At 34.4% G+C, this 72,089-nt stretch overlaps 4 protein-coding genes across 6 annotated transcripts in view; 3 read left to right on the top strand and 1 right to left on the bottom strand.

Annotated features, from left to right (window-relative positions):
• LOC115443236 (dystroglycan) overlaps positions 1-9,136 on the bottom strand; it is a 119,515-nt gene extending 110,379 nt beyond the window's left edge. The window contains exon 1 of the mRNA XM_037439065.1: positions 8,906-9,136. The gene's annotated coding sequence lies outside the window, so the exon portion shown is untranslated. The remainder of the gene's footprint in view (positions 1-8,905) is intronic.
• A 9,762-nt stretch (positions 9,137-18,898) lies between these two features.
• Positions 18,899-24,655, top strand: LOC115443254. Of its 2 annotated transcripts, none has more exons than XM_030168580.2 (10): positions 18,899-19,095; positions 19,742-19,769; positions 20,223-20,333; positions 20,593-20,772; positions 21,039-21,086; positions 21,154-21,202; positions 21,456-21,806; positions 22,054-22,302; positions 23,563-23,751; positions 24,494-24,655. In XM_030168580.2, exons 1-10 carry the CDS (start codon positions 19,020-19,022, stop codon positions 24,638-24,640), a joined length of 1,428 nt encoding a protein of 475 aa, XP_030024440.2. In that variant the 5' UTR covers positions 18,899-19,019; the 3' UTR covers positions 24,641-24,655. The 2 variants fall into 2 exon arrangements, with proteins under 2 accessions (XP_030024440.2, XP_037295293.1); XM_037439396.1 differs by having other exon boundaries at positions 20,593-20,760.
• A 5,249-nt stretch (positions 24,656-29,904) lies between these two features.
• LOC115443253 (carboxypeptidase B) lies at positions 29,905-36,581 on the top strand. Of its 2 annotated transcripts, XM_030168579.2 has the most exons (7): positions 29,905-30,059; positions 33,444-33,495; positions 34,140-34,355; positions 34,654-34,735; positions 34,867-35,017; positions 35,483-35,646; positions 35,935-36,581. In XM_030168579.2, exons 1-7 carry the CDS (start codon positions 30,032-30,034, stop codon positions 36,496-36,498), a joined length of 1,257 nt encoding a protein of 418 aa, XP_030024439.2. In that variant the 5' UTR covers positions 29,905-30,031; the 3' UTR covers positions 36,499-36,581. The 2 variants fall into 2 exon arrangements, with proteins under 2 accessions (XP_030024439.2, XP_037295294.1); XM_037439397.1 differs by lacking the exon at positions 29,905-30,059 and having other exon boundaries at positions 33,413-33,495.
• A 17-nt stretch (positions 36,582-36,598) lies between these two features.
• LOC115443255 (zinc carboxypeptidase A 1) lies at positions 36,599-40,013 on the top strand. Its single transcript, XM_030168581.2, has 6 exons — positions 36,599-36,717; positions 36,789-36,819; positions 36,884-36,983; positions 37,049-37,144; positions 37,429-37,647; positions 39,386-40,013. Exons 1-6 carry the CDS (start codon positions 36,675-36,677, stop codon positions 39,992-39,994), a joined length of 1,098 nt encoding a protein of 365 aa, XP_030024441.2. The 5' UTR covers positions 36,599-36,674; the 3' UTR covers positions 39,995-40,013.
• Positions 40,014-72,089: the final 32,076 nt, after the last annotated feature.

The following is a 72,089-nucleotide window of genomic DNA, read 5'->3' on the forward strand; positions in this document are numbered from 1 at the left end:
TCGTATATAAAGTGTATAAATAAGTAAATTTATTACCAAATTATTTTGTTATAACTATTGTGAGGTTAAGTAGTCTGGCAGCAACGCATATAATAATGTATTTAATTATTTATTAATAGCGTATCCTGTCTCATAGCCGACACCACAGTTTCTTATGAACGTTCCACAACTTTTGAATTATTTCCTTTCAAGAAATGTTTGCACATTATGCCTATACTCGTATTATGTCAGCTTATATTAGCGACTAGCTTTTGCCCGCGGCTCCGCCCGCGTTATAAAGTTTTTCGGGCAAAAGTTTTCCGTTATAAAAGTCACGCTATATATTTTCCCGGGAGCCTATGTTCTTCCCAGGGTCTCAAACTGTCTCCATACCAAATTTTATCCTAATACGTTGGGTAGTTTTTGAGTTTAACACGTTCGGGTAGACCGATGCAGCGGGGGACTTTGTTTTATGATATATTTTTGTAGAACTTTTTAAGAGGAACAATCCCGTCATACATTATTGTTGCATAACTTTAACCGTTTACGCAGCGCACGCAACAGAAGCTCTCAAAACTAATAAATTGTCCCCGTTTTTGCATCATGTTTCATTACTGCTCCGCTCCTATTGGTCATAGCGTGACGATATATAACCTATAGCACTCCAGGAACAAAGGGCTATTCAACACAAAAATATTTTTTCAGTTCGAACCGGTAGTTCCTGAGATTAGCGATTACTGCTCCGCTCCTATTGGGCATAGCGTGATGATATATATAGCCTATAGCATTCCAGGAACAAAGGGCTATCCAACACAAAAAGAATTATTCAGTTCAAACATTTCTGAGATTAGCCATTACTGCTCTGCTCCTATTGGTCATAGCGTGATGATATATAGCCTATAGCACTTCACGAACAAAGGGCTATCCAACGCAAAAAGAATTTTTCAGTTTGGACCGGTAGTTCCTGAGATTAGCCATTACTGCTCTGCTCCTATTGGTCATAGCGTGATGATATATAGCCTATAGCACTTCACGAACAAAGGGCTATCCAACGCAAAAAAAAATTTTCAGTTTGGACCGGTAGTTCCTGAGATTAGCCATTACTGCTCCGCTCCTATTGAGTATAACGTGATGATATATAGCCTATAGCACTCCACGAACATAGGGCTATCCAACGCAAAAAGAATTTTTCAGTTTGGACCGGTAGTTCCTGAGATTAGCGCGTTCAAACAAACAAACAAACAAACTCTTCAGCTTTATATAATAGTATAGATATACATACATATATTTTTACATCACCACTATACACTAACGACGAATATATGATATAAAATACAACTTTATAACTCATGTCGTAAAAACTGTTATTCCCCGCGTTAAATATGGTGATCATATTTAAAATCAGTTCGGTTTCAGTATCGGTGCACGTGCACGTGGTTTATCCAGAGTCCTGAGTTCATTGCACCCACAGTTCCTAGAAGATAACTTAATGCGAGAAAACACATTCCCCAAATAGAGCCCGTGACATTTATGATAATATTTGGACACTTGACTAATGAACTATATTATTGATGATGTTTGTACAGCGTATGTATTAATGGAATTAAAGTCGTTCCAGGTAAATCCAGACATTTAAAACGAACGCTCCTATATATAAACTATCTTTTCTTTTATTTATGTACACTTACTAATTATACCATCTATTCCTGTACTGCCGTGTGTACTATTTTCAGCCATCTGGTCCAGAGACATTGGCCAAATAAAGATTTTTTACTTTCTTTATTTATACAACTGCGACCTGACGGTACATATATCTCGTCTATAGAATCTAATTTTATAAAGAATTTATTTTATCTGCTAAATCTGTACAGTTATCGTAAACCACTGATATGAACTGACAATAATAAGTACTTTAGACGGCATGTTTAGATAACTTTCTCTGACGGACGATGACGTAACTAATACAGCGGATTGTGTTACTAAATGTCAGCAATGTGTACTATTAAAAAAATATACGTATCTAAATTATATTATTCCCGAAGGTCTTGAATAGCATGAATAAAATAGGTTACAAAATTTTACGTAAGGCATCGAAGTCCCAAGAATTTATATTGAATCGAAAGCCAGACGTAGGAATATAATATACCGATCTGGAAACATGCGTGTAGCGATCTGGATAGTGGATAACATGCGTTTTAGGAATCGATACAAGGGCGTCTGGCATAACAGCTGACACACGTTGCCAATAGATGCTATTGATTTTATCAATACGATAGTTATGCACGTCCTGCGGTGCCATAAACTATCCCATCTCACCAATTGACCAGCAGCGTGCCGTAGCAATCATGTGGGGTGGCAACTGTGACCTTAATTCGTAATAGATCGGCGGAATACATTTATGGGCTGAATTAATCACTTTATTGGCCACAATTACCGGCCTTGATGATACGAACGTGAAACGCGGCTCCGCGCCTCACTCACGTTGAATGTAGAGCGTGTGTTGACCTGTTTGCACCTAACTGATAGAGTGTTCACCTTTGCCAAAAATGTAAATACGCTTAATGGTTCCTGGGCAATAATAAATATTTTCGAATGTGTGCTATTACTGAGTTTAATGGAGATTTGTCAAATTACTCCTAAAACAATACGCAGTAAAGAAGGTTGCTGATCACGAAGTTCATTTCTAGAATATTTATTTGGTCTTTTTACCTCTAGTTCTATGCGTAGTCCGTCTGCCCAATATTATCTATTTCGCAAGCAGTACAAAACTTGACAGTGACACCGTCGCCTCATGTCTCTCTTGACGTTAAGCCAATACATCCAGCCCACCTGCGCGGCGGTCGGCCAAAGTATTTGTTCCCAAAGTATTCCTGTCATCAGCGTCTAGCCTATCTTCGAAGTCTGTGCAACGTATTTCATATCAAAGTGTACAGTGCAATTTCTGTTTTGTTCCAACGCTCTTTAGAGAAAATTAAATAGTTGGGATTAGTATGCTGTGTCATCTGGTGCTGTATTTTGATGGCTTAGTGCTATCTAATTGCAACTGTAAGCGTGCATTTTGTATCTAGACCCTCGTTTAGGTATAACATCAGTATCTTTTTTCTCTTAGTTTCTTTATTATAAGTATGTGTTCCATATTTCTACCTCTGAGGCAATAAATCATATTTTCATTGTATCTTCTTTGTATATGCTGGAATTTCTGCAGCATACAGTATAACTAATAAGTTACGCATCAAGTTAATGACCTGATGAGTAAAAGGGAAGGTTCACAACCCGTTAATACTGATCAATGACGTCAGGCCCCTAACCGCTCCGGAATTTCAAACAATGATCCATTTCAACGGGCACGTTGCTTTGTTTGCGGTCGGCGGAAAAAAAACAAATTACAGAAACAAAAACATTTGGGTTACTTGGCGAGTTGTAGGTTATTTATTTAAAGGCGTTTTTATAGCATTATTACGTGAAATTGTGTAGAAATGTTTCACGGCGCCACGGCGGCCTCGTACAAACGACCAGCACGGCTGTTAGCCTGAGTCATCATAATCTAGACCAGCGTAGACTCGGAATTAGAATCATTAATGCGAGCGCAACTGTGGCAAATAAACGCTAAATTATTGAGCAGCATCAGCGTTGCGGGCACAATTTGCTGAGTTGATGTCGACTGCGGACTTCGGGTTATAACAGCGAGTAAGTTTTGTTATGCTTACAAGGTTAAAGAAAATATTGCTAAGAACATCTTTGTAATAAAATGACCTGTGGTACCTTTTTTGTGTTTTTAATATAGAATTCGTAAAAAAGAGACGTTGGCTTGTTTTGGGATCGCTTTTAAGTGTTAAATTGATGAAATTTATTGCAATAATAATAAACTGTTTAATAATCTCAGCACTATCTTATTCCACCTTATTTTTTCTCTCAATTTCTCACAATGTTACAGAAAATATTGACGTTCTACGACTGACTGATTGCCTGACGTCTGTCTTTGGAGGATCCAGTTTGAGGTAAACCGAGTTATAAAAATCTTCAAATGTAGGCAAACTCCTTGCGCCACTTCACTTTTCTAGTATTACAGGCGCGACGGTACGTTAGCGCTATTGTTAATTCGTGAGGCAGTTTTAAGGCTAAAATGTCGAGCTTCGCGGTTACTTTTTAGAAAAAATATATTCGAGGCTGTGAGGTTAGAGGTGCAGAGGGCGTATACAAACTATGTACAGAGGCCGTAGCCAAAATAAATATGGGAATAATATTTTATCCTAATATTTTTTTCGTAGGGATGTGTACGTGGATGTGTTAGTTACCCATGTATTCCCATACATGGGTAACTTAAGCGTTAACGATTGCAGAAAGGCAACAGCTCTAGGATGGTTAAATAAATTTTAGATAGTTTTACGTTATAGGTCGTAATGAATATGTTTTATTAACTTTGGTTTGTATCTGAACACAAATATATTCATAGAAAAAACACCGTTCTCAGCTACTATAGAAGCCGAACAGTTAGACCAAAAAAATGTTAAGTAAAAAATATGCCGCTATGTTACAAAAAGGCCTATAAATATCAATGACTCGCGGAGAGTAATGAATTAATCATTACCAGCAACTGTTCTAAATTCATGTCATGCTTTTTATCTCTGGGATTTAGTGATAAGGATCTTCTATTTTGACGATGCAATGTTTTTGATCGTATCGGCATTTGTTATATATTTTTAAAAAACAATACATGATTTGAATAGGATTAGAAGGTATATTTACGGTTTCAGAAAGGCGTGTTGTCGAATATTTGTGTCGACTGAATGGGCATGAAATTGAAAATAAATATGGGTCTGTAGCCACTTACCTAATTGTTATGCCTTACCCAGCGAGCATATAATCTGGGCTAATAAGACCAAGAATAAAGTACACCGTTCCGATTCAAAAACACACACATACTTATGAAGAAAAAAATGTAACGCCCCGGCCGAAAAGTAACCAACGAGGTCAAGCAAAAATACCTTGATCGGCACTGCGGTTCAATCGAGTCTTTCATAAGCGAGCCACACTTAAATAGGTAACTGTACGCAAATGAGAAAAACCGGGTCAAGCCGCACTCGTGTGACGAGTAACTGGCATATTGAAATCGGCCCAGTCAGTAACTGACGACGATACACCTTGATAAATAACTAGATAAATCACATTGTAGCCATAATTCCTAAACATTGTTAGGAATCAACAACTTATGTCTTAGAACGACAAGCGCAGTTAAAATCCAAACCCCATGCAGTTTTATTTTTTATTTTCTGGGAGGTTATAATACTGTTTTAAAGCAATGATAGCGTTTAACATATGGCGAACGACTAGCTCGTCGCTTGATTCGGTTGCATGAAACAGCAAAGACCTGAAATAGTTCCGGGACATTGCTAAGACGAGCCTAATCTCGTCTTAGCAAAGGCTGGGTGGTTTAACGGTGAGATAAAAGAATGGAACAAAGAGATAACGGTACTTACATTATAATGTATGCGTGATACTGTGATTCGATGTAGTCGAATGCTAAATAGTTCACAGTATAATACTCCGTAAATTGAGTTGTATCTCATTACCGTTCTCATAGAGTAGTCACGAACAAAACTACACTTTGAAATTAAACTGTGTAACTCTAATTAAACTTTTTATAAGAATGCGACCGCGCCTGTAGGTGCTTGTTAGACGTTTGTTGTTATTTTTACTTGAAAACATGGAATCTTTAAAAAAGGAAATGTAAAGATTTTTCTTGATACAATACGCAAACTAACGGACAGTAGAAAAAATAATTGATTGTTTAGTGTGTTCAAATGCACAAAATTTTTCCGCATACAAAAAAAATATCAATACTAATATCAGCCCTGTATTGTTCCACAGCTGGGCCCAAGCCTCCTGTACCATAATTTTATAAAAAAAAACTGTTCAGAATTGACCAATGACTAGAAATCACAATAACATACGCAATGTATATTGTTCTGGCGAGTGGGCCTAGCAGAAATATTTTTATGCATGCGACCCATATCCCGGCGCTGACATTTAAACGGCACATGGCTCGCAATATGTATTCAGATTATTTCAGGTGAGGATGTCGACCTCGGCTACTTATAGTGGAATACTGAGAAATAACATTACTCACGTCTATAGCTATTTGTTGATGTTAACATTTGCCTGCGCCAGTTTCGTTATAGATCAATGCATTCGTTAAGCCTATATTTCGGAATAACATGTGGGAACATCTGGATGATTATGAAACAATTATGAGCTTTAAGGAATTCTTCACTTTAGTTCTAGCTTCACTTCCAATGATTTTTTTCTTGTCATTAATTTAGGGGTGGCTCCACGCTTCATTAAAGTAAAATATTACTATATAATATTGATAATTTATAGCGGTATTGTATTGTTAGCGTTATTGTGTAAATTCTAGATACAAGTCCGAAAAGATCCCGTTTTGTTACAGTCCAACTTAACAAAAGGACTAGTAATTGTATTAACCGCCGTCTCTAACAAACTCTAAGGTAACCTCAGGATAAAATGAATAAAAGTGATTTCAGTTCAGTGTATAGTATCATCGATTTGCTTACTCGCTGCACGCCATCCAACATCCGTACAAATAAAACGAATAATGTTTGTCTTAGCGTCACGCCATACATTTCCTCGTATTTTTTTTCATAATTTATATTCATGGCTAACTACTAATACTATCGAGCATAGTTAGTTTCCTGTTAGGTTTCTGGTCAAATTTGTCAAATAATCCTATATTTATTTAGCTATTTTTATTTGTAGTTTGAATGCAATTATCATTTTTTAATAATTAATGATACCACTTATTATAGTCTCTCATACATTATTTAGCTAAAGCAAACTTTTCATTTCCCTGAACTATACCAATTACATGTCATTATGGATTTAATTAGAATATCAATAATTGAGTAATATCAAGTAATTATACTGCTGCATGCTGATATGGTAATTACACAAATTAATTACATAACACAACACAGATGATTAATTAATTTAATAGGCTTGTAAAAGAAAACTAAGCAATTATTGTTATCAAAATTATGTGGTTTGACGAATTAATACAAATTCCATTTGATGTAAACATTATATAAGGGAGTAAATTTGTAGCTAAAGCATTTGATAACGCATCATTCTAGATTAGATAAAAAATATAAAATGATGCATCAGTGCAATCATTCAGGTTGGCACAATTTTATTTAAATAGGTTTAGGGTCTTATTTTGATAAAACTATAAGTTTATTTTAAGAGTAAAAAATGAGGAAAATCTTATCACTTGGAAACCATTTTTTTAAATTAATAACAAGGAGCTGCTCGCAGTTTTGCCCGAATGAAAAGCCTTTCCCGATACGAAAGACGCACAACTGCGACATCTATTTACAAAATATATAAAAAAAATCCTTTTTTTCCATGGGAGCATAATAACAGGTAGCCTTTGTGTTAATTCAGAACATGTTATTACCATTTGCCAAATTTCATCAAAATCCATTTAATTGTTTCTGTGTTTAGTTCTAACAAATATCCAAACATTTCCCAAACTTTTGCATTTATAATATTAGTAAGATGTAAGAAATGATGGCACAAAATATTTACTTGAACGGGGAAGCAATAGTTTTATATTCAAGCAAATACTGAGACAGTTATTAGGGTCCATATATTTACACATTAAAGTTCATAAAAAATTGTCCATTGATACATTTCTATTCTCCGTAGTGATACATTTCTATTCTCCATTGCATTCATCATCGGGCTGATTTTAAACAACATACGCCACATTGATTAAAACATAAAACTTAAACAATAATTTATCAACCAGGATATTCAACATGCTATTTCAATAGTTATGAATGGGTTCAGCTTTTAATTAATACAATATAGGTAAATTATTTTAATAATTGCAGGAACTGATAACAAAATAAATAACTAAGTCTTAATTAATTTATTTCCTGATATGCTATGCATTTAAAAAAAATCATTATGTTATAGGAATTAAAGCTATGTGCGATTGTACATGTGATCTCACTACCTTGCTATTTTAAATACAAGTTTGTGAAGGTTTTTGAACGTTTGTTGTACTGAATGACTTTGGATGAAATTTGGCACACAGGATTGTGGGAAAAAATGCGTATACAAGTAGGTTAGGTATGCTAATCCAAGAACTTATGTTTATTAGTAATAGGATTAACATGGGTAGATAATCTACTTGTATAGGTTTTTTATGGCAGAAAAAAGGACAACACAACTTACATGCCATATAAGTATACGACGTACATACATGTGTATATTCTTTAATTAAAGTACGTAATAAGATATGTTTTTACCTGTAATATAACTTTAAAAAAACGAATTGTATTTTTTGTGATTATTTTCACCCTAAAGTTACATCGATAGTTTAACAACTTATTTTTTAAAAAGAATATTTGATTTATTACTAGCAGCTACTTATTGCTGAGTGCATAAAAAACGATCATTATATTGAACCTATAAAGCATAAAACTAGGTAATTAACCTATATATTAAAATAATAAGATCAATATGAAATAAAATGTTACTCCGGCGTGTACGAGTTTCAGGCGTTTTCTAACATAAAAATAAATAAATAATTGCATAAATGTGATGCTAGAGTTATGACTTGAGATTAGAACGAGTATGCTTTATGCGTCTCCTCGCTTGCTTACAAATTTTGATAAGATTGCAGAGTTCCAAAAACGCTAAGTGGGTGGTCTTATTCTAACTTATATTAATAATATTATTCCATTCATGTAAAGCAATAAACTATAACTTATTTGTTACTAGAAAAGTACGTAAATGTAAATTTATATTTAGTTAGTAAAATTTTGCACATGACTGAGCAATGAACTTACAATTTCTCAATAGATAGCCAAAAAGTGCATAGAGTGATTTGTGTTTCACTTACCGTGTACTTCGTTTGTTCAGCGTTATAATGAAATAAAATAAACAATTTTCATTCATAAACAAAACACTACATACACTTCCCAACGAATAAGTCCTCAATCCACCACTCCTCTCCCCGGGGCACTGTATACGAAAAATTAAAAAACCAAATCTACTACCCTTCTTTGCAAGAATTGGAAACAGGGGCAACAGATTGGTAAAATGATGTTTTGTCTCGTTGTATAACAATTGGATAAAAAGAGACAACGAATAAATAGGTATACTGGATGTAGACGCCACTCCCTGACAAATTATTTGATACGGCAACACTTAAAAATACACTACCGCCATCTATATTTTAAAACATATGGTGGTTAACAACATCTATTGGAGAATAGGAGAAAACATTTTGGAGCCTGCCATCTGTCGTCGAGTAGCAATATTATTCATTTGTTTAGTGAGCTACCAAGGTGAGGATTTCATACATTATTTTAGAGAAAGCGTCCATTAAATTGAACAACAGATGGTAGAAGCTTACACATTCGAAATAAAGAAAAAGTTTTAGAAAATCATAATTTATTTTTTATTACAATGTTAATCTTCAAAGTTTATTAAACATTTGTTTGTTTCACAACAGACGTACATGAATAGCATTATTATTCTTACATTGATCTTTTAATATGAATTGATTCAGTATTTTTTTATGTTTACACGAATGAGATGTCGAAATAAAACTAGATTTTGGATTTTATCATATATTTAAGAAATATAAAGTTGTCTAAGATTAAAGACAGCAGCTACTTTGCAAGAAACATGACATAGCTATTGCCTATTTCACACCAAAAAAGATAAATCACTACTATAATGAACCGTAAATAAATGCAGTTGTATAATAGTTAATACTACTCATTATGCAAAGAGAGTTTGCACGTCAGGATAATCAAAAGGCTATAGCAAAAAAAGCTCGCCACGAATTCAACGAAAGGTCTGTACTATAAGGCTAGTAATGGATCTATCCTCTCCTACCACGGTCTCCATAACCAACCACTAGGTATAGCCCCCTGAGGCAATTCTTGTGCGCTCGGTCTGTACACCGAGTGGTCGGCTATGCACGGGGGTATATTTTTCGCAGCCATAAGTATACAGTTAATTGCGTATACCCCTGGTTTCCCAATTCACATTAAGGCTTACAAGGGCTCGCGAACATTTCCTATCCTTCTCCCACACTTCCCAGCTATCCTCAACTTTCCTCCTATCCTATTTGCAGGTCTCTCACGTGGTTGACTACGGGATCCGTTACCAAAAAAAAAAATACATGACATCGACTTCTTCCATCTCCTATCTGACTTAAAAATGTCAACATAATATAGTTTTGTTATGGATTTGCAGAAAGGATTTTTCGCTGGCACTCAACTCTAAACCTGGAACCCAATAAGGCATCTTGTCTCAGGTAAATTAGATAAGAAAAACTCAAATGTTGGCTGATCTAGAAATTGAAACCTATGAACTAAGGTTTCTAAGCATAATGATCAGTCATTACTCCACTTGCAAAGGTGAACATCATTAATTTTTTAACTTAATAAACGTATCTAATTTTACTTAAACGGTAGCCTTCAATAGCGTCCAGCAAAAGTGTCCCCTATACTTATACAGTTTTTTTCAATAGCTTTTCTCTTATGATTATCACCCCTAAACGGTATTGTCTTTAATCCAAGCACATGTTGATATTCCCAAAGCTCGCCGGTGGCGTGTTTTCGTAATGGTTCTAACGAGATGTCACATATTTTGGACAAGGCGACGTTGACATCCATCTGCTGGTCAGGCACACATCCAGAAATTGGAGAGGGTATAAAATATAGCAGATTTAATTTATGTCGTTTTATTTATTACGTATTCAGGCAAATATATATTAAGCAAACATACATTTGTAACTGTAATGCGATATTTTAAAAAAATCATACTTACATTAAATGAAACGAAACCAAACCACTTTCTACTTTATTTTACAGAAAAAAAATGACATTCCCTTTACGTCGAATTACTATTAATATACCCCACCCGCAGGCCCCGGTGTTTTGTATGTCCATGTCTCCTCTATGATTTTAGCGATTCCTTGTAATTCACGTACACGGTACCTTAAATAAATAAACATGCTTTAAGTACCGACTTAAAATATGTATATTTTTACCGACATATATACATATTTTTATCCATCCATTTCCCCTGGTTCCGTCCCTGTTCCTGGGCTTTATCTATTTCAACATCTGTCCGCCGGCCCTCTCGTTATTTCTGTTTCCAGATTTTAATCTTGTCAGTTTGTTTTATGATAAAAAAATTACGTGTTAAAATATATTTACATAATAAAAAATATCTTTAACGATCGGAAAGTGCAAACTGTTCCCTCCAACAGGCAATAAGTTCGATTGTTAGCAGTTTGAAATGGACGGATAAGTTCATAAATAAAATATTTTCTATGGTTTTCCTAGTGCAGTGAAATGTTATGAAATCTTCTATTGGATTTATAAAAGCGCTCCAGTACAACTTGCTCCTTGAGTATCCCATTACGACAGACTTTAAAACATCTATGCTTAGATTTAATATTACACAGTAAGTACTAAGTGGTATATTATTCCGCATATATAAATAATCATAGTACAGAAGGACTTCTGTAATTTTTTAAACAGTGCTAATTGTTCTATTCCTCGGTACCAACAATGTTTTCCAGTTACCTAATAAAATCCCCGATTTAAACGTGACTTCTCAGTAAAACGCACCGTTTTACAAAACTCCTGAAGTTTTACTAAGGCTGCGTTTGAACTTTGTAAAAAAACGTGACCCTTTCTTCATAACTTAGCCATTTCGCAAAATTTTACTTTACAAATCAGCAGCGGTCTGAGTTGCAAAACGAAATATACTTTACAAGGTTTCCTCTTTATTTATAACTCAGATGAAATTGTGCGCGCAAATAACTGCCATGAATTTCTCTATCCGACTTAAACGTTTTGACAAGCGTACGCATTTGCATTAAGTCGTCGGTGGCTCATCCGACCGGAAAACTTACAATTAATATTAAAACATGCGCAATAAAATAAAGCCAAGCAGTCGGAAAGTATACACGTCAGACGAGCTGTGCTTTTGACATGGCTATTATTTTGATATAACGTTAAAACGGCTTATCGATATTCTAGTTGCTACACGACATTGCCACTTGCCTGCTATGATTTAGGATGGTTTTTGCGTGTCCTGTAGATTGTGTAAGTCTATAGGATGTTGGTAACGTTCATCACTATCCCGGGCAATGAACACGGTCGATGCAAATGATACACTTCTTTATATTGCTCGCGATAAACTTGTTGTTACAGATTGTTTGTACCAGGTGATTTAACTATAAAAATTGTTTGACAGGGCTAAATAATTTATAACGTGTAAGAAAATATTTAATATGCCATTTTGTTAATATCGTCTCTATATTAAATAATATTACCACTGCATATATAGTTTTCGCCAAAAGAGGATGTCATTCTACAAAAGTGAGAAATGTTTGCTGTCTTAAATTAAATGTAAGTATAAGGAGTAATACACACGTGTAATTAAAAGTAATGTTAGCTATATTATCATATTTATTATTTTATTTGATTTATTTGGGATAAAAAACAATTGGACATTAAATTGTGTAAAAGTAAGATCATTTATATATCGGAGATAATTGTACAACTTACTATATTATCCACAGTTTATAAATTATGTATCTTATTCTGTATCCATAGTACATAATAAGTATATTAGTATAATATTATTTTACGTATCAAACGCATGGTTGATAGGTGGATTATTCATATAATTCCAATCTACATTGTACCCAACTTAGTATTTAAAATTAGAATTGTTACCTATATTGAAATCTTTGCGTCTTGGTAAAGCTATAACATACTTACCTTATGATCCAGGTTTTGTGATGACCAAACATAACTACGACTTAATCTAGATATTCTACCATAAAAGCAACAGTCGCACACCAATCAATATACCAGCAATATCAACGGGAAAAATGATTCAAACCAATCAACATAGTGTTGCAAGACCATCTGGAACTTTCCCAATATCATGTAAGGTGAGTGGCAGCGAGGGAGTTCGATCCTTCCATCAGTAGCAATCAGCCGAGTGCACGTATGTAAATGTGACCGCCCCCGGACTGAGATTTCTAATCTAATTGATAGCGAATAACACATCACTTGTTTTAATAATAGTTGATACTGTTGGAGGGTCGGTTTTTTACGAGTTAAAGGTCCGCATGTACTTGTGTGAAATGGGTATTATATTTTGGGGTTCTAGTTGATTGTTAGGCTGTCTTGTAATTACTGTTTAATTTAAAATAACTACTGTTGTTTACTTTGTATATAACTTAATAATACTAAAAACCGGCTCGCCTAATATTAACCGGAATCGTGTCTGCCCGTAAATAATGTCAAAATCAATTAGATATTAAAATTATACCGGCTGATGACGTTTAAACCGAAATACTTCAGTGCTTAAAGCCTTGCGGAATAAATAGATAACACAATGGCACATATCCAGACGGGATCTCGCATATGGAAAACCGATCAATATAATTTTAAATGCAATGCAATATTATACTAAAATGCAATTTCTACACTGTTAAAGAATCGACCGTATCCTGTATGCATTTTATATATTCAATGCATCGGCTCGGTCTAAAATTTATGCTCGATGCGTCTATCATATTATGGGATGGAGAACATATGTCGAAAAGAAGATACCCTGAGTGCACCTCCGTATACCCCTTCGGGGATATGTGTTTGTTTGTAGGTGTGATGTGTATGCTTTCAAAGCAACATACGATGGTATAATATAGGGTAATACTAAATAGTTCACTTCCAGTTCAAATTCTCCCTTATCTTATGGTTAGACTGATTGGGAGGATAACCCATGCTGCGTTGCGTGGGTTTGTGGATCAATAGAGTCTCGTCTGTTCAGCAGGGTGTCCCAGCAGGTTAGATTAGACCCTAAAATGTTTGTAAGTAGAATCACATTAGTACTTAGATAGTATCTTAATATTGGAGCGGCGGCAAATTGATTTATATGTTTTCCGACATTTCAGTATTAAAAACTAATTTACCATGACTATTACTCACCAAAAGACATAGTAAAAAAATAGAAAATATAATTATAGGAACGTATAAATAATATTATCTTTGTCTTGAACTGCATTTGCATGTGAAGCATGGTTTTTGCGAATAGAAAACCCGTAGAGATAGGAAATGTTTCAGGGACGCTGGTTTTTATAGTGACCTATCCAATCTTCTAATGCCGACGAGTGGAGCTGTCTCAGGAGGGCGAGTGGACAGCGAGAACCACTCTCGATACGGACTTTCTGTTGCAATACGTTTGAAAACTACTACTTTAAGCTAATTTAATTAAAAAACTAGATCCATTTGGTTTGCTTCAACGTAAAACGGATACAACGAAAAAAATAATTGTTACGGAATTCTGGAAAACATTACAATCAGATTGTCAATATACGTTATATTCATTGATGTTTAATGTACACGTGATGAAGTTGTATCTGTTTTAGAAAGCGGGGAATGCTTGTCATAACATAAAAACAAATTATGTGACATGTTCAGTGTACTCATTGGGATTGTGACAATACTTCATATTGTAATTTATATGTTAATGTTCTTTTTGTAGATACTGACGTTTATAACTAACTAGCTCTTGCTTGCGTCTCCGCCTGCGCCCTGCATGATATCTTTTTCCGGGATAAAAAGTAGCCTAGAGCACTCAGGATTAATGTAGCTTCCTATTATTGCTAAAAATTCAAAATTGCTTAGCATATTCTATAATAAGCGCATTCAAACAAGTAAACTCTTCAGCTCCATGTGTTGGTGTAGACTTATATATGTCAAACCCATGCCTTTATCCCCGATAAGTTACGTAGAAGAAGAAAATTGTGCTCCTAAATTTTGTAATGATTTTTTCCGTCCTATTATATGATAGAGGGCGTGACTATCGCCAAACCGGACACAAAATCCAATACCAGGAAATATGTAATAAGGCAGGCGTTAATACTTACCATCATGGCAAAATTTTCATTAAATCATTCATCCGTGTACTACTACCGCGTAGAGAATATATTTTGTATGGATAATGGATATTTTTTTTTAAAGAATCTCTGCATAGTGTTTACTGCATTAGATGGTAAGTTGTGTGGCGTCCAGATATCTATTGACGAGGAATGATTATCTCTCGACACTACACGATTATGCCGGCCTGTATTTCCCCGAGAAGACCATTTTCATTTGAATGAGGAACATGCGACAGGGCCGCGCGGAAGGGTGAACTCTCCCCGACTTACTTTATTACTACAATGACTTGACATTTATTATCAGTTATGAAAATAAATTCTCTCCTCATGAAATAAAGGAAAAAAATGAATTAAACTCAGTCGACCGCGAAGGAAACGTGTTTAGGGCTTAATTGCGTAATACATTTCGAGTTAGAGCCGACTGTTTGTTGCAGTTTTATTATAATAATTTGTGTTGACGGTCCCTGTTTTGTGTGCTTTATGTTGATTTGGCCCTTCCTCGCCAGTCGCTCGGGCTTAACGATTCACTTTATTGTTTCCGGAATTGGATGTTAATGTGCTGAGCAATTCATGCTGATATTAACATTTTAATAAGGCGCCTGAGTTAGATTATCTAAGTGAAGTACACACTTTTTACAACCATTATGACAAAGTAGTTGTGTCATTATATTTAGATTATTAATTTCAATGTAATAAGGAAATAAATAACAATAAATAAACGTTAATATGTTAATTACTCTTGTATCACAAATGACTGTCTATTACTGTAATATCAAGCGATAAATATAGTTTACGTAGAAGATACAATTTTCAAAAATTCTAGTAATGTTTTATGGAAACACTTGAAATACAGTGTAAATAGATGTAGCGCGCTGGTTTAAAACAAACGAGCATTATAGTTGTTTCGTGACCACGTCCAGTTTGTGCGGTTTACAGCCTTGTAAATCTTCTCATAAAATATACAATGTTGTCACTATTGTTTCGGTTCGCCATCTTGATTTTCGTCCACCAATTCAATTTTAAAAACGTATTCTATAGCGAAAAAAGCTCAAGTATGGGTGGTGTCTGCAAAAATTGACATGTATACAAAATGTAGTACAAGCCGAATTTCCTAGAAGTAAATATATCCCTCCCTCTCATCGCTGTTCCTAAATAGTGGAGGTTGGCAGTCAGTCCGGCTGGTTATCTCTGTCGCTCGTGAGGCGTCGCTGCCCTATATTCTGCGATACTGCGCTCCGTAACGTTTCGTCTTCAGTGGCGCACACTACTGGCTCTTTTTCTTCGTGTCACTGGCTGCCGTGCGTCGGATGTGCAACTATTCTTTTTTGAAGGTTTCCAAGACTGCACCTTTGCTTTATTTTCGTCGGGAATTTGTACGTGATGTTTAGGGTTTGGTGTTTTTCCTCTGCAATTAGAAATGTTAATGTATTTTTCGTTAAATTAAATTTGCATGGGTCGTTAGTCTACTAATGTTTTAAAAATTCTTGCTAGTTATGTTAGAATTATCCTTAATATTTACTATACGAAATAATTATATATTTCGAATTCAGTTCTTGAAATTAAAATATGTTTTTTTTTTCAATTCAAAATCTCAAATATCAACCGTGAGTCTTATTATTTAATGGGTAATTTTATATAACAAATCTATATTGTATACAGAAATTTTCGATAAACCTCAAGTGAGAATTAACGTAGGGGGGTCCGATTTACAGCACGGCTTTCAGATGAAGATTGAACCGAGAACCCTAACAGTTTTTTTGTGTAGGTGTAAATCTTAAAGCGCGTTTACGATGCTCTATAGTGTAGCGCATGTCATAGGATAAGGCGATAATCATTTTATTACCCAACCGTATTTTGCGTCAGCTCCGCCTGCGTGGTATAGTTTATGCTGGGTAAAAAAGTAGTCTTTAGCACTAAGAAGAGTTAATATTGTCCCTTGATAAAAAGTACACTCAAGAGTAATGTACCTACCTATAGTTCAATAATTTTTAAAATCGGTCCAGTAGTTACAGAGGATACCCGACAAACATTCCCTCTTTATGATATTAGTGTAGATAAATTATTTTAATGACAAAAAATATTGTAGCACACAGTATACGACATTTATACGTCGATTAATAATCATTAATTGTATCGTAACATCTCTTAGTTAAGCGAGATGTTTACTGTTGAACTTAGAGCGTTGAGCATTAAATAGGCCTTTTATTTAGACACAGTCGAGAGAAAGTTGAATTCAAACCCTTGAAGGTAACTCACTAGAGAAAGTGGCTTGGCCGGACCCTACATATTGTATGAATTGTTTATTTTACGTTTAATGAATAGTAACGGATAATGTTAGCGTGTAGAAATTTCTAAGCGATTGAAGCGGCGATGGCCTAGTTGGGAATAGACGGACTGCTGGTACGAAGGTCCGTAAGTTCAAAACCCAAGGGCACGCACCGCTGACTTTTCTAGAAAGTTATATGTGTTAATGTGAATTATCGCTTGCTTTAACGGTGAAGGAAAACATCGTGCCACTAGGTCACATCTACCGTCACCATGTATCTTATCGGATGAACAACACCTCAGTCCCCCCGTGACCATGAAGGCTGCAGTCTTCGAAACGTCGAGAGAAAAGTAAAATATTAAAACCGCGATAAAATCCGAAAAATAGTTTAATTTAAATGTCTAACATTTGCGTAAACATAAGAAATCATTATGTATCCTATCGGGTCAAAAAATCTTGCAGAAAACAGAAGGGATTAGATAAAATATTTCCTCCCAAAAATCTTAAATGTATACAACACTAAAATACTATTGTCTTATAACTTGTGCCACAATGTTCCGCCTAGACCTTTGCCATAACAACCATGAACAGTAAAACAACACTTTTAAGGGCATCGTGAAGTTTTTAATGTCCACACGGTCAAGATTTAAGAAACCCTGGCATAATACTTAGGATAAATTTATATGTTCTCTGTTCAAGCCTTCCTAGTGTGGTAAGGTCAAGAGATTTTTGATGATTATTTTAAAGTATCAAGAATAGTTAGTAGGTTGATAATATAAAGAAAATATATCTAAAGAAATAAAATATAATGAATGAATCCTACTAGCCGAATTTTCTGCTATGGCGGCCAATCTTAACAGAGATCAGCCAGGTACGTAGGAGATATTATAGTGCACAAGTGTGTGCGCAATACCCAGGTGCACTCTCTGTTCCTTCACTCTCATAGTTCGGTGAGACGGCAATCCGACATAACCGGGATCAGGTGCAGGAACAACGGCTTTACTTGCTTTCCGAGGCACAGAGGTATCACACCGCCAACTTCCTAACTCCGTGCTGTGACTGAGTAATGTTTTAAGATGGAAAAACCTAGTCACAATTATTTTGGCCCGACCCGGGATTCGAACTCAGGACCTTAGCGCAGTACTCATACCGTATACAAGTACAACTACACCACCGAGGTTGTCAAGAATATAATATAGGTCATATCAACGTGTTTCCATCATTTTGCTGTGTACATTGTGCAGTAGTTATTCAAGTAGAGATTCCTCTATGATGTTTGTGTGCAGCAGTTATTATGATAAAGTTCCTCCATAGAAGATGTTTAATAATTTATCATAATAGAATAAAACATTTTCCTATAATGATTTCTTATGTTTACGCGCATGTTAGATATTGGAATAAAACTTCGTTTTGTGTCAGTATTAAAAATTATATCCAATGAACAAGAATATCTATTGTAGTGCTTTATTCTCGCATCCACAACATTTGGAGCTGTTCTTTTTTTGAAAATAGAAAGAGAACATAGTGTTACATCTAAAAATGTGAATAAAAAAATAAAGTTTATTTTTCAGTATTACCTACGTTATGTTTTAGTATAAATCATAGAAAATGCTATAAATATAATACTTGAAAGGTATTATCGAATTATTTCGATACAATACGAAATCGAATAAAATATAACATATACAAATGTACTTAAAATAGAAATCCATTCACTATGGTTTTCAAATTTGTTCCAGATATGAAATTAAGTTACGTGTAAATATGCGTAAGAATTTTCCAGTAACAACAAAATTAATTATAGTCTTGTTTTTTGTTGATTGGTATGAAATTGCTTTGGGTAAGTCAATTGTTTGATTTTACATGCAATAAAGGTTTTGCTTATTTATTTTTACCTTTTGTGTTATTTTGGAATGTATTATTAATATTATTAGTAAAAAAAGTTACAATGAAATATCCAAATACTTTGTACAATAAATTGCTGATGTGTTTACACAGTGACTGTCCAGTTTTAGTGGTCTTTGGACATGTCTAAAAGTAAATATTTCCTTAGAACGCAGATTGACAGATTATCTAAAACGTTAATATGTTAATTACTTCGTGGATCTTTTATACTTATGGCTTTTCATGCAACAAGCATCTGTAGTCTTCTGACTATCAGTACTCTTTTCGTATGTATAGAACCAACCGGAAGTCACAATTTATTGGTTGCCTTTTGAAGACTGTTGTCTCGGGATCGATGGAGTTTTATTAGTAGCTATTCAAAATGCTGTTTACGTAGCATCTACAACACAAATCATTTAATAAACAGTATAATGTAACGTAAAGTTTGAGGCTAATTAGATAAAACAGAATTTAGATTTTGTTTAAAATAGGCGTAATTTGTAAACCTAACACGTTTACAAGATGGATGGTGACAAAACTGTCTAGCTTTCATTTAGTATAGCTCTTGTACACTTTAAAATTAACTGTTTAATTTATTCCAGTACACAGTACGGATATTTTAGACTTCTGGTAAGTGTATAGCATATACCAACGTTTAATTTACGTGTTTATTTTAGAATTATTACATGATATATTTAGTATGCATATTATTATCGTTATTTTATTTATAAAGGTTTAATAATAATAATATCAGCCCTGTATTATACACTGTCTCACTGTTGGGAACGGGTCTCCTCTAACTACTGAGAGGGATTAGGCCTTGGTCCACCACGCTTGCCTAGCGCGGATTGGTACACTTCACACGTTACGTTTCCTTCACCGTTAAAGCAAGCGATAATTCACAAAGAATACACTCATGATTTTTTAGAAAAATCAGAGGTGTGTGCCCTTGGGATTTGAACCTGCGGACATTCCTCTCGGCGGTCCGTTCCACAACCAACTAGGCTATCGCCGCTTTGTTATATAAAGGTTTATTCAACTTATAATCAATACTGAGTATTGTTTAAGATTTAATGATTTTAGGGAGCGTGATCCTTCATTCGATGACGCCAGACGACATAATGACAAATCTGGAGACCATGAAAAACATACGGACAAGCAATTTCGGTATAACCGGGGGAAGACACAAGAGAGGTAATTGTTACAACTTAATAAAATGGCTGTACAAGTTTTGTCTTCTGGTGGCTATAGTCTAAGGGTAACGTATAGGGGCAGGACGTGGACCGGGAAATCTTGGTTTGATTCCTAAAGTGTAATAATGTATGCGATAAAGACCTCAAGAAATTTGAACATTCGATTCGTTGGTATTTTCTCTAAATTAAAATATATTTTTTGTTAAGAAATTGAATATTCGAATTGTTGGTACCTTCCATTAACACATTTTTTGTTTGAGGTCTCCAACAAACGCAGAAAAACGGGGAAACCGTGCCACATACCGAAGTAGAGATGACGCCGGCAAAATCAATGAAATTCGAGGAGATATAGAACAAGGACGTAATCTGAGACAAGGCAGAGATCGTGCTGGGAAGTGGCCAAAAGTCCACCAGTACATAAAACAATGGAATGTACCATCGTAAGATTTTATTATGGTATTATTTTTAATACTGTGACATACCTGTCTTGTTAATATTGTAAATATGATAATTCAGTACCAAGACGTCACAAACTGGTCCTCCTCCTTGCGTCATTTTCCTCAGTACTGAGGGTCGTGACCACCTCTCACCAGCTTCCGCCATATAATATCATGCCATCGGTCCCGACTGTATTGTTACACAATACAGATGACCAAATATACCATATACAAACTGGTAGCAAGTAACAATGTTATTTCTATTGTAGGTCCACTCGAATTACCCCAATGTATCTGAAGCAGCAACCAGATAAAGAGTAAGCATGCAAATAAACGTATGTACACATCTAATATTACACGTATAATGTTCAAATATATTTTCAGAACTCAGCAAAATCGTGGGGAATTTCCTGAAACTTTAAGTCCTTATTTTGTGAGTACCATTAATTCATTTATTAGACTAAGGTAGGTAGTTACGAACATGCTTTAAGGAAGTTTCCTTATGGATGAATGTAGCCCTTGAAGATGCCCTTTACCTAACTTCATGCTCCTCGAAGCAGTGGTTCAGCAGTAAGTTATTTTTCAATTAGGGTACATTGTAGACCCAATATATTTTTTATTGCCAGCTATTACCAATGTAGAGAGGAATATAAAGTATGTTTATGCTTTATACCACATTATTTCAGATATCTCGACATCTGAAAAGTATTATGGATAAATTTCCAAAGGCAAATGTTACATCTGAAACCATAGGACGTACAGTAGAGTACAATGACATAGTGATATTGAAAATAACAGAAACTAAACCCTCGGCAAAAAGATTCTTTAGAGCTGATGAAAGCAAATACATGGATGAAGTGCCAGAGAAGAAAATAGTATTTATAGTCCACGGATTAAGTGTCATGGGCATGCGGATGCTACCTTGTTTGACCAGGGAAGAGGAGTTTACCAGGCTTGTTTCATATTATTTAGATCACTTGGACAAGTTCGATATATTTTTGATACCGCTTGCTAATCCAGATGGGTACGTGAAAGTTGTAAGTAATTTTACGAAGATAAAACTGTTTCATTGCTTTATTAATATGGCATAATAAATGTGGTGTCCGTTAGTTTATTACCCCGGCCGAGCAGACTTATTCACGGTTTAAACAGCAAAACGGATTATACGATGATTATTCTGATTTATTTGCTACCAAAAATATTAATTAAAAAAAACTTTTGAACTAAACGACGATTCTAAGTCTAGTTTTACCAAAATTTGTAACCAAAATGTTTTGATCGTAGGCGCATCTGATGTGGAATAAAAATATGTCTCCACAAAGCGCGTGTCCTGGTGTAGCATTGGACCGCAATTTCGACGTTGCTTGGAACGCGACTCGAACCATCAGCTCTTGCAGCCAGCTGTACCCAGGACCGGCTGCCTTCTCAGAAGCCGAGACTAAAGCCATCCGAGATGTTTTCCACCACTACAGCCACAAGATAGTCGCTTACTTTCACGTGCATGCTGGAAGTTATACTTTTAGTACCTTTAAGGTATAGAATGTCATTTTATTCCTAGTTTTGTTTTAAATTCTGTTGATAAAGCAACATTTTATGACATTGATGCTAAACAATTGAGATGAAAGTAATATATGGTGTGGAAAAAGGAAAGTTATATAATATTTTCATAACGCCTTACTCTGATTTCTGCGCAAAATGATCTGATGACCTAACCAAGAACCAGTACTTAATACTTGAATCATTGTACCGTTGTTTTTACTTATCAATAATAGACAAGTATCTCTGAGCGATTTAAGTTATTATAACTTATTGTTTTATTATTTATTACATAATTTAAAGCCTATTAATTTTTATTTGTGTCGTGACTAAAGTCAATTAGTTAAGGATTATTTTATAGCATAATTCTGCAATTAACAATTCGAATAACACATTTTTTATAATCCTGATTGGCGATACTGAAGTATTTTTATTATTAAGAATGTATGAAAATGGGATTATTCAATATAAAGCTATATATTTTATATTTATATTGTACTATTTTTTATCGTTATTCTTATAAAGGTACACTCATAACTTACATATTTGTTTTTATTTTGACTCTGATTTATATTGATAAATTGGCTTCCAATGAATACCATTTTCATATCATACCCTTTCTGGTATTATTTAAATGCAAAAGTTTATGCAAATGTTTGGACGTTTGTAGGTTTTATTTAAAAATAAACACAGAATACACTAAACGGCTTTGGATGAAATTTATAAAACAGGTAGACCATGTCCTGGTTTAAAACATAGGTTTCTTTTTATCCTTTTTTTTGTTTTCGCGGAGGAAGTGTCTTATGACTACCGCCCAGCCTTCGTGGGGGGGCGACTGAGCTTATGTTGGGGTCACCGTGCCTTACGACCCGGCGTTGCGTCGCCAGGATTTGATGTCGACCTTCAAAAACCCCCGCGCACCGAAGGACGCCCTCGGCGTCTACTGCAGCATGAGGCCAACTGCACTCTGCCGTCCATCCCGGAGGTCTACCGAAAATTGTGCAAAGACGCACAAAAATGGGGATAGGCAGGGGATACCGTGGTGAAATTCTCAAAACATCCTAGCAATTTGATCCTAGGGGAATAATAAAATTTTTAATCTGTTATTTAAATAGATAGTGCTGGCGTCGTACTTTGTTTTAGGAATTTTTGTACCGAAAAATGCTTTTCACGCGGCGATTTCGCAAGCAACACCTAGGAAATTACAAAGATAGGTTAAATAACCAAATGGTTTATTAACTTGAAAATGCTGTTCAGGGTGATGCTGTCCTCTATCCCAAAGGCTACACAGACTCGCAGACGGATGACGACAAATACCTCGACTTGAGAGGTGAGATAGATGAAGCCATGAAGAACGCTAGTTTCCAAATCCTTACAGTCACTGTGGATACCTTGTACAACTGGTACGGAAAGATATCTGGCAGCAGCGTGGACTATGCCTCATCGGTATGTTCTATTATTGTTTACACTCAAGCAAACCGCTGGCCTGGTAGTAACTTTCTTTATACTGGCACGCCAAAGTGAACACTTTGACTGATTGTAAGTGTAGTTGAGTCCAGATTTAGTGACGACGGATGGAAGACGGCTAGTCCCCGCTACACAATTATGCCGGCCTATTTGAAACCGAATATACGCAAGCTGGTCAAAAACACGTTGCATTTACGTAGGCCACTATGTTGGGTTTTACACCTATATATGGTGTCGCTATCCCGTTAGATACAATTGTCTTACCACCTGCAATACAATCTGAATTATGACTGACGATTAGCAGTTGCACCCTTCATTTCAAATTGCTGCGGTGATGCAGTGGCGTCATTTACAATCAGGCGAGGAGTTAACTCGTTTTCATTCTGTAAAAAGGACTGTGGGTGTATAATAAGAGATTATTTTATTACGTACACACACTCACGTCTTTTATCCCTTAAGGGGTAGGCAGAGGCGTAACTGACGCACCTACTTTCCGCCGTATGTATTCCGTCTAATAATACTATAGAGGGCGAGTCTATCGCTGGACACAAATTCCATTCTCCTAGTTGATATTGAGTAGAAAAATCAAATATTACTTTGCCCGACCCGGGGATCGAACCCGAGACCTTATCACTGCTGTCGTACCGTAGTATAACTGTGCCAATAAGGCAGTCAAGTTTTTGTAAACCTATAATATCGATGTGAAATTATATTTTTTAAGGTATACGGCATTCCCTACGCTTTGGAGCTCGTGATGCAGTTGTATAATATGGCGAGTTATGAAGCACTGACCGAGATATGGAAGAGAGTTATAGACGTCACGTTCAACAACATTTGGAAAAATACATACAGTAACGATGTTAAATAAACATACATTGAAAATTGTTTCCTTTTACTATACAAGGCCCTAACACGGCACATTGCTATCATAATTGATTAAATTTATTACATTTCATACTGAGTAATGTAGAGAGCGATACCAGAATTATATCTTATTGTTTTAATCTTTATTAAATATTTTTTATTATATAATTTAAAACCTATTTAATTTTTATTTGTGTCGTGACTAGAACCAATTAGTTAAAGATTATTTTATAACATAATTCTGCAATTAACGATTCCAATAACTTTTACTACGCAAGTCGATTTTGCAAAATTTCCTTTTTGATCTAAAAATTCTTATTTTATACTTTAAAAACCAAATTCTTATTTCAAAAATGAAGTTTTGCATTATAGACGATCATGAAGAAGTCTCTAGTAATATATTTTTTTCTTTAATCGTCTGTGACATAAACTTGACATAACCGAGTTGGTAGTGTTAATTGCTGGTACAGTAAAATTAGTTGAGGCATTACATCATTAAAGTCACACCTATTCTTTTTATTTAGAGCAGCGAGTAATAAGTCATCACAACCCGAATGTGAAACATATTTGATATTATGATAACTTTCATCGCCAAGAACAAAACATGTTGAAATGTTATGAGGTTGTATCTCCAAATATACACTAACGTAATAACTGGCCTCAGTGGGAGATTGATTTATAAAATTGTCTTTATAGATCCTGAGGGAGATACAATAAAATTCGATTAAATATATCCATTAACGCAACGTGACGTGACCAAAATGTGCGTCTAATTTCATAAATAAATAAATTTTGTCATTATCCCATTAGACGTATAAATGCTTTGGTGGCGTAGTTGTATTGCGTGTGATACGAGACCGCTCTGAGGTCCCGGGTTCGAATCCTGAGTCAAGCAATATTATATGCGGGTTTCTTGTTTAGTATCAGCCCGGAGTCTGGAATTTGAGCCCGTCATGGCTATAGGCTCGCCGCCTATAAATATAATATTATTTGCAGCGTGTACATGAATTCATTTAAATTGGCCATGTATTTATAAGGACTGCTTAGATTGCAAATTTTACAATGGGTCTATCGTAATATTATAATCATTATCATTTATAACTAGGCAAAAAGGCTAAAATACTATAAAAACGTAAATGAATCCGTAATCCGTTCCGTATTCGGCAAATATTATGACACTTTCACCAATGCGTCATCGGTGCCCCCGCGCAGTCTGCGTATACCGCCGTGGGAACCATACAATACTGGTTCATTACCAGTTTAAGAAATTCATTAACCTCAAAACGGACAATGTATGTCAACATATCAATTCGATCGCGTTCTATGGGCTCGTAAGTATGCCAACGTAAACTGGTTGTGCATACAAAAAGACTCATAAGAGAGAATAAAGAAAGCGAACGTTTTCGCGGTTTTAAAGTTGTTTCCGTCGTCACTTTTGTTTTAAGCCATCCTGTTTTCACTGCGGATATTAGGCCAATGTAATACTCACGTGACGTGATGAGTCTAATCACTTAATCGCTCGATATAACATTTCTTTACGCTTAGAGTAATATGTGAAAGTAATTTTTAGGAATTCCGGAACGCCTCATGCAATCTTGAGTCATACGTACTCGTTTTAGAGTTCGGATACAAGTATTAATGATGAAATTGGTTATAATTTTTATGTCACGTGATGGTGTCGTCAATAATTACCGTTTAGAAGTTATTTTTTTTGTTTTAGTAAGTTTACCGTCATTGAACGTTGTCGCGCATTTGTCGCTGGAGGCGTGCCAGACTTCATAAAAACACATGAAAGTAAGATTAACTTCCAGTATCCAGGCTTTCTACTGGATACGCTGTTGTTAATCCATTTTAGGTCCCGTAGCCTATTTAGGAACCCTAATAGAATTTCCGTGTCGGACTCCCTGTGCGCAGGTCATTGTCGGTCCATTCAAAGCCTATTAGAGACATGGTGTTAAAAGGCATACAATTTGTCAAATAACTATGTCTAGGAAATAACTATATTTACAAAAATTGGGATTATTAAAGGCTAATTTTGAAGTTTTCCGACAACAAGTTTTTTTTTTACAATCATTTATGTTATATCATTATTATACTACACTGGTGTAAATTATCCGTGTTAAAGAAGAGAAACGCAACATATTTGGCTCAGTTGAAAATAAAAACAAATACTTTATGATAATGTTTTTTTAATCATAATACACATATTATCTAAGAGCTTTAATATTTTAAACTTATTTATATTTTCTATTGCATTGCTCATCATGTCGTCCTTCGGCCAGTCCTGACAAACATTTAGGACTTTTGTGCAATCTAATATTTCATAAACTATCCAAATTCATACCTATATATTAATTTCTGGTATCGCGTACCGATATTCAATTTTTTTATGATTTCTGGTTCTGCATTCTTCTTGCAGTATTGTAATTATTACAAGCATCTAGTCATATGACTACAACTATTTAACCATGTATTACGTCTTCAATGTTGTATAGATCTTCAAGACGTCAGAACATTCCACTATTTTATTGACGCATATTGTAATTACGAGTGTCAAGTGCCGTTTGTATAACAATAAGATTGGTCGTGCTTAGCAACAATGTAAAACTATAATATAACAGGACATCTGTAACAGAATTTGTACCGTTTCATTTGGACTACAACTTTTGTCTTCAGTAATAGACGTCGTCAACTCCTCACAATTGTGTCAAACTCCTTTAGTAATAGTATAGCATCATTACGCGAATTCACTCATAGTTAATTGTTTATTAACTGATGCACCATTGCTTAACGAGGCGGAAACCTCTAAGCGGGCCACGAGTGTGGAGTCCCGGATTAGATTCCCGTCACTGGACATTTTTGAAAAATCTTTCCATAAGAAGCAAATAAGTTCTTGCAACTTTTGGTTTGGTTAGAGGAAGAAACCTTTAATTCCTTGATGACTAAGTTCTTAGAAATGTTTGGGTCATGCTCAAACATTGGATGACATAAAAAATAAACAAAGATACCTTGGTTATAACATTAGTGACTCAGTTAAGCCATGTCATGACAATGAGTTTAAATCCGTTAGAGGCGTGGGTGACATCGACACCGGTGCCTCGGCTCAGTTCAATAAACTTGATCCACTCGAGATAACTTTTCATTTTGATATGATTAATGATGTCGCTATTGAATTTCCTACAGCTAATCAATTTTGAGGTTGTATTTTAGTTGTAAGTTCAAGGAAATGGGTAATTTTAGTTAATTTTGTTAAGTATTACGTTTTCACTAAAATAAATCTCACTAAGAAAGTTCCCCGAATAAGATCTCAAAGTTCTGGATTTAAAGGTCATTTGAATCTAATAGCCTTTTGTCGTTACTGATGTCATTATAATGAAGTTTTAGTATGTTCAACTTCACGATGAGTAGTTTTATTTTTAGAATCCATACTTAGGTATGCATTATTCTAGACACCATAAAAACTGGATGATCTCAAACCGAAATTTATAATTATTGGAGATGTGTTTGGCATTTAATTTGCCATAATAATGCAAATACCATTGGCCAAACAGGAAATTCAAGTAACCTTAGAAGATAAATTGTTTTCTAATGAGCACTTTCATGTTGCTAGCAATAAAGCTATAAACACAATAATTGTTGTTAAAAGTTGTGTGATAAGCATCCATTAAAGGCCTTGTTAGTTTTTTTTTATACGAGCATGGGAATGTGCCCCCCTGGACCTGATGGGAAGTGGAGTATGGTCCAATAGAATGTCGACTGACGAGAGATGATTACCCCTCGGCCGTCAACACAATTATGCCGGCCTATTGAAACCCGATATACACAGATTAATCCCGGAACGCGACACACTTACATGGGCCACTAGTGCGGGTTTACAACCTTGTGTACGGTGGTCGCTATCCGTGCGGATATAAAATATATCCTATCACCGGCAAAACTAACAATACCAGAATAAATAAAATACTGGATGTTTTTTTAAAAACAACAGATATATTCATGTTCTTCTTATGCATAGAACTTCATAGTAATTATGTGTGTATTAATTTATTGTAAATGAGTTTATTTAATTAAACCATATCCATATATAAAATATGTAACTATATATAAAAAGTCTGTTTGATTTGATTGGGATACAACAATATTAGCCAATCACAACAGCCCTATGGCTACGCACTGGGAAGGCTGCCATGCCGTCAGCTCTGAGAAACAGACTTGTTAACACAGCTTTACTCCGTCTTTATAAAAAAAAAAATGTCTATGAATAAGGGGGTATGTCTGCCTATCTGTTTGTTATATTTTCATTAAAAAATATACTATTTTGACTGAAACCGTCTAGACATTGTATAAAAAAATCGAAAATGTTTAAATAAATTGTATTTTTAGTCATAAGACTTTTTAACTATGAGATTAAGGGCTAGATTAAGGGAGAAATATAAAATTAAAGATGAATTTTATTCTAAATATAAAATGGGATTTATTACCGTTAGTGCAAGTGGAGGCGGCGATGTGGAAAATAAGTGCAGCGTTGGTGCGTTCAGCATTTATTACTTGAAAATCTCAATCACAGTCTCGTATTCGGAAGTAAATTTCACGATTCATTGCGTTTTTAATTTTGAACGCTGATAATCTTATAAACGCCGTTTTATTGCGACGAAGCTGCATACTTTAGTGAAGGTGGCCGTTAATATTTTGATTTTATTTCCTTTCGGAAAATTTAATATTTTTCGTATGACAAGATAACTAATGTAGGTCGCTTTGGTAAACACCATGTGTATGACAAAGAAACGCTAACGCGACGGGAGAAAATTCAATTACAAAAAACCGAAATAAAATTAGAAAAATAGTTTTATTACGATAAAAAAATCTAAGTAGAAAATTTGCATATATAATTTTTTAGAACTCCGTCAGCTTGGAAAAATATATTCTGTTTACAATTCCAGTACTGGATAATTTGATTAATATTGATCGCATGATGGTTTTACAATACTTCAATATCAGAATGCGCTAAATGTTAACTGCAATAAAATATGTATAACCGATGCAGAAGACAACAATATTATCCCAATCTTATGCTCTACCTCAAAAGGTAACTGAAAAGCTATGAACATTATTTACAGATCAGTAGGTAATTGTTGAATATAAAATTTTTTCTCACACGAAACATTAATAATTAGGCTATTTAGCACTATAAATTTATCTCAAGTTATGTTTTATAGAGAAAGCGCGGAAAGTTCGATAGTTCGTCCTTGCTCTACGTAATTATAGTGAGTGAAGCACCGTTATGGGGTCCCTCGTGGCCGGAATAGATGCGCGTGCGCAGTGTGCGCTAGCGCGGCGCCGCGGACACTGGTGTGTGATGCGAATGATTTTACCAGTCCATTTGTGATAAGTTGTGATGGCTCTTTGGATAGTGTTGTTTTTGGGTGAGTTTAACATATTAACGACATTTTAATTTTCTGTTAGGTGTCTAATTACAATCAATCGATAAGTTGATTATATTGTTCTTCATTTCTTTTCCTATTATTTATTATGTGTTTTACTTATATAAATCAATTAATTAGTAATTACCAGATTTAATACGCGTGGAAACATAATATATATATTTCAAAATGATTACTAATACACTTATAATTTTTTTCTCCTAATAAACAAAAAAATTATCGAACAAAGTAAAACTTCATTCTAATTTATTGCTCAATATAATAACTTTATAAATCATTTTATATATTTAAAATCTTGACAAATACCATTAATACAGGAAAACATTTTAAATTACCATTTTTCTCTATCATCGCCATGTATGAGTTTTCCCTTTCTTATAAGCTCATTACCATGACATCTCGAGAGTTCATGCTTGATTTCTCTCATTCATTACAATACGGTAAACATATGATGGGGTATTTGTATGTGCAAGTACTTGTTAGTCATTAAACCATAGTTATATAATAGGAAAACAACTTTTTCAGGAAATACTTTCCCTCTGATAAGTACTTTAGGAATAATTAATCGTTAATATAGGAGAAAGGGTATTCAGAGATGTTACTGTGCGATTACGCCACGTATTTTTAAAAAAATAAAAACAATATTTTGCCGAATTTCTTTATTTGATTTATTGAGACAGTTAATCTTGTTTCTTATATATTTTATCCATGTGTTTGTTACGGCTTATTCGAAATTAAAAACAATAACAAATATATTATAATCTACAAAAAAAATATCAGCCATTAAACCATAGCCATGATTAAAATCAATAAAATGCATTTTATTGCGTTTATACACGCGTTTATCAAGCGATTAATTAGCCATTAAACTTTGCAAATTAAAATATCAATTATAATTGAATAATAATTATTGGTGTATTGCTAATTTATAATTAGTATTTTGATACCTTCAAGGTCTAAGAATGGTGATATTTTTACGACCATACAATAACCAAATCTCGTGATTAATCGGACCTCAAAACTGACATTACGTATTTTATCTAGGTAGTAAAACAAACGGTACGTCAGCACTCTGGGTTCGAATCCCGGGTCGGGAAAAGTGATGTTTGAGTTTTTTCTGCTCAATATAAGCCCGAAGTCTGGAATTTATGCCAGATATGGCGTATACCTGGCCCCCTAACACATTATGGGACATAACACTCTTGGCGGAAAGTGGATGCCCTGGTTACACCTCTGCATGCCCCTTCGCTATAAAAAACCTGTAACTTGTGTATTAAAAAAACCTGTAACTTGACAAGGAACCTTCACGTAAATAATTATAAGTAAATTCAAAAGCTACAAGTTTACATAAATTTTACAATAATCAAAATAAATTAGGACTGACAAGACAATGCTAGTAGTCTGATCAAAGGGCGTTTATCAATCACGTTTAATTTTACACCGCGATCAAACAATGTTCAGCCAACGCCATGACTGGATCAGAAAAATAATAACTTTTTCATCCATCAGGAACCGTTAGATTGTTCCGCACCTTGTAACAAAACAAAGTAAATTAAATTTCTTCGATTAAAATATCAAGTGGAAATTGCATTCCTTTGCAACCATGTTTTATATTAAATTTATTTTTCCATCAAAATGAATACCAAGAATTCTATGAAAGGCATCATTATGCACAGTATCTTACATAAATATACACAGGTCACTATTAAATTAAATTAAAATCAGCGGGGATTCATGCGACGATCAAAGGGCGACTTTAATGATATCAATCGGTACCAAATTGGTCCAAGAGCCGAAGCCAACGTTGTAAAGAGCTCAATTACATGAAGCCAGACGAAAAAATATCGTCACAAATTAAAGAATCGTTCAACGCAAATAATCTGCCCACAAGAGTAGCATCAATAGCGCAGAACCGTGATTACGATGTTCAATAGAATATGGAAGGAAGCTTTAATGTTAATTAAATTAAATTTTTATGATGGTATAGTGGTTGAATTACTTAGTCACAGGTTAGCAAGAACGTGATGTAAACATAAGCATGTCAGGAAATAGCTCGCGAGAATGTTTATATATTTGGCACATCACGCATTTATCCCGGAAGGGGTATGCAGAGACGCATCTAGGGCACCCATTTTTCACCAAATGAAGTTTCAAGAAATGAAAATAGTGAGACAGTGTGGCATAATTTTTCTCTTATAACCACAATATAAACCGGAACTATATATTATGGTGTAGATTGGGCAATATACAACCTTATTTAAACAGTATGTGTACTAGATGTTTTAGATTTTAACGTTGGCATGTATGGTGTATTTTACATGTATTTTTAACATCTAACAAATTCTTTGAGTAAATTTTTCAATTATGGGGATTTCTATGGCAATTGCGCCACAGCGTCATCCTCTTATAAACCGAATTACATTATTATTCAAAATAAAATTAATAGCTCGTTATCATTCCTCTTTTATTTATTTGAATTTTATATTTGCATTTACTAAGAATGAAGCAAAATCATGCATCTATCGATGAAAGAAGCTAGTATTAGTTTGAGGTACACCACGTGAGGTTTTTTCAGTCAAACAGACAATATTTCTATGCTCCTACATGAAGTTGAGCATACATAAAACATAACTCATGCTGATTTGGAAACAATTTTCCTCATTCACCACTTAAAATTTTTTAACTGTAACCATTACGATAATGGTAAATGTTTGAGCGATAACTTGGAAAATATTTTTTCGCAACACCACTGGTCTGAAACTGTTGATAAGTTCAAACATGGCCTGAATCATTTGCAATTGCCATGCGGTCTACAATTGCTATGACTGCATACTTGTCGCAATAGCAAAATAAATTACCCAACATGGGATCTATGCTGGTGACTATTCATGTTAATTTCAATAGTTATTTATTTGTTGGTGCGGAACCGAATTTGTTTTACCCTGCTGGATAGCAACAGCAAGATGAAAAGCTCTCTATGGCTCCTTTCTATAAACCATATTCGAGAATCTTGGGTCAGAATATTTGTCGTCAGTCAAAAGATGTAACGACTATGTTAACGTTCTATTTGGACTAGCTTTTGGCGACGGCTCTGTCCGCGTAAAAAAGATCTTCCGATTATTCGTGAAAGAATTCAGCCCTTACAAGTAATATACTCGCATTTTTTTTTCATTATAATATTAGTATTGATTTTATTACTTACATTAGTCTGATTTGTGGCGTCACGCAAAACATGACATCTCAAATTATAATTTGTATTATTACTTAATATTATTTTATGTATTGAGATAATAAGAGTAATCCATTATTTCATGATTATAATAATAATTTGTATTATGTCCTTCAAGCATGCTATTTTATTTACAGGGGTGTTTGGTTTACGTTGGCAAGTAAGCTGTGAAACTAGTAAATATGATAAGTAAGTACCCATAAGACGTTAAAAATCTGTTTAAGTTATCACAATATTAACCTACAACAATTAAGGCCTTAACAATCAATGCCTTTAAGCTCCTAAAGTCTTAACAGTAACACCAAATAGTCTAAAGACTTCTTAAACTAGGTATAATACCTTCATTTAAACCACAAACCACAAACATATCTTCATTTTGTACATAAACAATATAAAATATTAAAAAATAATGATATTTCTGAAAACCATTATCAAAAGCGTTAGATACAAATATATTACTTATCATTAATTTCTATCACAAAGAACACGTGAACAATGTGTATTTCCCTTAACAGAGACAATAAGGATATATTCTTAATCAGTCTCATTAGAAGTTAAGGTCAAATTTAAATAATTTATTAGTCTTAAGTCTAGATTGTTGTCAAAATTATGTACTGTATGCTGTCGGTACATCATAGAATAAAAAAAATATATGTAGATTTAGAGTGTATTCATATGACTCCGGTGGCTGTTGCGACAATGACCTTACATGTATCAATTTAAAGTGAATTTCAATGTCTTCACATTACTTCTGTCGCAGTTTCCTCAAGGATATTCTAATCTTTACAAAGAGCAATCCATATCGTTGCGTTCAACCACAATATTTTTTCCAGCCACACATTAATAAGTATATATCCTCACACCGAAGCCCAGCTAAAAGTCGTTACCCAGTTCCACGACCCTGAGAATGCAGTGGAAATTCTTAAAGCAAGCCGAGGACTTAATGACAGCCTGGATGTTCTGGTACCACCGAACAGGGTCGGATATGTCCAGCATTACGCAAAACAATCGAATTTATTGTTAAAAGTTAAACAGAAGAATTATGGCAGGTAATTGTTTTTCATATTGGATTTTATTTGCTTAGAAAACAGCAAACTGTGGACATCTTTATTAGCTGTATATTCATTGTACTATATTAGTTAATTTAATTCTACGCAAGTGTCAAAAATAATTCATTGAATAAAATGTAAAAAAAAAAAACTCTTAGAGTAAATTTTATAATAATTAAATTGAAATTTAGCTACACTGTTGACGTGAAATCCATAACAAATTCATCTGCAATTTAATTGTAGCAATCCGTTTGGTCCGCATTTTACTTGTGAATAATGAAATTGCATCTCTAATCAGGTTATTAGAGCCCGTGGAGCGAATGCCGAGAAGACGAATTTTGCGGCCCTTTAGCACCAGTGAATATAATTCGTTTTCAGCTGTAAGTATAGTTAATACACGACTGAGTAATAAATATGCTATAAGAAGAAAATAAAATGTTTCCGTTCCAATAACTCTCTTCATCACATATTGGAGTCGCTGAGATATAATGAAGCTCTCTTTTATCGCCAGATACAAGACTATTTAGAGAACGTAGCGAGGAGACACTCGGACATAGTAAAGTTGCAAACCCTAGGCACAAGCTACCAAGGCCGTTTGATGAAACTGGTTAAAATATCCACGAATCCCAACGCTGGAAATCCTATTATATTTGTAGATGCAGGTACTTATAATTGGTGTAAATTTTACTTTTTATAAAGTAGCATTTGCTTTAGTAAATGAAACCATATACTTACTCTTTTTTCAGAAATCTCAGATTTACTTTTCTTATATTTTATAATTTCATAGTATAGCGCGAATATGGTGTGTACGTGAGTATATTTCTGACTAAGAGTGCGATGTTGCCGCTAGGACGAATTATCTGAGAGAACTAATTAAAATTGTTTTTTAAGTTTTCATTGATATTTTTTTAATTTTACATTTACGGTTCGAATAACTTATGGCAAAGTGTTATTTTGAAGAAGATGAGTATGTGGTATCATTTCGCAACGTAATGTCAAAATGACCCTATATAGGTTTTAAAACTGTACAAGAAACGACTGAATATATTTGTCGATACTTTCTTTGTACTTAGAAAATATCACGACTGTATAATTTCTTCTCATTTAAAGCATTTATGTCTGAATAGGCATCCACGCGAGAGAATGGGTCGCGCCCGCAATGGCTCTATACATAATACACCGGCTCACGAACGACCCTGAAGCGAGACAAAAGGACCTGAATGGTGTGGACTGGTACATACTGCCCGTCGTCAACCCCGATGGCTACGAGTATACGAGATCCAGCAGAAATGTAAGTTGCAATTTGTTACCTAAAATGAGAGTGATAGAAACTATTTCTTCTTGGTTTTTTTGAAGTATGGAAATATTGGCAATAATTAATTGGTTCAGTTTAATTATATTGTAGGATCAAAATGTTATGAATATATGTACTATATTACATCATACAAGTTGATAATGTTACTTGTCAGAAATACGATATATAATGCAATGTTACTTCATAGAGGTAATCCTATAAATAGTTAAAATAAGGACGTGATACAATAATATATAATGTAATAACTTTGAGATGCTATTACAGAATCGTATGTGGAGGAAGACGAGGTCCAAAAACGCCAACTGCTATGGCGTCGACGGCAATCGAAACTATGGCTTCAAGTGGGCTGTGAGTGGAATATCCAAGAACCCTTGCGACAAAGAGACTTACGCTGGACCGAAGCCATTCTCCGAACCAGAGACGCAAATGGTTAGGAACATCATGATGGAGAATGCAAAGAGACTTAAGCTTTACGTATCAGTACATTCTTATGGACAGTACTTGGTCTACCCTTGGGGATATACCGGAGATTTTCTCCCTAAGGAATGGAAGAAACTGGATTCTTTAGCTAGAGCGGTCTCAGATGCCGTGAAGAGAGCTGGCGGGAAGCCTTTCAGGGTGATGAGTGCTGGGAAGTGGTACCCCGCTGCGGGAGGCAGCGATGACTTCGCTTTTGGTGCCGTCGGAGTGCCTTATTCTTATACCATGGAATTGACAGACGGCTATGAATTTGTGTTCCCAGAACGTCTTTTAACCAACGTGTTGCCGCAGTTTTACGAAGGTTTCAGAGTGTTCGGTACTCAGATCAGAAACGAGTTCAGGGTCTGAATGATCCAAGTATAATTCGTTATATTGAAGACTGAAATCTGGTATTATTTTGAAAATGCGAATAATAAATTTGGTTGAAATCAGTTTTGTTTATTTTCTGTTCAAAGTTAATGTAAATTTTATTGCTGAAGTTTTATTATATAGCTACGAATGGTTGTTAGAGTATTGAACACAACATGAAATTTTGTTTCAAGTTGTGTTTTACAATTTTATACTCAGGTATGAGTATTTTCATTATATACTTATTACTTAACTATTACACCCTTTTTTCAACTCATGTGTTCTTTTAGTATTTTCGATAAGCAGCTCTTCAAGATGTGGGTGAGTAAAAATAAAATTTCAACAAAATGTTCTCCAAAGTTAACTTTATACTTTGCTATTTTAGGTGCAAAAAAATGAGACACTGCTACAGAGACATGCTGGATACTTTATTAGATAGAGAAGAGGCCGCATGCATAGAAGATGCGGCAATTGGAACCAGCACGGTAAGGCAGGAGTTATATGAAGAGTAATTAAATCAAAACAATAATTATAAGAAAATTCCTCTCAGATTACAGTATTCTTGAAGGCCTTGAAAAAATATTGCGGTGAACATATCGAAGTAAATAATGAATATGTTACTTATGAAGGAAGGCATCTTTACGAGGTAAATATAGACATAAAGTTATAACTAAGCTGGTGTTAAACATCCTATATAATTAATTACGAAAGGATCATATTTTTGCCATTCCAAAATTGTAAATGATAACCTGCCCAGAAAGCAGACATGCTGTGCCCTTATTTCCGACGGATAATATCCGCCTTTTACTGCCATTAGATCTATAAAACAAATTGAGTTCCAAAACGTACTATCTAAAATAATTCAGTCAACATTCAAAATATTATACAAATAAAATCTATCAGTCAAAACGTATTTATAAATTCATTCAGGTGGTCCTGAAAAGCAATAAAGAAAGTGCAAGGCAGGAAGATCAGAAGCCAGTGCTGGTGTTGGAAGCGGGTCAGCAGGGCGGCACCGAGCCAGTGATGCTGGCTCTCTACGTGATTGAACAACTCGTCGCTTGCCAGGAGTACAACGAATTGATTGACAAAGTGCGCTGGGTGATACTGCCGTGTACCAACCCCGACGGCCAGGAGTATGCGAGATTTGTAAGTGATATTTTTTTTTAAATAAACAAAGACGCCTTTAGCGCTGAAGGGGTAGGCTTAAACTTTTCGTCATGAGTGTTCCATTCCATGACGTGATAAGGAACGAGCCAACATCAGACTCCGGGTTGATTCGGAGTAAAAAAAAACTAATATCAGTTTACCCGACCTGGGATTCGAAGCGGGGACCTTTGAGCCAGGGACCTGCCTTGCACGCAATACAATAAAATAACCAAGACGGATCATTGCAAAAAAATTACAAAAATATAAATATGAAATTTTGTGATCATTTGGCTTTGGTACGCAGGTAGATGATAATATTATGGTGGATTCATGTATACTTAGGCTAATTTTTAATTCGGAAAATTGCATAGCGGGCCTGTTATTAGGAAAGGTCTATCATACATGTAACGACGCAAGCAATACTTAAATGTCTAAGTTCATAAATAAAGTAATAGCTTTTTAAAAATAAAGGTTTATTAATAGACTTTTAACAATAAAGGATTCCTGATCTTTTTAACCTGTTCACTGTAATAAAACTATTTTTCGGATTTTATCGCGGTTTTGTATATTATGATTTCAAAGACTTTACAGCCTTCATGGTTACGAGGAAGACTGAGGTGTTGGTCGACCGAAAAGTCAAATTTGTAATATCTACCTACAATTTACAATTTTACAAATAGTTTTACTTCAATGTCTCACATTCGCTTAAACATATGAAAATATTATTCCTATATACTGTTTCATTCAATTCACTCAGTGGCCTAGTTGTGTTACGGTACGACCGCGATACTGAGGTCTCGGGTTCGATCCCCGAGTCGAGCAAAATGATATTGGGATTTTCTACTCAAACTTAGCCCGGAGTCTGAAATTTGTGCCCGATATGGTGATAAGTTCACCCTTTATCGCATAATGGGATGGAATACACACTGTGGAAAGTGGATGCACCAGTTACGCCTATGCCTATGCCTTCGTAGATGAAAGGCAAGAGTGTGTTTATTAGTATTGAAAATAAAAGTTAAATTGCAAAAGTGAATTATTTTAAGTTTATTGCTCATTAAAAAAGGAATATTGGCAAAGAAGGACCTTTCTATACTGTTAGTTATTTGGATTGGAATCCTCACTAACAATAGTCTATGCTAGTAACTGGAACTTAGACATCATAATATCATCATCATTGTCCAGTTATTATAAAAGCTGTTATTCATTTAATTTTTATATTTTTGACTACTGATTATTTTTTATTTGACCGAACTTACAATAAACTCAACTGACATGACTTCGCAAGTTTGGTTATCATGTTAAACTATACATTGCACATTATACAAAACTACAGATCTCCCACGCGCGCCAACTGTGTAAAATTAAAGCCACACCTACACTTTTGGTGTTTTTGTTTCTAATTTTGGTATTTTCTCTGAAATAATCCGTCTTATAATATCATAGCCTAATGAAAACAATAAAAAGTGATTATAAATTATTTTATTATACACTTCTATCATCTATGACGATAGGTACATGTATGTTGCTAACTTAAGAGAGCTTCGACTGTCCATAAGCTATGCCATCTCTATCCATAACAAGTTTATTGCTGCTACTGTGCGTGTAATTAGACATAAAGTCCCATAATGCTTGGTTACAAAATTACACATAAATACACTTTTGAAGTAATTCAAATTAGTAGTCAAACATAAATAATAATGAAAAATAATAATATTTAAATATATAAACAACTTTCCAGAACCACATGCTCTGGAAGAAGAACTTAAGACCATCAGATGACCGTCTTAGTTTCGGCGTAGACATCTCTCGAAATTTCGACACACAATGGGGCTCGTGTCCACGAGTCGACAGCGGATTTTCGCAAATATTTCCCGGACTAGCACCCGCGTCCGAAAACGAAACTGTATTTATCAAGAACGTATTATCGAAATACAAGAAAGACGCGAAAGTATACGCATCAATAAAACGGGACGGACATTCAATTGGCTACCCTTATGGGTACATGAAATCCAACGCGCCCAATAATGTGTTACTTATAAAAGTGTCCGGCGAAGTTGCGTCTAAAGTAAATCAGAGGACCGGCGGCGTCCATTTGTTCCTCAACAACAGCATATACGAGCTGGAAGGCAAGCCGTATTGCGGGCACAGCGTCGACTACGCTTATGATCTCGGCATACCATTGTCGTTCGACATGCGAGTGTTCCTCGGGAACGATAACCGCATCATGACAAAGTTTCAAACACTGCCCCGCGGCTACGAGACCTCGCTCAGAAACGGATACTTCAGTGCCATCAGGGAACTTTACAACGCAATCATAAACGAGAAGAAATACGGCAGGATATACTAATAAACGTTTTAGCTAATAATTGATTTCACTCGTTCCACGTAAAGCCTATTATGTTATTTGAAGGTAACTTAAACGAGCCGAAAAAGCTTTACAGCCGGTATATATCATCAATTAAGCGCCTCTGCATGAGGAGTTTTAAATTGAGCATGAAAATCTTCAACTGGGTCAAAATTATGTACGTACCGGGTTCGGCATCTATCGCGATACAATATTTATTTAGTACATAATGGTGTATCTACGTTGGAGGAGTCACTTTTCCACTTTTCGGTAGGATGTCGGTCATGCGCGGTGGTGGCACTGAAACGCGCCTGCGTTAGGGGTGGGGCCCGTGGCCGTACAACCCGCTGCCACTCTGTAGTCGGCCGCGGTGGCGGACAGGCGCCTAGCTCCTAGTGCCTCTTGTACTCGCTGAACCTCTGGCATCTCGACTTAGACAACTCCGCCGCCGCTCGCGATACCAAACCAACACATTATATTTTTCCGTTTCTTAATTTCACATTCCGCATATGATTTCTTGTTGGCGTTTTATTTGTAGTGATTTTGAATTTTTTAAGTTGATTTTTTAATAAAATAATAAGTTTTAAAATATTACATTTTATTGTTTTTTGGTAAAGTCATTAATTTGTGTTTAAAAAATGACGGGGCCGTTGCAGTCTGATGACGAGGCGCCAATGCGAGGTAAGTTGCTAAAGAAAAACTTGTTTCAGAATTTGACGGTGTTTTGGGGAAAAATATAGGGAATTGTTAGGTGAAAAGTAAAGTACGGATGGGCGGAAGGCGGTCCCGAGTTCCGACGGCAACAGGTTGCACCGAGCGACGGGCGGCGAGCGCTACGGAACCATCTCCCGCCTGCTCCGCGTTTCTATTAACTGCTAATAAACACCCCTGATACCAGACTTTGCACTAATTAGCGATGAGAGCCTCGTTACGTTAAATTTCTTACCAAGTTCAGTAAAATTTTCGCTGATATTACACTTTGGCTCATTTTCATGTCGGGAAAACGGGAAATCTTGCTGTAAAATGTTTTACTATCTGAGTTTGATAGTAATTTATGATTTTTAAACTCCTGAGCTACATATTGGCAAAAAAACAAGAGTGTTTTATGGCCTGAGCATATCCATATGAATAACTTTTTGAAGAAGAAAGTAATGTGGAATTTTATTGCTTTAAATTCTAATGAAAAAAACTTCCTTATTATCGCTTTTTATGGCTCACTCGGGAATGGTTTTAAAGAGTTGTAGATCATTTTATGTAACTAACCTTATAAAATGGTATTTTCCAAAAAAATAAAATTTAAAATATATGTTTTGTTCGGAGTACTGGTAAAATTTTCGTTTGGAAAAGTAAAAAGAAATAACGGTTTGAATTACGCTAAAACTTACGAATATTATAACACCGTCCAAAATAAGAACTAAAATTTAATAATTCTCTTGCATCTTGAAAATACGTAAAGGTTCGTAATAATTAATTATGCTGTTAACGGGAATGTTACTACTATCATGAGAATATTAAAATAGTTTAATGATTTTTGAAGTTGCATCACTGATATCCAATTATTTAATATGCCAGAAAATATACGCGTTTAACAAATAATTTAATATAACTGAATTAAAATAATTATTCCGGACTGAATAAAAAATACATATTCATTTAATCATCAAGAACTTAAATTGAAAAATAAAACCTAATAAAGTTGGAAATTAAATGTCGATCTTCATTTGTCTATATTAAATTCATTGCGTTTAAGGTGACTTAAAATTATGCAATGTCCATAATATATACTTCTGTCGATCGTAAAATAAAATATAAATCTCTTAGATTTATTTTACTTGTTGGAAAATTTGTAAAATTTATTATGTCGCTTATCGGAGAAGGAATGCGATGCAAGAAGCTTCAAGATTTTAATATCTAGTCTTTGTCTTTAAATATTGTTACAAGTAAATGAATCTTCCCTTCCGGATTTTCTTCGGAAGATTTTCCTTTTTTTATTTCGGTAAATGCCAGGAGCTTGATTCTCAATCCTTTTTGTATTTTTTCTTTGGCGTTACATTTTTAACATTCTTGATTCCGATCTGTGCTCGAAATTTTCTTTTCATTTAATCCATAATGTTCTGCACAATGCACATGTTTCTTGTGCTGATTTTATTGGCTTCTTCTACCTATGTATTGGTAATTCGAGACTTTAGAACTGTTTTCTTTGAAATTTATTGGTATTTAAAAGGAGATATTAATTTAATTCGGTTGTAGTTTTTAATAAAATTATGATTTCTAGAATTTACGCGAATGTTACATATTGATATATAACTATTATACGGATTTTATCCCGTTTTTTTATGTTATAATTCTGTCCTCACTTAAATTATAATATGAAAAACCGCAAATAACTCTGAAGAATAGTTTTATTTCGGTGTCTTAAAAAAATTCTAGGAATTACTGAGAAAAAGACCTATCGTTGTTAATTATACTTATAACGTAGATTTTGTACTTATGTTTGATATTTTGCACAATACAACGTATTTACCTTCACAAAGACTTAAAATATTACTTCTTCGCCACCTGATGGTGTGTCAATATATTTTTATTCTATGTTTATAGCATCTAAATCTAAAATGAATTGTGTGAAATGTTATAAAATTCTTTGTAGCTATTATTTATGCGTAATATCGCTGTAGTTCTTTATATTCTTTGAATACAATGTCCACGGCATACGGCCAGCATAATTCCTAATTTTATTACTTATTTTTTTAAGACAAAATAATCTTTACAAATTTTAGCGAAATTTCCTCACAATTTTATTTACAATTTTACTAAAATACTTTTCCGTATTAAATATTAGAACATAAACAGTTTGAACAACTATCCTCCACACAACCTCTGGTATAAAATGTTATCACTGATCGATGTAACAGTTGTAAAGGTGGGTTGACAGTAAAGTTCGTGTGATAAGGTATCGATCGCTGTTTCGCCGCACGTCCGAGATAACAACTATGCGGGTGTTTGACGACGCAAGCCCACATGTCACTAATGCATACTTTTAACGTTTACGGGGACATGTTTTTGGCGTCTCTTTGTTTAGAATATCAGGTAGCCTATGTTTGAATCCCGCTGCAAGAATAAAGGCTGGTATGGGTTTTGTGGTGTGTAGTTAACAATAGTGCACCGATATTGTTTTTTTATTTAGGTCTTAACATCTTAATTATTCTATCTCTAGCCATGATGCCAAGTTATTGATAGTATTGAGTGTAATAAAATTTCTGCGTTTTTTTATCTAAATAAAAAATATTCACAGTATTTAACTGGAAGATTTTATTCTTATAGAGTTAGTATACAGGGAAACGTTTGTTTAGTTTTAGTGGAATTTTTGAAGTTCACTTGTAAAAGCTTAGCGGGCCACATCCAAAAGCGGAGCGGGCCGCAGGTTCGGTATACCTGAGCTAGTGGGTCATTTAGCCGTGGGGGATGATATTTCCATGGACACTAAAAATGCCAGGGGAGTCGTGGTAGCCTCATGGACCTTTAAAAAATCATTGAGAATAATTATGAGAGTATCCAATTTTTTTGGCTGCTGCAAACACACTAATGTCGACTACTTGATAAGGCAGCGGTAGTTAATTGTATTAATTTGTGACTAAAACGCTATGTTGGGCATTTCTGACTGGGTTTTACCATCTTAAAAATTACTCAGTCGCAGAGTCGCCTTATTCAGAGTTAGGAAGTTGGCGATGTGATATTCCCGTGCCTCGGAAAGACCGTAAAGCCGTTGGTCTTGCGCCTGATCTCTCTCCGGTCATGTCTGTTTGCCGTCTCATCAGACTACGAGAGTAAAGAAACAGAGAGTTCACCAGTTTATTGCTCACACTTGTGCACTATAATATCTACTGCGTAGGAGCTGATCTCCTTGGTCGAGATTGGCTGAAATGGCCAAAATTCGGTTAGGAAGGAATTATATTGGGCGTAGACTTACTTTATATTGGTCTTTAGAATCATTCTTTTTTTTTCAATAAAATCGGCATTACGTAATGATGTAAGTATATTTTTATTTAATATATTTCGTATTTCAAACCTTACATAAAAGAAGTTATAAACCTAAAACTCAACTAAAACTTTACCAGTAGGTAATTAAATAATCCTAAGAAGGTGAACAAAATAAACGTGAAATCTGAAGTAACGACATCATGGTGCGGCTATACTTAATTTTTAAAAGTCGAATTGTATGTGCGTATAAAAAAAATTAAAAAAGATGTTTTTAAATTATTAAACTATGTATAACAGTAAGAAAGTACGGTTATTCTAAGCTTAAAATTATATATATTCTTTGTACATTCCTTTGTTGTACACTTCAATATAAAATTATTTTAATATGTAGGTTTACTTAGAGAAATTTCTGAGATACAACTATTGATCGGAAAGATTAGAAGAAGAAAGAAAGAAAGAATACTCAAGAGTAAGAATAATATTATCCACTTTAGATACCATGATAAAGAAACGGAACAAGAAAATACGTAAAATAGCATTTAGAAATCAGCAGAGTTTGCCTCCGATAGGTACAGTCGGGCATACAAGTAGCCGAACTTTTGTGCCTAATTAACAATCGTCTTTATTCATTACAATAAACCTCAAAGAGTTTATTTTATTTTAAATAAAGAAAAAAAAAATCGATTGAAGTTAATATGTAGCGTTTTTAAGTTCCAAATTCGTTCAGCTACTTTTGCAACTGACTGTACACGTATATTTTAATATCCAACGAAACAAGAAAACATTTCGGCAGTCCATTCTTAAAATGTCACTTGGCGTGTCGAATTATTACACCGTATGTGTCGGTTGACTGTGGAATTTAATTCGAGAAGTTACAATAGGTTAGCAGTCGACCCTTACGCTACAGATACTTCAAAGGGTCTCGGTCGACTGATATTTAATATTTATTGGGTCGGGCAAAGAGAAGGTAAATTAAACTTCTTTTCATACGAACATGGGTCATGTTAATTTTATTGCATATTGTTAACTATTTTGACATTTATAGAACTTACTAGGGGGTTTGTGGTTGATCAACGGACTTAAAAAAAAAGACGTTGTCAATTCGACTGTATTTTTTTTATCTTGTAGTAATTTTATAGAAAGTAACTTAGTGAATAGAATTTAGAAGGTATACGAAGTCTGCCAATCCGATTTAATTTAGCGTGGTGGACTAAGGCATAAACTATAGCATTAAGAAGAGACTCTAAAATTTCGCATTTAACATTAAATAACGGTAACAACTTTAAATCAAAAAATTTCCTCTTACCTAATTAGGACAATTAACTAACCACTTAATAAGCATTGGAATCTATAAAAATATCTGTCGACTCTGGTTCATTAATATGACAAAGTAATATATTAAACCTATTTAAAAAAAATCATTATCACATGTTCGTACCTAATACTTGTATATTTATTGATTATTTTTTCATAACACATAAGACAGCGAGAGCGGCTCTAATGAAAGACTTAGGAAAAAGTCAGCTTCAAGAGCCTTAGATATCTAAATCATGGGAGTACTTAGAACGTGCACTTTATTTTAATGTCAATAAGATTCATAATAGTTATTTGATCAGTTTATAAAGCAAGACCGCAGAAATCGCATCGTAATCGTAACGCAGGACCCTTATCATGCCACCTATACATTTCATATTTAAATCCCCTTCGTCCACGGCACACTGTTCCGGCAGCCGATAAGTTATAACTAGTTTTACACAACATTAAACAAAAGACGGTCCCAAACACGGAGGAGGTGAAGACAGTTCAAAAGCCAGACAAACAGGAACCGAGTTCATTTTAAATGAAGTTAGAGGGGATATCGGGTTTCTAACTTCGCTGGTACCTATGAATTCCATACGGCCAATTTAGTACTAAAGCGTGTCCGGAGAGCGCGGCTGTATTAAAATTTGAAGCGTTCAAACTTGGCTCCTTTTAGTGTTCATTACGTCGGAAAGTTGGTTAAAATTCATACAAGTCTAAGTTCTAATGAACACCGGTGGGCAAAGTTGGGCGTTGTAGCGATCGCTCATAACTCGCGCACACGGCTTTTTGTGGGGATGAACGACGAACGCCGCAAAATACCCTGCCTTTGTTGTCAGAAATTAAACTAATTGCAACACCGAGTACGCGGGTATTTATTGATTTTGCTCTTCACGCACCGCAGCCGGGCTAGATAAAACTTAATACCGGCTAATATTTCGTCCGAGCCGATAAAGCGATATGTATGACCACTATCCACCTACACATTATGAATTATTTGAAACCCAACATTAATTTTTATAACATCACATCTTTCATCAGATAATTCGATTTTCCTATCAAAAAGGAACTCATTCCTGTAAACTCACTTAAAACTTTATTGATAGAAGTTTTGAATTCTCGTGACTGGTGTGTGGTGTTTGGAACAGCAAACACCATACACTCGGGGGACATCAAAAACTTACCAACTCGAAAGCACTCTAAACTAATTTCCCTCAAAATCTCGGAAACATTTCGATTTAAGAGAACAGCATAAAGAGACAAAGAGGATTCTTAAAGTTAAACCGTCTCGTGGGGATTACTCATTCGTAAGCTGATAAATTCATTTGATTTGCAAATATGTTTGAATCAAACGAAGTCTAATTAATTATAAGTTTATTAATCACTTCATTTCTTAACATTTAATTAAATAAACTAATCTAAATCACAAATACAATAAATGTTACTCCAAAATACATATACAAAGATAAGATAGATACAGATACAAATATTACCTCCAATACCTGCGTTTCCATGATATTAAATACGCAACATTTCTACCAACTAAAATCCCTTTCAAAAAATACAAATAACATTAACTAAGTAACATAAACAGCGCACAATTCCCTGTTTAATTCTGCGCTCAAATTGGCCTAATATTTCTCCATGCGCTGCGGTATACCGTACACACCACATTTAGAGGTCCGTATAAATTGATAGAAAATCCCCGAGACGCAATAAGAAACGCTCCCTGCAGAACATTAGCCCCGTTGTTATTCTAAGTGGATTAAGGCCAGCGCATTTCAGATCTGGTTAAGCCTGAATCCAACATTAAGCCTGACGGAAGCTTACCAGCGATTGCACTTTGTACCTTCATCTTTGGATTTTTAAGTGTCTTTTTTTTAGAGTTTTGGGTGTGGTCATTGGTAATGACAATTCTGAATGAATCATTTTGTTACAGTTCGATTTAAAATCATAATTGTCGAATAGCTACGAATTTTTCATACGGGGTAAATTGTCATTAAAAACGTTTTAAATTATGAAGAGTTTTCAATTCTAGGCCGCTTTGTATAATATTATTAATATCAAAAATAAAGCACGAAACTTGCCGCCTTTATCAATCAAATACTCAATTCTTGCGGCAAGATATTTTGAGTATTATAGCTAAATATCACTTTCTTAAAATCATTACGTAATTATTCAACGCATAAATCTAAACTGTTACGATGTAATCCATATTGGTTGGGCGTATAATTGATCAAGTGTCCAGGGTTCCCCTCGACAAACACTAGGCTGTAGAACTCATTACATAAATGAAAGAGTTCGTTCCGATCATCGGCCGACGGCGACAATGATCGATCGGAACAAGTGGGGGAAACTCTTACATCGGATAATAATTAACTCACGAGCTAGCTTGAGAATACGGATCGCGGGTTCGATTTTTCTGGAATTTTATTACTCTGACAAGAATGCATTACTTGCAATCTCAGATTTTTTGCACATAGATGCATTAAATTTCTTAGCTTTTCGTAGATCATACTAATATTTTAATGCGAAAGCAACTCTGTTTCGCTTTTACGTTTTAATTACTGAACCAATTTCGATGAAATTTGACATGGAATAAACTTGAACTCCAAGAAAAAAATGAATAATATTTTTTATTGTGTCAATTTAAATCCTATGCTGGTGAAAGCAAGAGCTAAGTTATCCTACTTGTAAAAGATTTGGTTTAATAACTATAGATAAACCTGCCCTCACAATTAACAATAAATTTGTCTCTTTATTCATTATTATAATGTTTGAATTATTTTTAAAATTCGAAAAGTTTAGGTTAATGTTATACGGTTATTTGAAATTGATTTAAGAGATAACACAAAAGTTTTGTATTTATTATAAGTTAGATTGGAACGATACTAGAGTACTAGTTTACTCTTAAAGTAATTTCGACGTAAATTCAGTTTAATAGTTTATTATTAAAATGAATTTTGTTTAGTAGTAAATGGAATTTGTTCTCCTTTATGATGTGCAAAAATAAGAAAATATTTTTTTATACTCTTTTTAAATTGTTATAGTACTCTCATTGTATGGTTCAGAATTACTTACTATAAAACACACATTCGTATCCCTAAAAGGATAGCGACTAGTACAGTATACTTTTTCGCCCGAATCCCATAATCTCACCTTCACAAAAGGTCACTCCTTCCGCCGAAGTGGGCACAACGTCCAATTCAAGTGACGTGGGCATATTTTTAGAATTTACAACTCACAAATATCTTCCAAGATGCTGCTGAAGTTGCTCAAGCTACTGTCCATTTAAAATTACTACTTTTCGGATTTTATCGCGGTTTTAATATTTTAGTTTTCTCCCGACGTTTCGAAGACTTTGCTGCCTTCGTGGTCACGGGGGGACTGACCAAAAGTAGTTTAATTTTAATGTCTAACATTCGCGTAAACATAAGAAATCATTATATTGTCCATAATTAGAAGTGTATGGTGTTTAAGTTGGCATGATCCGAGTGTCGCTCAATGGATTGTAAAATATAATAATTTGCGTTCCATTCTTGAATTGGTAAAGTTATCAGCTCTCAATAAGCGATCGATATGATTATCTTTGCCCTACATTCATACAAAAACTAATATCAGCGTATATTATATATACTACTTCATAATGACGAGATAGTATTGATAGTGTTAACTCATATCTTTGTGAATAGAATGTCTATGTCGATAGAATCCGTAAAATAGCTTTATTTCAATGTCTAACATTCGCGTAAACATAAGAAATCATTAAATAGAATGTCTTTTTGGGGCAATAAATTTGGTGTTTTTTTTTATAAACAATATCAAATACAATTTACTAGCTATTGAGATCGCTGATCTGAATTCCCGAAAATTCCAATTTCAAATGAAGTGAGGCCTTGTTTAATGAAACCTTAATTTAATCCCTATTTTATAGAGTACTTTAGAATGTTATTGGTTTTGGGATGTGGTAACTGTATAACAAAGGATTTTTCTGAGTAATTTAAATATTTTGAAGACTGGTTGAGCTGCATAGCAAGATGTACGTACTTTACACTGTGTCTGTCATTTATTATAAAAGGCAAGCAATTAAACTAGTATAGAACCGAACTGTATTGAACTAGTCTAGATAAAAGAGAATCATAGACTTATTGAACACAATGATGTTTGAAGAGAAAACTTAATTTATTTAGGAGATTAGACGACACTGATAAGTTTTATTCATAATGATCAAGTCAAACTGTTAACAAAAAATATTTTACATTATTACTAGAGCTAAAGCATCAAGATTGTTTTTTTTTTTGTTAGCAAAACTTTTACTCCGTAATAATATTAATGAAATCAAAAAAATCACATACATATTATTACAAAAAAAAGTGAAAAATACTTGCTTATTTAAGATTGCAGAAATAAAAGTACTCTAACCTTGAGGTCCAAAATTTACATATAAAATTATCATGCTTTTGTACACTGCAGCTGAATAATCAAAAGTCCATCTAAATTAACAGAGGTCATTGCTCTTACGTCGAATACTTAATCGCATGTGCTCGGATTTTTTAAAATATATAAAGGGATGATATTATAAAATAAAAAATACATATAATCTTTCATTATTTTATCACTAAGATATGTTTAGTGTAATTGGCTAAGAATAAGGTAATCCGAAATTCAAAGTTATGTCCTTATTATAAACTTATATACTTTTTAATCTTTAACATCTCCCACTGTTGGACAAAGTCTTTTATTACTCAAGAAAAAGAGACTTTAAACGCTTCAGTTATTGGCGCCGGAAGGAGTCATGTCACTGAATAAATTTGCAACCATAGGAACTATCGACCATAGAGGTTATTATTGATAAAATGTTTTCACAAACCCGCGCGGTCTGAATTAAAAAAAAAATATGTGTAAAAATATATATATATATATATATATATTGTAGTATAGTGCGCAGGTATAGATACACCTAAAATTAATCTTGGCGGCATCCACGCATTGAGTAGTTAAACCTCACTTTATAAAATAGAATTATTATTTCATCCATGATTCAAATAAATCTGGAAATCTCGCCCACGATCGAAGCCATATATATAGAAATACACTCGCTAAGGTTAAACAAAGTTCCGCACGCATATTTTTCTATCGACCCTCAAAAACAACATGGACAAGTCGGATAACTTCATTCCGTATTCACATTTATACCTTCCCGCTTTGTTTTTGTTTGCCGGCACTCGGTATTGTTCCAGAACTAGACCATTCTGTCATATATTAATCTTTATAGCTATAGCTATAGTATATTTTTGAAGGACACTGAGTACTAACTGAGAATTTAAGAAGATGTACGAATAGTTTTTGTCATATATTATTCCTTAAAAATATATTAAATAACAGAAAAACCTATTATATTGAATAAAAGAAAACCTGTATTCTTCCTAAACATATTTGAAGATTTGATTAAAGTTTTTTTTTTATATTGGAATATCACGACAAAATTATATTATCAAATGCCAAATGTACTAGAAAATAAAAATATACTAGAATATTTTAAAAAACTTGTCAAATATCAATTTACACGATGAAAACTATTACACAAATAAAAATACCATCCATTTCGACCATAATAATTACAAAATACCAACTATTAATAACTATAAAAATAATATAATTAGAATATCTTACTCAAATATAAAACACTTGAATGCCTACATAAAAAATCCACAATAAATTTAGAACCCCAATTAGAGGTAGCGAAGACCATCCGCAAACTAAATCCCTTAATGAATGCTTAACCCTTTTCTTGACAATGTATCTCGTCAGATACAGTCAACTTTAAAAAATCCTTGTCTCGAAAATAAAGTGAATGAAATGAAACCTCACATAACAATTTATATTTTGCATGATTCCAAACGATTTTTTATCTAGCATGATGATGTTGGTAGTACCGTTAAATTTTGAATGCAAAAACTGTTTACCGAATTGACACGATCCCATGCAAGGAGGTAAGTATATTGTTATTTTTTTTTTATTCTATGCGGATATTTATGGAGTGCGATTGTTTTATATTCTCTACGAAGTAAACATGTGTATCAAGTTTTTTTTCACACTATATGTTTATTATTGTATAAAAAATCGAATCTTATTTTTGCATGTATCTCAAGGTGCACACCACCAAGTAATAACAGAATTAGGTGATGCATGTTATGTATCTCATGGTGCACATTGCCATATATAGGGATATTCATGCATTAGCTTTGCACGTGTCTCCGCATGCATTGACGGTGAGTTATTGCTGTAAAAAAGTAGTTTATAGTCTTGCTCATTTTTCTAAACGTTTGCTCAATGGTCCTTTTAATCATATTTGTGTGAATACTAGAAGTGCAACTACCGGACCCCTATTTTTGCAAGGAAGATTATAACAGGCCGGTGTTTATGCTTAATGTTGGTGGTGAATGCATATTTCCTTCGCAGAATACCATGGAACAAGCGACGTGGCGAAGGTACCGAGCGAAAAAAAATTTTGCTTTAGTACCTAAGTCCGGCCGAAAATCAGACTTAGATGAGATTTCAGATTCAGATAGTGAAATAGACCCCGTCTTCATAGCAAGGTCGGAGAGTTATTCATCGCTTAATCTGCCTTTGTTACTGTCGTCGTTTGAAAATCTTAATTTATTGTCCGATGAAGAAATTACGCCCGTTCAAGCAGCAGTAACTGGGTCTCCACTTTGCCATCGCCAATGATTCAACAGCCGTCACTAATTGTTACACAGCCATCGACATCCGTTTTTTTCCGTTCATTATATATGTGTAAATATAGCCTCTTCACATACACCAAACTAATCATCATATGTAGCGTCGTCTTTTCGATCTAAACGACTAAGGCTTGTAATTACACGCCCAAAGCCTATACGCTAAAACCTCTTATAATTAACGTGGACGAACAAAAGCTATCAACACTGTGCAGGTATATTTGACAAAAGTTTTCAGAAGAAGCACCCAAAACCCCATTAGAATATTTTAAATGCTTTTATACCTATGATATCTTGGGTATGATATCTGTTCAAACCAATTTATATGAAGGCACAAAAAGGAGACTTCATTAGAGGAATTAGACGCGGCAGGGCCTACTCCAGGTAAAATAATTAAAGCCAATGTTATACCACACCTTATGTCAGATTGGACATTTCCCAATATTCAGTACCAAGAGGGGGTGCAAGTTATGCATTAAAGGACAAACCACTGTTATGTGTTCAAAATGCGGCCTAAGACTTTGTCTTCTGCCCAATAAAAACTGCTTTTTATTTTTTCAAACCGGACCTGAATAGATGTATGTTTAAGTTTGCATTTTTTTTTTCATTCTGATTATAATTGTTTTTTAAGTAATTTGTCGTTTTATTTTATTTGAGCATTGTATCCTCTCGGATACATTGGCTTATATGGGGAAAAGTACAGATACTTGGCAATGTATCTCGTGGGATACATTGTATATCTCCAAAACTAGATACCCAGGATTTTTTTTTCCATTTTTTATATCATTAATATTTATACTCAAAACAGAATTAAACAAAAAAAAAGATTTTCCATAGATTTTTTTTCTTGCCAAGAAAAGGGTTAAGGATGTCCAGCGGTCCTAATAATACTTATGAACAATACATTCGGACATGTTGAATGGGACATTCAGGGCCGAAACACAATATACGGAACCACTCGAAAACAAAGTCAACAAGCATGAAGATATAGTTCGTTTTGTGCAATATTTTGGGGGCCTTCAAGTATGTCCCCAGAGGTATGGGTTAGTTGAATGGGCAAAAACAAAAAAAAAATAGGTTAGGATTTTTTTATATTCTGTTTGGTTCCTAATGGTCTATGAAATAATACTTTTTTGATACGAAACTTAACTTTTAGAAAACAACACGAAATATAATAAGAAACTGGCTTCAACTGCAAAGTAATAATAATTTATCCATTCTCAATCCTATTAATATTAATAAACATTATGCACTGAACAATGAAACTTCTAGTAACAAATATCAATGAAACTTCAAATAGTTTCCAAGCGAACCACTTGAAACCAGTAAAAGTTAAGTAGCAGACAGTTTGAACAATTTTGTTGGTGTTTAAACAGCTGAAAAGCAAGTTCGGCAATCGAAAGAGACCGGAAATGGAGTCGGCGGGCGGAAATCGGCAGACGGTGGCAGCCCGAGCGTACTAGCGACGACAAATAACCAGCTCAAACGTTGGACCAAACATTTGTATCCTCTCTATTGTGAATCGACTGATTGAAAGAAAGAATTTAAATAACAGCGCCATTTTTGTATCATAAACGTCATAACATTAGTTATAATTTTTAAGAATAATGCATAACAATTAGTGATTAAAATAGAAACAGAAATTGCTACAATTTAAAAATCCGCAATTCTTAAAATTTAACACCGTAACACTAAACGAACATTTCAGAATCAAGTGACATTAAATAACCAACATAAAATCCAACTGAATAACGCATTAAAAAATACACGGGCATTCAGTGTAAGCTATAAAAGCAAGCGGCAATCTGCACTAGAAACGGGCCGGTGCTTAAAAGCCGTGAAATAATTCAAAAGAGCACTCGTTAAAATGCATCTAGAATTTACTAACCCGGCACGGCTTTATCACCTCAACTCAGCCGGCTTTATTGCAGATCTGCGGTACAAGAGACCCCATAAACTGACTGTTCGTAAACGAGTACTTTCGCTGACACAGAAAATAGTTTACAGGCTGTCTCGGGTTAAAACACGTACAACGTTTTTGAAGACGTTCCTTATAAAACTTCAAGACTACAAAGTAAGTTTTAGCGAAAAACGATACGAGCATGTTAAAGAAACGCGCTAAAGTCAATAAATGTGCCATTAATTCATTATTTGGTACTTTATAAATATTTTTATAAGATAAAATGTAGTTAGTGTCCAATCGACTGATAGGAACTTTTTATCATAGTAAGTGCTAATCTGGCAAAATAAAATTTTATGCGATATTTTTGGCAATCGCCGTTTTACGGTTAAGTGTAGACGGAATTAAGTCTTAAATGGTTAATGAGTTTGCGAACGTCTTAAAAAGTTTTTAAGATGTTTTTGAGCGGTGTTTGTTCTGTGCGTTTGGTGTGTGTGCCGGTTAATTGGTTTTCAAAAGTTTACAGACAATCATGTCTTACCGGTTTTGTTTGTACATAATATGGCTTTGAGATAGAACAATTAAACATACAATTTTTATATTCAATTATTTTTCTATATTTTTAGGTAGAATTTAGCTTGAATCAGTAAATTATGGGCCGGATATATTTTATTTCTCATCGGATATTATTTGAAATTAAAATTGTGATCAAGATTTTTTTTTGTAAATGCCATCTATGTAAGTACTTAAGACTTCATTCTCCCCTTCAGAACTCAATAATCACACATTCTACGTCACTCAACAAAAACGAGTGTGCGGCCTTGCGAACCCATGAAACACTACAGCTTCCCCTATTCTCGCTCATTCCACATATAAATAACATTAATTTCGACAAATTCTGTCCCCAAATAAAATGGCGGGACTCGGAAGTGAGTATAAAATTTTGTGGTTTTATTAAAACGTAAATGAGTCAGGGCTCAGGAGAATTGTTACTTCGTTGCAGTAAATTAGCTAATTTATTTGAGCGGTTTATTAGGCAAATAAATCTCTCAAGCTGCTTAGGGCAGAAGTCGAAAGAAACGCACGCGTTTGCTTTGTTCTTTCAAAGTATTCTTATCGGAGTAAATGAATAGATGCTTGTATTTTAAAACTTTCTACGTAACCCTATAAGATGTTACGTGCTTTAGAATCGTTTGCAAACGTGATCCAATATAGTACACAATGTTTTCTATGATTTCACAATTAATTAAATATTATAATTTAATGAAAACGTTCTTTTGCCATACGCGTAATACATAAAGTGAAAAATTTATAACCTACCATGAAAACCAATATCAAATATTTATTCGAAAAATATATTAAATAACATATATACGCACATAAACTTTAGCTATGTATTGTATTCTCCATTTTGTATAAATTTATATGGTATGCGTTATTGGATTTGAATATTTTAAAAATCGAAATAAATTCTTCAAGAGATTCTCATGAAATGTCGAGTGCATTAGAATTGGAGCACCGAATGGGTATTACGCGAACGTTCGATACGGCAATATCGGAGTTTACGCGCCGTCTACGGAATAACTCTTATTGTACAATAAAAATGTTATGAGGTAACTCTATTCAATGAACTGTTATTGAAATCTGCGTTTCGGATATTTCTTATGGAAATAATAAAGGTTTTGTTTGTGCCATAGCTTTTGTTGCGCGATTTGTTTTTCAATGGTTTCGATAGCTTAATAGGCGGGGAGTTTTTTATGCTGTCGATTTCTACCCGACTACAGCCAAGCGAGGAAGGGTAATTTGGTGGTGTAGTGGAACGGTTAATAGTAGTGTTTCATATATTAGACATGATTTTTTATGATTATTTAGGATAATGAAACTTATGTAAGTCATATTTACCATTATCATTCATTAAATAAATATTTTTATATGACAAAATATATTTGTTGCGTTGAAAGTAAAATTAAAAATAAATGCGGAAAAAATTATAATTATTACTTCTAAATATGTAAGCAATCTCCTTAAATTGTTATAAAATAGAACATAATTAAAGATACAGTGTTACGGTCTCAACAAAACTTGACGTCCGTATTTACTAGTGATGCTACCTCATACCGGAACGCGGAATTGACTCGTATGTATCGATGCAATTCCCGAAAGGATTCCTCTATTTCCTTCACAAGTCAATATGTCGTCGGAGATGAGCTATTTTTCCATAATTCCGCCGGCGCGCCGCGAGAATTCCCAAATAAATAATAAATACGTCAACCCAAAGCCAGACATCTACAGAGCAGTACGAACCGTGTATTTGTTTTCAAATTTAATATGCAACGAGATGGCTTAGTTGTTTTAGTTTCACTAAAGTGGTATTTTCATTCCGGCTTTCATATTTAATATTTGTTTGGTTTTGTTGTCACGGTTTGGATTTTAGCAGCGGCTACTATTGTTTACTGTTTAATGTTTGTCGGGGTTTTAACGCTTTTTTTCAAACATGATGTGAATAGTTTGGCACCATTCCAAAAAGGTTTAAACTCTTTAATTCAGTAAGCGTTTAAATTAAAAAAAAAATCGATTTTCAAAATCGGCTTGAATATCATACGGCATAATTAATAGAAAAAACAATTATCAGTTAAATTAACTACCACCCCAATAAAACAAAAAACCTTTATTCTGCCAACCATCTACTCTGTAAGGCTTACAAGTGCTCAAGGGATGCCACAGCATTTCCAAAAGACGCCCTACGTCTGCCGGGATCTTCGGCTTCCAAAAACTTTCACATATAAAATATTATTTAGTTTCCTGCTTTCTGACGTCGCTCAAATTATTTCCAAGAACGTAGTAAATAACGTCATTTTTTATTGTATCCTTTAATATTTTAGTGACTGAAATTTGAGACCTGCTGTTGATTTAGGTTTTCTTGTGTTGACAATTTTGATGAAATTTCTTTAGTAGTGTGAGAGTATTTAAAATGGAATCTCAAAGTTTATAGAAGGATTCCATTAAATTGAAATAAACTTTTGGCAAAAACCGTCATACAAATATATATTTTAAAGACATTTTTCTCACAATTTTTATAATTCTAGGTATTAATATATTTCTTTGCCTGCCTTGTGCTACAACAATTACAATCTTCCACTCCATTTATAAGTTAATCATTGTCAAGTCTTTATTTCTCTCAGCATTGATTACTTGTCTCTTATATCTGTAATGAATATTTATCAAAACTGGAGTATGGTTATTCCACGTTTAAAAATGGAATTTCCCGACATAAAACCGTTATACGAAATGACATAGTCACGTTTCACAGAACAGAGTCCATTGAATAGCCGGAATAAGTCCTGTCGGATCCCCGGCTAATGGCCACTGTCCCTTTTGTGTGCTCCCAATACTGTTACGGTATTTAGAACATTTACTACGCGGGAAGTAGGTATACGATACAAACGAAGGCTTCATTATTCACATAAGCCGCTTAATAAATATGTTTTACTTGTCACATAATATATTTTATATTTGGTGTAGTAACTATATTGATCGTATTTTAAAAGTACCTGGTTAATAGTTCTGCCTCAGAATTATATCGGCATGACAACCTCTTAGATTCTTCAAATTTATAAACATGTTCTAGATGATCTTATAATCATGAAGCAGAAATTTCATACAAATTTGTACATCAGTATGGTCCCGCTATCATAAATAACTATTGAGAAATTTAAAATACTAATTTCAATATTTCTACCACAGAATAAAACCTCATTCGAGATCAAGTAACCGTAGAATTTAGACCATCTTATACTATATAAATCATCGCCTAAATAAATGAAATAGGCCAGAAAATACTATAATGAAACGTCCACTGGAGAGCATCGGATGACCGTCTGTATCCAGTTACGTTATTAACTCGGTTCATAATGTTGGTATTAAATCCAATTAACGCCAACCTCATTATCTGTTGCTTATGAGCAATTCGATTCCGTTCATTATAATGATAATTATTTACTTAACTCGTTATTGTTCTGAATGATTTATGTTTCTTGGTTGGATTATAAGAATTTGTAGTAATATGAAGAATTTAAGATAGATTCATCATTAAAATGTATAAAATAAAGAACTTTATGTTGAGAGGTTGTTCAAGTTTAACAAAGTTTCATTAAGTTAAGGAGTTGAAAATTCAAATTTCAATATGCTTAATTTTGTTTTTATATACTCCACTATGATGCATAAAACGTTATATATATATATATATATATATATATATATATATATATATATATATATATATATATATATATATATAACGTTATATATATTAATATATATATATATATATATATATATATATATATATATATATATATATATATATATATATATATATATATATATATATATATATATATATATAATAATAAAGCTTCATTTTACCATACATTTGATATCAAATACAAATAAACTTCGAATACATTGAAATAAGCATAAATATATGTGTATTTATAATCTTTCCTTAGAAAGTTGAAACCTGAAAGCTGAACAGACAGCCTGACCCACATAAACGCAGAGCAAATTGCTCTCACACACCGTACGGCGATGTACAAATTACATGGTGCCATTTGCCCGTAATTCGGGTTTTGTCCGTCTACCCTCTGTAGTACGTACAGGGTACAATTTACACCGGACGCGGTCAGTCATGAACGAGCGCTCGTCACAGCAACACGTGTATTTTACTGCACTTTGCCTTTTATACGATGTTATTAGGGCTTTAACAGATACTTGGGATAAATGTAAACGTTTGCGTAATTGGCGTGGTTTGGCATGTAAATTGTGGATTACGTTACATTATAGTTATTAGTTATCGCCTATAGCGCAATATAAAAATATCAATAGGTACTACGGATTTGAATAGCAAAAGCTTGCCTAGTGTAGGGACCGTTCTCAATGCCTTGATTAACTACGTACATTATTGTAAAATTGATATTTTACATTCGTTACGTATAGATCTTTTGTGTTAAATAAAAATATTTTTCAATTTCAATTACATTTCATTTCAGAAGCAATAACTTCTTGCGATTACTAACAAATGATATTTTTTATAAATAGTAATGAATAATCAGAATTTTGATAACTAGGAGCTTGATACCTGATATATAATTGTTTGTTATTCTTATAATAGGAGACATACATATTTTCTTATCTTATAAATCTAATTAATTGAATAACGTCATAAATCCGGACCAATATTTGATTTGATAACTTTGTAAATCTACTATTGTATGATTAACGAAGAATTTATACCGACAAACGAAAAATAAGGGGGTCCTATCTAAGGGAGATTTCACTTTTATTAAAAGACGGCCGCTATTTGACGAAGCGAGCGAATTAAAGATTGTCAACAGATTTATTATTCGCTCCAGTGAACTCCGAGTTGAGTTCCCGCGGGAGATATAATATACAGCGCTGTGTATTCACGTAATTTGGGAATAGCATTATCAGATAATTAGAAAAATATAAACGTTTATGACAATAACATATCTCATGTAACTGTTGCAGTTTTGGGATTTGTAGATGTTAATACAACCGTCATTGATCAAAATAATAGGCTTAATTACCGCATTTATGCCTATATGAAAATGAAGAAACTTATTTACTCCTTTAAATGAATCCTTAATTATCTATAATCATAAATATATATATCAATATTTCAAAATAAAGACTCGATATATTGTAGAACGATATTTACAGCTTTATACGATGGAACAACAGAGGAGTAAGTTTAAACTACATTTTCACGTAACTTGCTAACATTTGACGGTGAAGTCAAACATGTTTGGCGGTCGCCCGCCACTAATAAGGTATTATGAACTTCAGCTAAGAACTGGAGGGGTGGGTGCCCGCGCTGGAGCGCATTGAGGCTGCTCTGGGGGACAATGCCTCCCTTTATATAGTTTCTGTATTATCTTTTCCCAAAATATACAGACTACAGTGTAATATAGTTTAATAAAACATAAATGTAGAGATCAAACAGTTTCGTTTCTTGGAAGGATATTATATTAAGATGTTGTATTTGATTTGTCAAGGATAATCGATTACTGAAGTTTACCGATTTAGAAATAAGTAAGTACGTAAGTACTTATTAACACAGAGACTTAAAAAAGGTTTTTTTTACGTTGAATTAAAAAAATACTATCTCTTCAAGGTTTTATATTTGTTCTGAAGTCACACTAATAAAATAATAATGTTAGGTATATTGAAATTGACTCCCATATCATATCCTGGTGCCGCTCTCATCAAAGGGTACCGAAGTAAGCCAAGAGTTGCGGGGGGCGGGGTAAGGTATTTGAGGTATCCCCAGTAAGCAAGGAGCGCGAGATTACCGGTGGCAAGATAAGCCCCGAATTAGACAACGAATTTTGTATGAACTTGTGAAGAAATTAGGCGTCGTGCATCGCTTTGAGAATATAATATAAGGTTTGTTTACAAAAACCTTTGAGATTTAAAGTATTAGCATTTAAACGGCAGTTAATGCTCTGTGAATTTTTATATAATCAAATGAGATTCATACTTTCATTGTGTAAGTTAATGCTTAATAAATCCTTGCAAATTATTCAAGAAAATATATATTATTATTATTTTACTAGAGAAAAATACAGCCATTTTAATGAATTATAATTAAATAACATATTGTAAATTAAAGAAACAGAACGTTCTCGAAGAGAAGAAATGTTAACATTCAACAATAAAAAGTTTTGTACTTCAAATCACACTATAATAATAATAATAATATCAGCCCTGTATATAAATACTTGCCCACTGCTGAGCACAGGCCTCCTCTACTACTGAGAGGGATTAGGCCTTCGTCCACCACGCTGGCCTAGTGCGGATTGGTAGACTTCACACACCCTCGAAATTCCTATAGACAACTTCTCAGGTATGCAGGTTTCCTCACGATGTTTTCCTTCACCGTTAAAGCAAACGATAATTCACAAAGAATACACACATCATTTTTTTAGAAAAATCAGAGGTGTGTGTCCTTGGGATTTGAATATCACTACATTGAATATCATACACAATCACACTATACTGCAGTATTTTACGTGCCACCCTGTTGCGAAGTACGATACCTTAGTAATATATGTCCGAAGCGAAGGTGTATGGTACCTACTAATTAAATTTTCAAATTCATGTTAACGAAATAAATAAAACAACTAAATAGACACGCTTAAACATAGCATACAATCTGGTGTTTATTCACACTGTTTATTATAACACAAGTATCAAAAACTAAAAGCTTTTAGTTAAAATGATGACTAGACTCATCACTAGGGTTAGTTTATTTTCGACGATTTTATTTATTCACTTCATACGCACCTCCAGACTTTACCTAGATTCCCATTTATCATAAAAATGGAGACATAAATAAAATCCAAAAATAGAAATTATAATATCTAGTATCTACATCAAAACACCTACTACATTGAAAGTTCTGAAGGATATTTATTATATTTTAAATGATTTACAATACAATATAAAATTTAACAAGGCTGGCATATTAGATACAAATTAATTAGATATTAACTTGGCAGCCGGAAATATTAAATGAACATCTGAATTATGAAAGAACAAACAATACAAGTCGCTCCTTATACATTACCAATGGTTTCTAGTTAAAATTAATAAATTATTTTTATTTTGCCATTATGAATTTGAACTAAGCCTAGATTTATGCGTATTTATAATCGTTAGTAATTTTTTGTCTATATCGTTATTTCGTTTCGAGGTATGTTAGTTGTAAGAGTGGTAATAGACTGTTTCGTAGCCTGTACAATCATATCAAATATTGAGCAATCATTGTTTCAAAAAGATCGGACGTGAAACAGCAGAATTGTTTTCAGATTTATGCTACACTTTACTATCTGTCTGAATGTTACTGATTTTTTCAAAATCTACTGAACTGATTTTTATGAAATTTGGTATGGAGATAGTATAAGACCCTGGGAAAGTTATAGGCTACTTTATATCCTGGGAAAATATGTATATAGCAGGATTTACGCTGGAAAGCTCCTTCACGCGGGCGAAGCCGCGAGCTAATACCTACTAATATTAGATACACACGAAGGATAAAATATACTGATTATTACAATATCAAACATTCTTTAAATAACACGTATCATATTTGCCATCTTAAAACATCACATGTCTTTTCAACATGATTCTAATCGAAGGGGACCGATGGTAGGGACTCCGAACATTTCTTAGCGGCATTCAGGGCTTACCGGGGCAAGGCGGAGTGTCTCGCCCCGGGCGTCTGCATCCACAAAAACATCCCATCCACCCTCAGGCGGTTCTTAAATCTCAATTAAGGTTAAAACCGTGTCTCGGGGCCGCACGTACACTGAATTAAATTAATGGCTCCACATATTGCAACTGTTGCGGCCCTACCTGAATTAATTGCTTCTTTTTTGGTCTTCTTTTGTTCGTCGGTCAGGTTAAATGTTTTATTAGCGAGTTGTTTATTTACTGTCGGACCACGAACGGAATTAGATAGCTGTTTTAATTATTAGCTTGTTCTCGCTTTTGGTTTTGTTTATAAATTAAACATAAAACAGCTTTTTAGTAATGAGATACGAAACTGTCTCTCTTGTTCCTATAATCGTATTAAGTCTGCCAAGTTGCAATACGTAATCACAAGGGGAGTATAGGTGAGTATTTAAAGCAAGCCTCTTACATCAATAGTCAATACAATTTAGATATAAATAAAATAATCAAAAGTGAAATGTACACCATCTTGAAGTAAAGTTCAAGCAATCCAATAATACTTCTGTACAACAAATTTTATGAGTAGTTATCACCCATAACTGAATCAAGCCAACTTACCTTTAGAAAGTCACTTCACAACGGAATAACAACAAACTTCAACTATTTGTCTACTCTACAAGTTTCGAATGCCGACCGGATGCCTCGAGCGTGTTTCCTACATTAAAATACGGGATAATCTGTATGCTGTGCGTCGCATTTTCGGGGAATCCAAACCGGTGTTACCATGGCAACGCTCTTGTAAACCCCGCGAAGAGTCAAAGCGTAAGGCGAAATAATGACGCGACGAAATATGGCAGCTGGCTACGTGCCCTCTCCACTATCGCTCATTCTTAGTTTTGATATATTTTTATGTGACGATGGGTAGAGGTTTTAAGGGATGTTAGTGAGAATTGATATTGCGTTTGGTGTGATGTACAATTTTATTCCTAAATGTTTTTATATTTACCTTTAATTTTATGGAATTTATAAAGGATCAGGTGGTTCGTTTGCGTATAAGACCATTCAAAGAAAGTATTTTCAGGGAGACAATACTTATATAATATGAAATCGGAACATGGTCAATTAAACGTGTGCCACGTTGGTTTGATTAATTCCATCCAAATTAGTTCAACGATTCTTGGAGGAGGCCTATGTCCAGCAGTGGACAAAGATATAGGCTGATGATGATGATGATAGTTCAATGATTTCTACGCATTTTTCTACCAAACACCCTTAAACTTACCATTTTCACATATTATACTTTTACACACTTACTTTATACAATTCCATTTCCGACAATCTCATAACTAAACACTCCGTAAATTTACATTAATAACAATACAGGGTAAATAACACTACAAACTGACCCTACAGAATAATTGTTATATGTAGGTGTACCCGTAGATATACAATTTTGTACAGCAAAGGACATTGCTATGCGGTCAGTGCACATTCCGCGCATACTCGCACATGCGACGGAATTAAACGCTTCATTAGTGCACGTATGTAGATTGTAGATATGTAACTATGTAATAATATTCGGTTTTAATGAAGAGGTTTCATACCTTATGAGTATAGTATTATTGACGTATATGTTGTAAACATCTATATATATGTACTACGTACTAGATGTGGCGTTCCGAACACTCTGTGTTCAACTGAATTGAACTGCAATCCATTCAAACTGAGTATGGTGTCAATATTAACATCTATTTAAAGCGCTTCAGCACATGTTTTAAAAGTTTAGTATAGATGACGTTTGATTTTTTAGCGCTGTAGCGAACTTTAGTTCTAACTCCAGATTTTGAACAAATAGTTTATATGGACGTTCGCGTCTATAGAAAAACAACGTCAATGGTTATAAATAGCTTTGTTGTCAATATGAGTATGCTAAATAATAGATTATTATGAACATAAATAAAGATTGTAGGTTTACGCACATTCATATTCTCTGGGGATTTTATTTGATGTGACAGATGACGCCATATTGAACGCAAATATACTGCTTTTCAAATCACAATTGTTGCCATAAGTGGGTTCAATATTTTGCTCAGTATAATGCTTACATTACTAATTATGCCGATAGTGGAAACATTGCAAAAGAACTCTATATAATTCATTAAGAATTGTATTTTAAAGAACAACTGTATTACAATCCAGAACATAAGAATTAAATTAAATACCTACTCAATTAAACATCCGATACAGACGTGACATAACGTACCTATTTAATGTATTGGAGAGTACTTTATTTTAACGTGTAAATATTCGATATCCATTCACATTTTCATAACGTATTGACGGATTTAAATTAAAAACGATCATTACTGAAATATATGTCGTGCACACGCGTCGGCTTCTGAGGTTCTTTCACAGCATTTTTTTGTGAAATACGGCTTATAACGATGTAAAAGGCTTTAAATTTAAATGTACAAATATTTCGGTCAGAACCTAGCTAGGAGTAACTTGTAAGTTATTAGTATGTTGATTGTGATCTTCTAATTTGAAAAATATTCTAAGGCTGGATAATACCAATATAAACAGGGTTGGTTTTTACGGTCATAGGGCAATCCCTATGACCATGGACACAATTGTCCACACTACACCGTGTGCTAAAGAGAAACTTGTTAGACAAACAACCAAAAGGAACAATGTAAGCTTAATACGTGAAGAAACAAACAGTCCTGTACAAAGTAGCTACAAAACAAATGGCGGGAAGTGACGATACATTGATCAATGTTTCCACTCCATAAAGCACGTTTAACACTAAAATTGACTGTTGGAAAATATGACTTTTCCATTAAGCGGAGAGCCCAGCGAGCCGCCGCCGTAGACGAATCAATATGCTATTTACTTTTTTTAACTACTAATTGAATTGGTTTCGTGTGCTTATACAGGTCTCGTTCAAATTAATTAAACTCGTTGTACGCTCGCCGCGACAGTTCCGTACAATTTTTATTGGCGATAAAAAAATCCATTCCTAATTACCTCGGTTGACAATACTCAGGCAATTTTATGTAACATTAAAATATGTAGTGATTGTTCTGCTCTTTATTAGAAAGCTTTTATTAGGGTGCTCAGTGTCGTACGTGGCGGGGCGCGGGCCGCGGCAGATATTGTTGCTCGTGACAATAAATAAGACGTAAAATTTTATTTTACAGCAGTAAACGAAAGAAGCTAACGAAATTACATTCAATTACGGCAGTGCGCCGGCGGCATTCCGCAGCGGCAATAAAGCCACAGTAACGTTCCACGCGTAAATTTTTCGGACGTAAAACTGTGTAAAAGTGAAGTTAGTAAGATGTACAGCGACAATAAATGTTTATAGGAAGCCGGGTGCACCGCCCTCTGGCGAATGCCTCCTCAATTAAACCTGCAGAATAAAAATTCTCCGCGGCCACGTTCCTGTGCAAACACGAATGAGCCAAATTAAGTGAGTAGAAGGCGTCTACAAATTAGGTCACGCGGACCAAGTGCGACTGGAGGGCCCTGCATCTCTTTACTCAAATGAAGTGTACCTCCGCAATAATTAAATATTAAATTCTTGAGTTTGCGCGGTTGACTTTGATACTTACGGAACGCTTTCTTTGCGGATAATTTTGTTAAGAAAAATATGGCCCTTTTAGATTTTTTCTTGAAAATAAAGGAGGCGATGAAATTTTCCTTTGCGATGGCTTTCGACCCATCGTTTTCAGTAGTCGAGTAATTAAGTTAAGAAGTATTTTTAACCATGAAACATGACTTGAAGTTAGATTTTGTTTCAAAAGTATTTTTATGCACCACGCATACTTTAAAAATAATCACAATACTAATTATTTTATTAAAATAATCAATCTCACGTAACTTGTAAATAAACTTTATTCATGAAGGCTTACATGTTGGTAAATGATCATTACTGTTTACACTCGTAATGAAAGAACGATTGCATATGTCCTTGATCCTTAAAAAAAGAAATGAGATTTTGGTTAAGCTGCTGCTAGGTATTTCACCTTTTCTGCTGTAACTTTGTACGTAAAACAAATTGCCTACATCATTGCTCTACCACATTTGGGATTTTTATACAAAATGTCTTAATTACCGAGGACACCAAACTAAAAGTATATTCGCGGATAATCCACGCACATAACTCATTTACGCTTCCCGGCCGCCAAAATTACCCACTAACATAACCAATTTTCTTACCTTTGACAAAATCATGGTTGCTCTCTACCTATTACGTAACATTGCCCAAAGGACGTACGCGGTGCGAATACAGACCCACCGCGCGTTTTCACGATTAGCAATTTTGAATCATATTAATAAGACATAAAGTTGATTTTACGACTTGACTATAACGTTGTCAAAGGGCAAATGTTTCAGACGTCCCATAACACACTCTAAGGGAATGACACTAGGCCTATAATGGGTCCTTACTTGAAGTGGCACCGTTCGCGTGTGATCACGCTTGTGGCGCCCATTTTCTTGTGAGACAGCCGAGACGGCGAACAAATTAGAAAATCTTTTGGGGAATAATTTAAGAAGCTGCGGTTGCGGAGTTAACTTTGTTTTCCGACTCCGCGGGGCTTCGCGGCCCGATCAAAGCGCCATAAATGCTCATTTTAAGGCGGCTAAATTGAAAAATTATTGGTGTTAGAAAATTGACAGGATTAACACGTCGAACTTAAATTAAAGAATAATTAATACTACCTCCATGCAATTAACAAATCGCTGAAAATTTTATATTGTGAGTGTAATTGTCATATTTATAAGGACAATAATGGGTTCGAAATTTTAATCAAAAATGCCCGATTTGTGGCAAAATTCGCTCAGCCAGTAAACATTGTTTTAAATTACGAATGCTTTATGTTCCAATCATAAAAATATTATTTTTTAAGAATGGACGTGCTAACACTAAAAATAAATTATAAAAAAAAAACTGCTGTTCACGCAATGCCTTTCTCGACCTCTACCTTTCCTTTGAAATGAAATTTTATACCGTTATCACAAAGAGTGTAAGTTAATTAGAATGGGATATTAAGAAAACTTCTTATAACTTAAATCACCTGCGTCTTAAGGATAAAGGAAAACCGAGTAAGAGGCTGGCAAAGAAGTCTTGCCCGCCCGCGGCGACATTCGCTTCAACTTCTTTATCTCAAACACCCTTTACCATATTTAATTAACCACCAGTACTTGTCCTTACATCCGTTTACGTATATGGAGTAGGTACCGGTAATTATTTAAGTTTCTTGGAGTTTTATGTTGGCCAGTTTGCAACGGCGATTAAAAAATATATTGGCTTAGTAACTATGAAAGGAATGTGGTGGTTAAAAATAAAATATAATGAACAATTTGTTGTAGAGATGTGAATGTCGCCTTTCCACGCTGATCAAAACTTCATAACAATCGACTCAGTGACACTAATCCCGCAACCCGCAACTTCAAGCGAAAACAATTTCACGCAAAGCCATAAAAATAGTTTAATACTCCCTTTAACCGCCGAGTACTTCATCCTCTCCATGTCGTGAATCTATCCAAATATTTCGAATACAAAACTTTGTACGCCAAAGTTTATCGTTGCTCGATCATATTTTCGTATTTTTCTTTTAGGGGACGTGAAGCGTGAACCATTTAAATGTATTCCATAAATCACGATATACTTATGAATTTCTAACAAGATGTTACAACAAAAATACAAACTTGAGAACTGGAGCGCGATTAACAAACGTGTATTCGTTAGATTAATAAAGTTGAAGATACAAGATATTATGTAACAGCGTCCGTCCTAGTAAAATATTGACACAAATCCCTTAACTTATAAAATTGTGCTTCCGTCCCAGATGTAGGCAATATGGGATTTCCGTCATTTTGATGTAGGGCCTGGGGCCGGGCGCGGGCCCGCCGGGGGACCACAGGGGGCCGGGGTGCCTGTGTACACACGGGGGGACACCTGGCTAGTTCTGAATGCGGCTTGTTTACTGATCGATATCGCCCGCTGAAGATACATCGCCCGCTAATGCGTTTCGCGAAAATATTTTCTCAGTGACCTCTTTAAGGGACGTATGAGGACTCTCGGAGTATCCCTGGCAGGGACACCGACGTCAGGAATTGTAATGTTCTGTAAGTTGTAGGTTTGGTTAAAGTTTGTTCCGGTCCTGCGATTTACTTCATTCCTAAAGGACAATGCCCAAAACCAGGCTATCTTTGCGTCAGTCATGCGTCTTAACCAAATATTCACGAAAAATCATCATTTTAATAATTACTTCATTTGTATTTATTTCAGTCATAAGCGAATGGGGGTTTAAAAGATATGAAAAAAAAAGTTGTTTAATTGTTGCAAATGAAACACCGGATAATGTACTGCCAATATGGCGAATTGATACCAATTCATAACAAATTCCCTTTTTAAATGGAATAAAAAAGTAAATATTATGTACAATAAATGTGCCCGTACTTGAATCTATAATATATGTATTAAATATATTATTCATCTCAAATATATTGTTATAAAATAATATATTTTACTTAATAATTATGACCAAACTCCAAATAGCGGGTAAAAAAAGAGAAAATATTAATTGTTCCAAAAACAAACAAATAGCGACTTGTACTTACTTGCATTGACAGAAATACAATAGTCGGCTAAAACACGTCTGGATTTTATTTTTAATTAATGAATATATGGGTACAGATTTTTATTACACTGGCAACTGAAATTAATGACATTTGGCACTACAGATTTGTTTGAATGTTAAATCATTAAAATATTTTAATATATTTTATCTTACTAAAGATCGGAGTGTTTTTCTTATGTATTTTAATGTTGAGTCGAAAAATACTCTTTTAAAAAACAACGTGTATAGTGTGCGTTTCGAACTTTGAGACGGAAGGCTTTTAGTAAGCAACACAATGTCGTCTAGAGCCTGGACCCAGGACGGTTAATCGAGACGGCATATACCGGCGGTGTATTGACTGAATCTTTGCGGCGCCACAGTAAAGATAAGTATATTCCTTGGACGAGCTGTCCAGTTTGTAAGTTATGTAGATTATTATTAACATACCCACAATGTGAGAAATATTTTGCCAAAGTTAAATAAAACAGTTTAACAATAATAATAATATGAACATGTTTACTCAACTTCTACATTATATTTTAGGTTTCAAGGCTGGAATGAGTTTGTGCTGCCTGCTGGAGATCAGCTAATAGAGAGGTTCACAGACAACAACATGACATGACACAACCAGCGATGCAAGAAGTCATTCACTCACTTCAGGAGTATATATAAACGTGCTGCAGCTACATCAAATTCTTCTTTTTGTTTTGGGATGCCAAGAATATATACCTCTATTAAAAATATACATCTATATAAAAATATGCATCGGATTTCGTATTTCTGGTTTTATTTTTCTTTCCCTATGATAATTAACTATTAACCTAATAAGGCTGTGAAGTGAATTCCTGGGTTCGATTTCCAGGCCAAGCAACATTTTATCTCGGTATTTTTAACATGAGTTGCCTGGGATCGGAATCCTCCAAATAGGGTTGGCGTCAGGCATAAGGCCGGCCATAAAAACTAAGCTGGATCTATTCTACAATATGTGTTGACGCCATATTGGAGTGAGATAATGGTAGGTGGAAATAAAGATTAGGTAATCCATGTAATAGAATAAGTCGTAAGTCAGAAAAACATATACACAAAAGGTCAGGTAACATATGTATGCTCCGTGAAAAACTAATATTCCGCCATTCTATGTTAGAAGTTTTATTGGAGTTTCGTCTTATCAGATATTTTAGTACCTATCAGTTGCTTATGAGGGCGATTAAAGCTAGGTGAAAAGACCGTCCACTAATCGCTTATAGCAATAACCAGTAGGTACTGCAATATTGAACTTAATCAGGCACATAGGTACTTTCTACCTTACATTATTGCAGTCCATACTTAACCTCAAAATAACCGCGCTATAAAAATTCTGATTACTCCGAACTCCCATCGAATATCTAATTGTTTTCAATTTGTATAAAAATTAGGATATATTCCCTATAGTTTTGTGAAGGTTTTGTACAGACGCAAGCGTAGCCCAACTCTCATACAAAAATGGGCATTCTCCTTTATTGACACTTTAATTTTTTTTATTAATATAGTTCCTTTAGCTTAAATAACTACTATACCTATAATTCGAGTGATTAGTAAACTTAATAAATTATCACTATAGCAGGAGAACAATGGTATGAGTGAGTAATTAAATGACAAGTATATTAATACAATATGCCAATTAATGATAGATTCCTTTTTAGCCGATTTCGTCCACAGCGGCCAATCTCACCGGAGGTCAGCCAATTACGCAAGAGATATTATATTACACAAGTGTGTGCGCAATACACACGTAGCACTCTCTGTTCCTTCCCTCTCGTAGTCCAGTGAGGCAATCCGACGTGACCGTAGGGAGATCAGGCGCAGGACCAATGGCTTTACGTACTTTCCGAGGCACGGAAATATCACACCAATCATCCTTGTTATTGGCCTATTGATAATTGATGGATCATTATCATATTATGAAAACTTTTACATAACATAAAGCGCTCAATCACTACTTACCCAACAAAACCACGTAGACAAATAAAAACCATAAAGACAAGTGCATACAAACAATAAATACAGGTATTGCAAATACAAGGTACGATAAAAATCCGGCGGTACGTGATACAAAGAAACGTCTCCACGTGTGAAACCGTCTTAACAGTTGTGAAATAAAATGCTACGTGATAGTGCCGGCTTTTCCGAACTCGTGCCAGACAAATATTTTTCCATTTCCACTAGCCGCCCGCCCAAATCGCGGATTAAGTGCATTGTTCATGGCTAGTACGCTTATTGAGGACTACTTCAGTTCAAGTATACTGATGGTAGGATATATTTTATGTGCGCCTGGATAGCGACCATAGTTCACAAGGTACTAAAACTCGCCATAGTGGCACACGTAAGTTTGTGGCGTTCCGGGATCAGTCTGTATATCCGATTTCAACAGGCCGGCATAATTATGTCGACTGTGGAGGGGTCATAATTTCTGGTCAGTCGACATTATATCGAACCCCACTCCATTTACCATCAGGACCAGTGGGGTTACTTTTCCGTGTACATATAAAAAAAAGAAGTACATATTTGGCATGATTCAATTTCATTGCCGGTTAGTCAAGGTGCAGCGAAGACCAGGCTTTGAAGTCTGCGTTGGATTCATTTCCGAATATAAATATTTATTACTGAGTTTTATACAGATAGTCGCTTTGAATTCCTGATATTCACATTTAAGTTAAGGCCATTCCTATATAATACTAATAATTATCTACGTTTTGTCAAAGGATTTATTGGATCATGGTCCATAGCCAATTGTTGATTGAACATCGAAGCCGCAATTAAAGATCGCCATTCTTTATTAATTAAAAATATCTTATTTGTTCTCTGAACTAATAAATGACAAAAACAGAACGCACTTTAAGCCAATATGAAGAGTAAACAAAGTTCTAACCTAAGCCCATATTTACCATGCATGCACTTCTGAACGGTCGTTTCACTTTGCAACTTTTCAAATATCACCGTTGAACTTTAACCGCTCGTCCTTATGGTAACATTATGCAAACTGAACGGGATCACATTATTATTAGGATATAACATTGGTCTGGTGCAATGTTCAAGGAATTTGTTCGAAGATTACTTTGAATGTTGTGGTTTTTAAATCGTTTTTGGCTTATAATACGACTTCATTTAGTAAGGTTTGGTAATGTGTTGAAACATAAGAGTTATTTACTCTATATCTATAGTTTTTTCTTTTTAAAATTTTATTAGTTTAACACAAAGCAATATGCTTTAAAATCGTAGCTCATAGAAAATCATAACGTATTTTTAGGGGTTCCTACATT

The sequence above is a fragment of the Manduca sexta genome, chromosome 16 (assembly GCF_014839805.1).
Source record: "Manduca sexta isolate Smith_Timp_Sample1 chromosome 16, JHU_Msex_v1.0, whole genome shotgun sequence".
Classification (NCBI taxonomy): Eukaryota; Metazoa; Arthropoda; class Insecta; order Lepidoptera; family Sphingidae; genus Manduca; species Manduca sexta.

Coding starts and splice junctions, on each gene's coding strand:
- LOC115443254 (XM_030168580.2), top strand. CDS start 19,020: ATGCGTAAGAATTTTCCAGTAACAACAAAATTAATTATAGTCTTGTTT. Junction 21,807..22,053: donor CAGATGGGTACGTGAAAGTT/GTAAGTAATTTT, acceptor TTTTGATCGTAG/GCGCATCTGATGTGGAATAA. Junction 22,303..23,562: donor ATACTTTTAGTACCTTTAAG/GTATAGAATGTC, acceptor AATGCTGTTCAG/GGTGATGCTGTCCTCTATCC.
- LOC115443253 (XM_037439397.1), top strand. CDS start 33,413: ATGTCCTTCAAGCATGCTATTTTATTTACAGGGGTGTTTGGTTTACGT. Junction 34,736..34,866: donor AATATAATTCGTTTTCAGCT/GTAAGTATAGTT, acceptor TTTTATCGCCAG/ATACAAGACTATTTAGAGAA. Junction 35,018..35,482: donor TATTATATTTGTAGATGCAG/GTACTTATAATT, acceptor ATGTCTGAATAG/GCATCCACGCGAGAGAATGG.
- LOC115443255 (XM_030168581.2), top strand. CDS start 36,675: ATGAAATTTTGTTTCAAGTTGTGTTTTACAATTTTATACTCAG. Junction 36,984..37,048: donor CGGCAATTGGAACCAGCACG/GTAAGGCAGGAG, acceptor AATTCCTCTCAG/ATTACAGTATTCTTGAAGGC. Junction 37,648..39,385: donor GCCAGGAGTATGCGAGATTT/GTAAGTGATATT, acceptor ACAACTTTCCAG/AACCACATGCTCTGGAAGAA.